This window comes from Leucoraja erinacea, chromosome 3 (genome assembly GCF_028641065.1).
Source record: "Leucoraja erinacea ecotype New England chromosome 3, Leri_hhj_1, whole genome shotgun sequence".
Taxonomy (NCBI): domain Eukaryota; kingdom Metazoa; phylum Chordata; class Chondrichthyes; order Rajiformes; family Rajidae; genus Leucoraja; species Leucoraja erinaceus.
In genome coordinates, this window is record NC_073379.1 from 31,475,774 (window position 1) to 31,547,862 (window position 72,089).

A 72,089-nucleotide genomic window follows, 5' to 3' on the forward strand; every position below is an offset into this window, starting at 1 on the left:
TTGTGCATGGCCTCACCCTGCCAATGGAGGGGTCCCAGTACAGAAAGGTCAATGGGGGGACGGGAAAAGAAGTTGATATGGTTAGCAACAGGGAGATCCAATAGGCCTTGGGAGTGAGCGCAAGTGTTCGGCAAAACCCTCATCTTGGTCTCGCCGATGCAATCTTGTTAAGTCCTAGGCCCCAACTAGTCACCGCTAATAGGGCACACTCATGCGCACTTAAGCAACATGGACTAGAAAATCCAGGCAGCAGTGCTGTGCTGCATTTCTTTGGACAGTTAAATTAAAGATTATGCAAATTTAATTACCCAAATGGATTAATGAGTAGTCCATCTTTGCGAATGATTTTGTGGTGTTATGCTCAGATGAAAATGAAATGTTGTGGGCATTTGCAATAGCTGGACTTTAGATGTATACAGGAGCAGAAGGCGAGAGATCTTATGTTGCAGCTTTGATTGGACTACACCTAGAACACCTTGAACATCTCATTGACCACGCTTAAGGAAGGAAAATGAAGGTCATGGAAGCATTGCATTGCAGATTTACCAGAACTAAACCTGCTCTCTACAAACTACAAGGAGAGTGAAGAACATCAGAAATAGAAGCAGGAATTGGCAAGTCAGTTTCTTGTACCTACTCCAGTGTTCCAAAACATCATGATTGATCTTTTACCACAAAGCCACTTTAATCCCATGGCATTGGATTCATCGAATGTTTAAAGATTAGTTTAGTTTAGTTTATGGTCAATTGTACCGAGGTACAGTGTAAAGCCTTTGTTGCTAATACTGTTAGCATCTGTACCATGGCATCTGTACACTGTGATGTCAATTGTAATTGTGTATTACCATTACGACCGAGGGTCCCTGATTAGGTAGATAGTAGTTCAGGACTGCCCTCTGGTTGCAGTAGGATGGTTCAGTTACCTGATAACAAATGGGAAGAAACCATCCCTGAATCTGGATTAAAAGATTCAGGAGTGAAATTGTCAATATGAAAAGAATGGTAATATTTTGGAACTCCCTTACACAAAAGGTAAATAATGTCAGATCAATGTTTTATTTCCACTGTGAAATTGATACATTTTGTTGAATGGTGGAAGAGACTGAGATAAAGATCTGTGAGTTAAAATGGAGTAATCTTGAGAGAAATGGACTTGATTACTAATTGCAGAAGTTTGCATTGGAAGCTGTGAATCTATGACTGGATTTAAACACATTTAAAATGAAGCGATACATTACAGAAACAGTGGAAGCTGCCAATAGCTTTAGTGAGTCACACAAAGTATGTCACATTGCCCTAAGCTAGAGGTACTGTACTGAATGCAATATTATTCTTTCGGTTAGTGAAAGGGAGGGATGAATTCGACTTGTACAACTACTGCTTGGCAATATATTAGGATTTTCTAGCTAAAATTGATATGATGCCAGATCTTCCGCTGAAATCAAACCAAGTTGGTTGCCATGACAACGATATCAGACATTGCAAAACTGAATGGCTCCAATCCCAGCTCACAAATGATGTTAAAAAAATAACATATTCAAACTAACATAGCTTCAGAAGCAATAAGAGGCTCGAGGCAGAGCAGTAAAGGAACACAAAGCAGTCTGAAGAAGAATCACAACCCAAAACGTTGCCTATTTCCTTCGCTCCATTGATGCTGCCTCACCCGCTGAGTTTCTCCAGCATTTTTGTCTACCTTCGATTTTCCAGCATCTGCAGTTCCTTCTTAAACAAAGCACTCGTTGCTCATTTTACCTAATTTTCCAGTTGGGTCAGATTATCACTGCTGATATTGCACCATATGCATTTCAACATAAATATATGTAAAAATCAGTGTTGCACCTAATCTTGTTAAATTCCTGATATGGGGTTAATGAGTGTGTTGTTCTGATTACCTCCACTAACTGATGTGCTAAACAAAAGACTTTAAACCAAGGTTTAATACACATGATTCTTTATTAGCATTCAAGTTATTTAAAGATACATGCAAACCATTGATTTTACTTCGGAGTCACGTGAGTGACTACGTGAAGAACCCGTCCAGCACGCATGCGCGACATGAGCGTTCACGCAGTGCAACAGCGACGAACGGGAGTATGGGCGCTCCCGCTACAAGCTGAAAGAATGGACCATTAGGTAAGTACTTACCCACAGGTTCAAGTTGCCAAACTTTGCTCTTCTTTGTGCTCCAGGGGAAAACTGGAGAGAGGAAAGCAGCACCGAGGAAAACAGCCCCGTTCGACTCCAGGGAAGTAGCGTTCCATCAGTGGAGGGGGCGAGAGGCGGCACCTGGACCGCACACGCTGCGGTCCACAGACACGGGTACCGAGCCGAAGTCCAGTCCGCTAGAGCTGCCTGACCAACAGCAGTGGACTGGAGGGAAATTAACATCAAACCGGCCAGTAATCCCTGCAACTCCGACAAGGAGACTCGCCGCCCGAGAACAGCAGAGGCAGCCGCTTGAGCAAAGTTCGAAACCTATCGTCGGGCTGGAGACAGACACACGGAAGACGGACAGCCCAGCTCATTCAGAGAGCCGGCACTTCAAACTACCGCCCAAAAGCGAGAAAGTGTCTGTCTCCAAGCCTTAGACAAAGGTCATGGAGCAAAAAAACTCCAGTGAGACTTGCCTCGGGAGCTGGGGCAAGCTCGCCAAGGGAGCACAAACACTCCCGCTTCAGTGCACTAACAGCACTGGCCATCTCCTTCATCTCCTTCAATGCATTTCGTTGTCTCTGTAGGAGATCGAGGAGATCGATGGTGACCAGGGCTGGGCTGGTCAAGAAGAGGGGTCACTGGCTGAACAACATTGGGTGTATGCTTGAGTTACAGGACCAGGAAGAGCTGCTGGGTGTGAGTACCGCTACGTGGCTACACCATGAGCGAGATGGCCGTTACAGCCTAAACAGGTGGCCAGCTTTTCTAAAAACCTCTCCAAGACAGGTAATCATGAGGCTTTGGACTTTATCACGCCTCCCCAAAATTACATCTGCTCAAAGTGCCTACCATTGTTGGGGGTTTGCAATATTGATACTCCTGACGTCGGCTATCATTTCGCATGCTCATTCCAGAGGGGCAGGGTAGTATGGCAAAACACCTGACCCTACTGTTCAACATGGTATGCGATCCGCAACCTCTCGAAGGAAGTCATAGAACCAGCCCTCAACCTAAAAAATTCACAGGACTGTGAGAACGCCGACCTCACAACCACAGATCCTACTATCTGGCAAAGTTACCAAACCAAGCCTAAAAACTGGATGAAGTGTCCAAGATATTCAGCATCATGAGGGCAGGACCTGGAATGAGCATACCACACAAAACCAGACAGCAGTACCTCCATGCATCCACCAGTAGGCGTCTACTTATGGTACTGGTGAAAGCTCGGGCCCCGCATGCCAGTCTCAGCAAGCCTTTTCAGGCATGGGCCCAGAGCGGGCCCCATGGAAAATGTGCCACCCCCCAACAACACCATCCCGACAAACAAGGAACCAGAAACTGAAGAAACCAGAACACTACTAAACAACAGTGGAGGTAGGTGAGTATGGTTCCTACCATCACATAAAAGGTGAAGGGTTTGTGCTAACAGGGGGAAGAAACCACACCTGGTTTTGGAAGCATGAAGAACTATCACACTTGGTAGTTATACCAAAAGTACTCAAGGACAAAAATTGAATTAAGAAAATTTGCCACCAGTTCAGCATGCACCCCAAAGGGGTTTTTCCCTCCCACTAAAAAGGAAACATGAGGGACAAGCTGAACTGGAGAAGACATACAAAGGGGTCATAAAGAAATCTTAATTTGAACCTTTGGAACCATATTAAAATTACCAAAAAACCCAAAGATGGTGAATATCACACCATCATTGACTTGACCACTTGAATATTTTTCACCAGGTATACACACTTTAATGGAAAACTTTGTAACTGCCTAACGTGGATTTCCTTAAGATTCTTTATGGTAGGCATCGACTTAAAAGATGCATACTATTCAGTACCCATTCATAAGATCTTCGGAGATACCAAAAATTTACCTGGATGGGGTAACTATGGCAGTATAAATTATTGACTAATGGGTCAAATATGAGCCAAAACTGTTTTCCAAGGTATTCAAACCAGCCCTGACACTATTATGGAACAATATTGTCATGGCATGTCTCGATGATATTTAACGACAGACAAAACCATGGAAATAGCTAAATCAGCAGCATTAGCTACTAAAAATGTATTTAGTCTGGGCTCTATCCAGATAAATCTACGTTGACATCATCCACAACTATGGACTATCTGGTATTCAATTAACTCAGTCCACTTGCCTATACCGTTGCCAAAAGGAGAGTCAGCGTATCTGGCACAAACCTGTAACAAATTAATGGTTAACAATCAACCAACCATTCGGCAAAGTGGCAAGAGTAATTGGGAAATTAGTAGCAGCATTACCAGCTACTTAACTTGAACCTTTCCATTAGAGCTAAGGTGCTAGTGTTTAAACAAAATAACCCATATCCAGAACAGGTGGTAAATGGACTAATCTGGAGTCATCATCACTACAGACACTGGACATAAAACCTAGTTGGAAATGTTGGGTGCGTTCTATGTGTTAAAAGCATATTGTTCAATAGTGCACCATTCTGCATGTTTGTTATAAATTGATAATATCATGTGGTGGCATATACTAAACCACATGGGCGGAATAAAATCGATATCATGTGACAATTTGTTTAACAATTTGGTAATGGTATGTCGTCAAACATTTTTGACTATCAGCAACCTACCTACCAGGTGAGCTAAATACTGTGGCAGACATATTAAACCAAAGTATTTGCTGAAATTACAAAGCAATATAGAACACCAGATATCGATGTCTTTGCATTCCGATTGAATCACCACGTACCGATTTATGTCACATGGGAACCAGACCTTGAGGCAGCGGCAATGGATACATTGCTTCAGGCATTTTGAAAGTACCCGACTGGCCTACACAGCCATGGATCCCAGTGGTCCTCGACATGGTCATCGAAACCCCATGACTTTCCCAGTAGCCCAGACTTTTTAAACTCACCCGGTATCAGGCATAAGCTACCCATGCCACGATAAATTAACTACTGGGTTGCAGAATTTGAAAAGACCACTGCTGGGCCTGGGATTGTCAGACAGCATTATCAATACGATAACAACATCCCACCGCATGCCCACAAGGAAACAATATTTGGCAAACATCAAGAAGTGGAAAAGATACTGTTCGAATACAGGCACTACATATTCAACTACTACAATAACCAATGTACTGGAGTTCCTGGCAGGCCTTCACCACAATGAAGGACTCAGCTACAGCACCATTAACACAGCCAGAAGTGCTCTGTCAGTCTACTTAACTCAGGCACCAGGACAACAGGCCATATGGTACCACCCGCTGGTGATCAAACTCATGAGAGGTATATCAACTCTAATCCCCCCAGACCTAGGTACACCCAAATCTGGGATGTCAGTGTGGTCCTGACGTACCTTAGGGGATGGTCACCAGCCAGGTCCCTCACCCTGGAACAGCTAACCCTGAAGACGGTCATGCTGATGGCACTTATCTCAGAACAAAGAGTCCAGTCCCTCCATCTACTACGATTGGACAATATGGTCATAATACCAGACCGTGTCTCATTTACCATTCAGGGGCTGGTCAAACAGAGCAGACCAGGAACATCAGGTCCAGTCATGGAATTCCGGGTATACCCACTTGAACCACGGTTATGTGTCATGACCCATTTATTGAATTACATCGACACAACAAGAAATTCCCGAGGGAGAAAAAAAAGCCTCATGGGTCAGCCAATAGAAACCTTATGGTCGGGTGATGAGCCAAACTATCTCAAGATGGCTCAAGCAGGTACTGGGAGCTGCTGGAGTAAATACTAACATGTACAAATCTTACTCCACCAGGACAGCATCCACATGGTGGCTAAGAGGATGGACGTGCCTATGGACCACATCCTGGCTACAGTGGGGTGGTCTAGGGAGAAAACAATCCAAACTTTTTATAACAAGCCGCTGGCAGAACCTGTATCGTTTGCAGAAAAAGTATTAGAATCTGCAAATATATAATTTAAGCCCAAGGGAGCATTTGGTTTTGTTATTCTTTACTAAACACCATTATTGTTTTTACAAACAGATTCATGGTTGATTACGATAACATACTTCCTCCCTCGAATGACTTCGGCAGTGAGTGAAGTATGAACTGTTACACGGTTTGACAGAGCTTTAAAATCTTCACGTATCACTCACGTGACTCCGAAGTAAAATAGTAAGATTAAACGAGAACTTGCCAGTTCGAAGTTTGATCTGTATTTTATGAGGAGTTACGATGAGGGATTACGTGCCCTCCGCTCCCACCCTCAATTATAGAGATCAACTGATATTTAAGTTCTCCTTTTCTTTACTATGTTTATTTCAATTATTGTGTCTTCTGTGATTCCACACCGCTGCTTTGAAGTATGTCGCGCATGCGTGCTGGACGGGTTCTTCACGTATTCCCTCATCATAACTCCTCATAAAAGACAGATCAAACTTCGAACTGGTAAGTTCTCGTTTAATCTTACTATTTCTTATAACTTCTGAGTTGATTTGCTAATCCAGCTTCTAATTTTGATACTAAATCACAAGACCATGTGAATGAATTGCCAGATTCACTCTGCGGGGGGGAGCAGGATAATATTCTCTGAGTCCAAACTCAGGACCCTCCCTCTCATGATGGTTGTTCCCGGGTTGGTGTTCCTGATGTTTCGAACTGCCCTTATTTTACACATTTTTCCCTTCTATCTTCCAAAGGAAGCCTTTGTTCTTTACTAGCCCAAGGCTGTCATGACGCTGATGTAATCATTTTATGTTGTCACTCATCCACGGACTGAGTGAACTAATGTATTGTCTTTATCAGGCTGGAGAATGGTTTAATTATGACGTTGCCAGTTCTTATTCTCCTCCTCATCATGTTATCCTTTCACAAAATGGCCGCTCCCAAACATCTTTACCTTGTTTTAGATAAGTGTCATGACACAAAACATCAACTGCACGTTATTCTCCAGAGATTGATTGCAAGATGATGGCATGTTGCTGCGGATTCGGTGGGCCATAGGGCCTGTTTCCATGCTGTACCTCTAAAGTCTGAAATCTAAATATGCTGCCTGATCCAGAGTTCTTCCAGCGGATCTCTTTTTTTGTTGCCTTTGTCTTGTCAGTACCGTTTAGCATGATATATCCATATTGCTGTTTTAGTTATGCTCTCAGCAGGTATCCATCACATGATCTTTCTTCGCTGTGCTCCTTTTGTTTCTGTGTTTCTCAGCGTTTCTGTCTGTTTGTCTCTGTCTGTTCTCTCTCTAGCTAGCTGTGTCCCCCCCCCCCCCCCCCCCCCCCCCCTCCCCTCCCCCCCCCCGAGCCAGTCAGGTGACTTGATAACCTGTCCCTGGTTATAGGGTTTAACTTATAAATGCCCGCTGGAATCAAGAAACTGAAGCTATCATAAAATCGATAGACATTTTCATCTGTATGTGTAGGAAGGAACTGCAGATGCTGGTTTAAGCTGAAGGTAGACACAAAAAGTTGGAACAATTTAGAGGGTCAGGCAGCATCTCTGGAGAAAAGGAATAGGTGACGTTTCGGGTCAAGATCCTTCTTCATCTCTTTCTTTTCTCCGGAGATGCCGCCTGACACACTGAGTTACTCCTGGTTTTTGTGTCTATCAGAGAATTTCATCTGTTCTATTTTGTATGGGAGAGGTGATATCAAAGTGATATTTAAGCTAATGAACAAAAATAGAAAAATAGGACTTGGGAACATAGTATACTTACAGCCTCCTATCATCCAAAGTTGTATAAAAATGCCAGTTGCTTAAGAAGTGTTCAAAATAAGCATTGTTGAAAATCTTACACTATGTATAATCCTTTAAATAAATTGTCAAACTATATCAGAAAAAAAAACTCTTTAAACTTTGCCATTTAATGCATGAAATATTTCATTAAAAATATTATACATTTTTACCCTTTTCCAGTTTAGTTTAATTTAGTTTCGAGATACAGCGCGCAAACAGGCCCTTTGGCCTACAAAATCTGTACCAACCAGCGATCCTTGCACACTGACACTTCCCCTACACACACATTACAATTTACAATTTACAATTTTACCAAGCAAATTAGCCTACAAACCTGTATGTCTTTGGAGTGTGGGAGGAAACCGGAGATCTTGGAAAAAAACCTACGCAGGTCACGGGGAGAGCGTACCACGTCCGTGCAGCCAAACACCTGTAGTCAGGAACGAACTCGGGTCTCTTGCACTGTGCCACCAATGCGCCCCAATGTCTTTTACGTATTACACAAAAATGCTGGAGAAACTCAGCGGATCCCTGTCACTGGCAGACAGGTCAAGAGGAGCTAAAGTTCAGGACCACAAACAGTGCCTGGCTGCCAGAAAGCATCGACACACTGGACGGAGCTCCGGACTGAGCTGAGGCCACAGCCAGAGGAGCAACTGCTGTGTCCAATTACCCAGGCTTGGATCAACTAACCTGCACCATGTCAGTCCTACTCCTTAAAAATCAAGGCAGGTCCATACTGAGGGGGGGGGAGAGGAGAAGATTGAGAAAATTACAATTCTCCCTACTAATTGTTTCTTTCTTTACAGGCTTAGAGCAAGACTGAACCACTGGGCCAAGCCTGAGTGCTAGTGCCTCTTCATCTTTCTGCAGATGACAAGGTTCTGTACCCCCACAATAACTTGAAATTGTTCCTAACCATCCCTGTAGTGTATTTTGGGTACTTGGAACTGACTCAAAAGAACTCTCAGATACAGGAGTAAACTAGCAAGCTTCTTTATTGTAGGATGCCACCATGAGTCTCTTCCAGCGCATGCGCCCCCTCGCACAAGACATAACATATGCTAATTACATTATATACATTACACTGCTCCCCATTTTACTTGGAGGCAGGTAACACCATTTACATTATATACATTACACTGCTTCCCCCTTTAGCTTGGAGGTGAATAACACCATTTCTACTACATTAAATATAATTGATTAACACACAGTTGCAAAATTATATTATTACAGTCATCTGACATTACATCCTCATAACTGTAAACTGTATCTAAACTTAGCACTTATAATGGTTCATTCCACTCATCTTTCTAATCACTCAAGCTCTACCTGTATCTCTGCCTCTTCCCTTTTTAAATATCCTAATCTAATTTGCAAATTTCTTCCTGTTCTTGATATTCTGCTAAAGTTAAAATTTCCTCTGTTTCTGTTCTTTATTTGTAGGTGGGATCTGACACATGAGTGCAGGTTTTCGTTTTTCAGCCGTTCAATTTCCTGGCGCTGCATATTTATCTGCTCTTGTTGTATAATGACATTCTGCAATGCATAAACATTTGTCCATTGCTCAGTAAAGGAAGTTCCATGCTGGACTATACTGAAGTGCCCTAATCGCAATCGGTCCTGCATAGTTTTGTCTCGACCGACAAGCCTCTCTTCTTTAGACTTTTCTGTAAACAGCTTTTTGCTCATCGTCACACATTTATTTAACAGTTCTTTGCAACATTTAAGCTTTTTTTGCTGTTCGTCTATTTGTCTTCTTAAATCACCTTTCTGGTTATTCATCAAGAAGTAGGATCTATATTGTCCTTGCAATACAGCAGTGGCTTTGATTTGCGCTCTGTATATTTCTCTTACTACATAAGCACGGTAGTGATATTGCACTACAACTGCTGTATAAATCGGTTTGAGGAAGTCTTTCCTATATCGTTTAAGACCTTTGTACCGTTTCAGATTTCTTTCCGTACATTCATACCCCTGAATGCAGCTTGAATACCTAGGGTTGCCCTTTGGATGGCAATTTCTCTTTGCCTTTGACTTCTGCCACTTTGCATTTGCCCTTTGTCCCTTAGCACTTGACCTGTCTCATTTTGCACTTGACTTGTGTCCCTTAGCACTTGACTTGTGTCCCTTAGCACTTGACTTGTGTCCCTTAGCACTTGACTTGTGTCCCTTAGCACTTGACGTGTCCCTTTGCACTTGACTTGTGTCCTTTTGCACTTGACCTTTGTCCTTTTGCACTTGACCTTTGTCCTTTTGCACTTGACCTTTGTCCTTTTGCACTTGACCTTTGTCCTTTTGCACTTGACCTTTGTCCTTTTGCATTTGACCTTTGTCCTTTTGCACTTGACCTTTGTCCTTTTGCACTTGACCTTGGTCCTTTGAGAGTCTCTCTGCCCTCTTTAGTTCAGGCTCCTTGCCTCTGGATGCCCTTGGAGGTTTTGGCGAGAAATGAGCCATTAAAGCCTCCTTACACTCCTCATACATTTTATCTGTCGGCCTTGCTGGCAGCAGTAACATACGTAAGGTTTGATAACCCTCTCTTCCTAAGCCTAATATGAACCATGCTCTCTTCTTCTCCTCTGCAGCAATATCATTGGAAATGAAATAAGCCTCCAAGACTTTGGTCCATTTCTCAAAATTACACCCAGAATCTAACTGGGGCACGTTTCCTACAATTTGAAAAGCCATGCTACCTGTTGCTATTCAGGTGCACTATCTTCTTTTCTCTCACTGTGTATTCTGCACTAGACTTAATCCTTCTACACACTAAGAAGTGATCCAGCCCACTGACTATTACTAATTCTTATAATAATAGATTTATACTATTAACCAACATTTCATGTTAATAGACATTTAGAACATTTTAACCATATTCCTGCTATGCACACAGATTTACTATTAATAACAGTGACCAATGCATTACATCCAAACAGTCCCGCTTTTACTGTGAAGGAATAGTGAACAACGCATTACATTGAACAGTCCTGCTTTTACTTTGATGGATTTCACTTGTCCAGCTTGTCGGCCTATGGACTCCGGTGCCTTCTCGACCTCTCGAGCTGTCATCACCGGTACTTTTGCTGCTGGCCTCGCCAGACTTCCACTTTTGCTGCTTTTGCTGGCTCCTCCGGGCTTCACCGTTACTTTTGCTGCCGCTGGCTCGCTGCCAAGTCGACTACTGCTAGTTACTGCTGCTAGTTCCTGCTTTTCACGCGCAGACCCGCTTCTCCCTCGGCCGGCTCTCTCTCGCGACCAGGCTTTCTCCACTTTCTGCTCACGACCGGGCTGACTCTACTCCCGTCGGGCTGAAGTGCTTGAGCGCTGTGTCCTGCTTCTCTCGTGCGGACCCACTCTTTGCTCGGGGCCAGACTTCTTCTCACGTCCGGGCTTTCCCCCTCGGCCAGTCCGCTTCTCTTGCGCGGCCGGACCCTCTTTTCTGCTCACGGTCGGGCTGACTGTACTCCCGACCGGGCTTTCTTTCACGACGGGTCCGCTTCTCTCGCGGCCAGTTTTCTTTTACTCTGCCGGTCCGCTTCTCATGCGTGGTCGGGCTTTTTTTTTCTCGCTGCTGCTGGTCCGCTTCTCAGGCGGCCGGCTTTCTCCCTCGACCGGGTTGACTCTTCTCCCAACCGGGCTGACTCCGATTCGTCGGTGGCTTCACGAACCTGTCCGTGACCTACCCGGTACTAGGCCCTCACTCAACGTTGTTGGAGGCTCCTGGGCCTGGCTGTGGGCTACACAGCCCTGGAAAACGTCCAAAGTCGGTGGCAGCTGCTAGGCCTCTTCTGCACCTCTTGCCTTGGCTACACAGCCCTGGAAAATGTTCCAGGTAAGTTGGCACCGTCGATGTCCTGCTGGTTAGGCTTCCAGCTTTCGGCTGCTTTCTTCTGTGACACTTCCTTACTGCCCCACTTGTTTTCCTTGCTTCCTGTTCCGACCTTGCTTTTCCTTGGTGCCAATCCAAAACCGTTTGGCTCCAAATCTTTTGGCTTGATGCCGTTCCACTTTGTTTCCAAACACAACCTTATTTTTTTCTGTCCTTCTTCTTTCCTTTTCTGTTCTTTTATCCTCGTCATGCTGTTGTTGTGTGTTTTGGTGTAACAATTCACCTAAAACTTATACAAAGACTATTCAGCTTGAGGAATTTGACAAAAAGAAAACAACTCAGTCTAAAATGAGTAACCATCCGAAGGACAACATCTTGCCACGTAGACACAACATAGAGATAGCCTGACAAAACTCGCCGACTTGTACAGTTGATGTTTTAAATGCAGTCCCCGGCATAGAGCCTCTCTTGTCCGGCTTGCAAACAACTGCGACGCAACTCCGTATCTACAGTTTAAACTGTTAAACAATCCTGTGTTTTGCAAAACAGTCCTGTGGGTGAGTTCACAAACTCTATCCCATCCTCGTCACCAATTGTAGTGTATTTTGGGTACTTGGAACTGACTCAAAAGAACTCTCAGATACAGGAGTAAACTAACAAGCTTCTTTATTGTTGGACGCCACCACGAGTCTCTTCCAGCTCATGCATCCCCTCGCACAAGACATGACATATGCTAATTACATTATATACATTACACTGCTCCCCCTTTTACTTGGAGGCAGGTAACACCATTTACATTATATACATTACAATCCCTTTATTTTTATCTATAAATAAACCATTTCACGCGAATTCACCCTTCCACGAGTTTGATGCTGTAGTCACCGTTGAATTGGTTTCTTCCCTGTGCCACAATACTTAGTGGATAAACAAGAGTTGACTCTACATGGTATGTTTCATGTCTTTTAGCTTCCAAAATTGTTTTTTTTTTCATTACGAATTTATGAAATGTTGACAGCGGGAAACTGTAACATCATGCCAAGTAGATGGTAAGTCCTTATGATATTGATTAAAGGGCAAAGGCACAAAGTTTTTAACGCTTCTGCTCATTTATAAATAGATGTTTTGGGACCCACCTGAAAAAAGGAAATACTTAATGTTCCATTAATAAGACCAGGCCTCCAGCACTGCTGCACTCTCTCATTACTGCACTAAACTGTCAACCTAGCATTTTATGTTCAAATCTCATGGACAAGATTGAATCAACAATCTTCTAAACAGAGTTAAATTCTCATCAACTTGGCCCCTTTTAAGTTGCAGAGTAAAGATAAATCAAAAAGTAATTTTGAAAGTGTTGTTCAACTGGTAAAATGTAAACTTTAAATTAATTTTACCAAAAACTAAATAATTGAAAGAGGAATAAACATTTGGAGCAGGCCAGGATTGACTGGTGGGCTTAAAATCTTGTTCTGCAGTTAAAATAAAATGAAGTAAAAAATGGATGTTCTGAATAGATTAATTAATATTGGTGGTGGTGGGGGTGGATGGTTCCTTGACAGTATTTAAGTTGTGATCCTGTAAATTGCAATGTCAGCTGGAACAAAAAAAAACATTTTAATCAAGCTGAAGCAACTGTATGTTCCATTAAAACGTTCTGATTGTTTTTGCAGCCATTAGATGGGAAAATGATTTCAACACCATTACTTGGAGTCTAGATTTGAACTGTAAGTTTCAAAGTAAAATCCAATTATCCATCTAACTGCACCATTTGTCCTGCCATGGTCATGAATTAGGTTGTGAAAGTGGGACAGGCTCTTTAATCTAGCAGTTTTGAAGAAGTGTTTGTGTCAATGGGGTAGGTTATTTAGGGGAGCATTGTGTCACAGTCTGCCCTGTCCTCATTCTCATCCACTTCACATCCCAGTACTTTTCCACCGGTCCCTCCTTCTCCTCACCTGCCTGCCTGCCACTCCCCTCTCATCAGCTTAACTCTCCTCACCTGTTGCACTCAGTTGCCTCTGATCACTTATTAACCCGGTATATGGACTCTCCTCCTGCCAGATTGTTCTCAGCATTCATGCAAGACTCTCCAGCGATTTCCCGACTGCCTACATGGATTCGAACCTGCCTGCCCCTGACCATTCTGTCCTGTCATCTTCCCGGATAGCACCTCAGCCTTCTGTCCCCGACCTCCTGGTTTCTGTCTGCCTCTCTCCTGGGCTGTTTGGTGTATCCCTGCAATAGCTCCTCAACTACCTGCCTGGCTTCAACTCGCCTTTCGTCTGTCCCTCGCTGGTTTGTTTGCATCGTGTGTTGGATCTCCTGGTTACCGGACCTTCCGCTACCCCGACTATGTCTCCTGCCTGCCCCTCTTCGGAACCCTCACTCAATTCTGAGCCTCTGTGTGAGTACGGTGTACCCATTCCTGTGTTACTACTCTGTGTTACAGTATCGTAATAAGGTTAATTACCAATTATACCTGCCTGATTCTGTGCTGCTATTGGGTCCAAGCTATACTTGTTACACATTGTCCCTCTCTAGCCTGAGTTGCCTAAAACCCCTGTCCCACTGTATGAGGTAATTCAAGAGTTCTCACGAGTTTTCCTCTGATACGAACTCGGAGAATGTCCGTAGCGGGTCCGTAGGAGTTCGTGGATGTCTCGTAGCGGCTCGTAATGCTAACGGTAGGTACTTGTGACATCTGGTATACTCATGACGTTTTTTGATCCCTGCAAAAAATATCCACGAGTAAAAAATTATACATGAGGAAAAAAATTATTACTTTTTACTCATACGAGCCGCTACGAAACATCCACGAACTCCTACTACGAACCAGCTATGGACATTCTCTGAGTTTGAATCGGGGGAAAATTCGGGAGAACTCTTGAATTACCTTGTACAATGGGACAGGGGCTTAAGTGTGAGTGAATGAGTTCCAGCACAAGATTGCATAACTTTCCATTGTTAAAGTTTCAACAAGATGGCAGAGCAGAAGAGCTACTACCTTACAGCACCAGAGACCCAGGTCCTATCCTATTTAAGAGTGCTTGTTTGTATGTAGTTTGTACTTTCTCCCCTTGACCTGCGTGGGTTTTATCTGAGATCGGTTTCCTCCCACACACACAAAGATGTACAGGTTTGTAGGTTAATTGGCTTGGTGTAAATGTATAAAGGTAGAACTGTGCCTACTCTCCCTACATAGGTAGTGTTAATGTGCCGGGATCGCTGGTAGGTGCAGACTCAGTGGGCCGCAGGGCCTATTTCCATGCTGTATCTCTAAACTAAACTAAAAACTAAACTAATTCCTCTGATTTTAAAAGAAAAAAATATTATTTGGGTATATTATTTTCAAGAATTTTTATTCTTTTGCTAAACCACTGATTCTGCAGAGTTTATTCCAGGCTCAATTAACATTGAACTTGCACTTTTGTTAAACTCCTGGATGGTTAATTTATGCATAAACTATAATCATCAACTTTTGTCTCTTCTATGCTGGATGGATCCATTGTTTTCTTGGAGAATCAACGTGAGGAAAGGAAGAGTTTTGGGAATCTGGTCTGCTAATTAGTAACATCATCATTCAAAAATGTGTACTTCTGATTTCAGGCTGCTGAGATTGGAGGAAGTTATTTGCAAGCTGCTGAATGAAACTGTGTTGCACAGTTTAAAATAGGTGTGACCCAGGGCAGAGTAAAATCAATTTTATGCCTGCCGAGTGCCCAACAAGATGTTTGGCTCTTGACTTTCCAATGGGATTTATGTTGGCACCAGGAATGTTGTTCCTCAAAATTCTCCAAAGGATGTCAGTATTTATGCAATCCCCAGTTTTCAATGCCAGCGTGCTTCAGCCTCACTGGTCTGACGGCATGGTCATGCCTGAAACCAGACTGTTCAAAGGGCACACACTCAAACTACATTCCTTGCCAGGCTGCAACCTCACTGCTTACTCTGCACATTCACCACACTTAGCTCTTACATCCACATTATGCCCTCCAAACTTACTTCTAAGAGGGATTATCTACTCATAATAGTTTCCTTGCTTCGTGGCATCCGTGGGTATCATGGGCACAGGAAGGTCGCCCATGCCTCATAGTTATCAAGAGAAGATATAGTTATATAGTTTACTTTTCCTGCAGCCCACAGGGGCAGACTAATTGCGCACAATTATTTGGCTATATTGTAAGTTCATCAAAGCCAGGCAAACATGGCAGCACATGTTGTAATAGATCTTACAGAGAGCTTCTGTCAACCTCAGCCAGGAACATTTGTCTTTAACCCAGGGAGATCTCAGAGGAGATTAAGGAGAAGCACAAGGCATTTTATACATATTTGTAACAAGAAGGTAGGTAGAAAAAGGATAGATCCATTCAAGGACAAAGGAGAGCATCTGTTTGGAGCTAGAGTAAGTGTGCAAGAGTAGTTCACCTTGGTATTTACCAAGGAGTTGGACATGGATGCCAATGAGGGGAGAGATATATTGATATTCTTGGGCATGTTAATATTAAAAAGGAGGAGGTATTGGGAGTCTTGATAAATATTAAGATGATGTCCCATGGGCTTGGTGGAATCTATCCCAGGATACTGATGGGAGCTAGGAAGGAGATTGCTGGGACCTTTAAGATAGACAGCCAGTCTATTTCACAGGGTGGAAATGAAAGATACTAGAGAGCATAGATTTAAAGTGGCAGAGGGAAGGTTTAAAGAGGATGTATGAGGCAAGTCTACTTTGCACAGAGAGTGATAAATGCCTTGAACCTGCTGCCAAAGGAGGTGGAAGAAGAGGATGTAACTGCAAAATTTAAGAGGCATTTTGTCAGACACATGACAAGGGAGGGATTAGGGGGATCCGGGCCATGTGATGGTAGATAGGATTAGTTGGATTCGCATCATGGTCGGTGTAGACATGGTAGGCTGTGTTCTTGTGATTTCCTTAAGGTGTGGTTGGGAAGACAAGGCAGCAGCTGCAGTAGCAAGGTTAGTTAACGTTAAAAAAGTGAGAAAATAAGAAATGCAAATATACCTCACCAAAGATCAGTCTTGACATTTGTTGAGATTTGAGGCTTGGTGAATGCAGGTTGGTGCTGGAGCATGGCAACTCTTTGTGTGCTTCCCAGGAGACAATTATTCCATATTTCTGTTGTTCCATATTTGTATGACTTGACTGGATAGCTCGCCAAGCAAAGTTTTGCACTGTATCTTGTCACATGTGACAATAATAAACAAAACAAAACTAAATGAAAGTGTGCTGCACTATGTTATATCTCATGCTTTTTATCAGCCTGTCCCAGGCCTCTTCTAAGTGGGAGCTCTATCATTCCCCCACTCATCATTATAATAGGATTTCTAGAATATGTATCGCTCTACATCACTGCTGCCTGTTTTATGTTAATATTCATTTAAGTGCCGGCTCCCATTGTCATAACTGATGTGACATTCTGACCTTGAGTAATTAGCAATTGATCAATATAATAGCAACCACTAACACTGACACAGCATGTCTTTCACACCAGGAAACTGGAAACTACACGTTTGCAAATTTTGTTTTGCAAGGTCGTGATCTTTATTATACATTAAAAACACTGTTGATCTGCCATGCAATATTGTTTCAATGCTACTAAGAAGAAATAGAGAATATATTCCAAGGCTTGGGTGTTATGCCTATGCTCAACATTTGTGAAGATTCATCGGGAAGATCGATTCATCATCGCCTTTAGTGCATGTCATGTTTTTAATAATTTTGAAGCTTCAGATCAACATTTTATAATCTTGTATTACATGCTGCTTCAGATGGCTGTTAAAAAATCTATCATGTGCAAAGCTTAAATGCATAAAATGTATAAGCACGGAAACAAAATTAAACATATATAAATCACTTGTTTAGGCTTCTGTCTATGCTCAAATCTAACATATTAGTGAAGAGTGAGGTGAAGAATTGTTTGCATTACACTTAGAACAATTCAAAGTCATTTGCTGCATAACTGTTAATCTGGCACCATTAGGACTCTGGCAGCGGCTGAGAAGCAGATTTTCCAAACAGTTGGGTATTATCCTTACTAATACACAAATGCACTTTTAATTCACTTTTGTTTTGGTGAATATGTAGTAGTACCACACATTTTCCAGTGAAACTGACAAGAGTTAGACAGACACACAAGAAACTGCAGATGCTAGATCCTTGAGCAAAACACAAAGTGCAAGAGAAACTCAGCGGCTCAGGCAGAATCTGGGGAGGAAATGGGCAGACAACCCTTTGAGTTAAATGTACCCTCCCCGGGTAACTTTCCTTGCAGCCGCAGGAGAAATAACACCTATCCTCACACCTTCTCTCTCACCTCCATCCAGTAAACCACAGCAGCTGAGACAGAGGCTCACAGGCACCTCCTCAAACCTGTGTATAATATTTAGTGCTCCCAATGTGGGCTGTGTAGGAAGGAACTGCAGATGCTGGTTTAAACTGAAGATATACACAAAAAGCTGGAGTAACTCAGCGGGACAGGCACTACACTTGTTCAGACTAGTTAGGGATAAGAGAAGCTCTTGTTTCCCTTGCCCTAACCAGTCTGAAGAAGGGTCTCGACCCGAAACATCACCCATTCCTTCTCTCCAGAGATGCTGCCTGTCCAAATGTGTGCTCCTTTACATCGGCAAGATTGCCCATAGACTAATTAAACATTTTGCCAAACACTTGTGCTCTGTCCGCCAAGGTGTGCTGTATCTGCCAGTTGCTAATGTTATTAACTCCCCCTCCCATTCCCACACTGACCTTTTTGGCCTGGGGTTCCTCCATTGCCAGAGTGAAACCACACAGTGAAACAGCACCTCGTATTCCTCTTGCGTAGCTTATAACCCACTGGTATGAACATCAAGTTCTCCAACTTGAAATAATATCCCCTCTATTACTTCTTTCTTTCCTGGGTCCTCCAACCCCACCCTGGTGTACTCCCATTTCTTCCACCATTCACTGCCCCTCCTGCTCCTTTCTCCTCCTCCGTTCATTCATTTCCCAAACCCTGAGTCCACATTTCCCATTTATCCCAAAGATAGGCACAAAATGCTGGATTAACTCATCGGGACAGGCAGCATCTCTGGAGAGAAGGATTGGGTGACATTGGGTCAGACCCAAAACATTACCCATTCCTTCTTTCCAGAGATGCTGCCTGTCCGGCTGAGTTACTCCAGTATTTTGGGTCTATCTTCAGTGTATAACCAGCATCTGAAGTTCCTTCCTACACATTTCCCTTTTAACCCCCACCCCTGTCCACTTCCACCCACATCCTACCCTCTGACATGAAATTTTATTTTTTAGGCTTTAGACATAGTCTCCTTCTCTCCTTGAGATGAAAAGGAGACAAAATTATGTTACATAAGGAGAGAAGTAAGTGGGAGGGATATAGTTGGAAGAGGTTGCAGGGGTGATGTGGTGGGTGAGGGAGGTTGAGCGGCATGGCAGTGGGGGAAATGGAAGCACACCAGGCTAGCGGAGTGGCAGAGGAAAGAGAGAGGGGAACAAGAAAGGATGTTAACTAATGCTGGAGAATTCAATGATCATCCCGTTGGGTTGTTATCTCCCCAAACGGAATAATGAGGTGCTATTCCTCCACTCTGCATGTGGCCTCACTAGGTCGGTCGGTCGGTATGGGAAGGGGACTTAAAATGGTTTACGACCAGGAGATCCAGCAGGCCTTCTTGGACTGTGCGCAAATATTCTCCACAAAAGAGTGAGTATATATTTAAGAATGCTACAAAGTTGTGGATAAGTTGGAGGCAGTGATGACATACATAATAAACACTGCTGGTCATGCGACCAAAATCACAACTTTTCACTTTAGCTACATAAGGCTACTGTTTCAGTGTCATCTATTTAGGCATATTGCAGTGTGTGAGACTTATCTCTCAATCCCATTTATTGAGCTGTCATTGCACATTGCAGCTAATGTATCAGTCCATATGTTGCATCAATCATGATGAGCTCCCCATTACTGTTTATTTTACAGATAAGATTGGAGGGAAGATTGAATTATTATACAAAAAAAAAACAATCTTGTGGAGATGAAACCATGTGGAATAGGGAGAGTGTGGAGATGGGATTCAATGCCTGGTGCACGATAAATAGTAACACCTAAGGAGAGATCCACTCTTATGTATTCATATAACATGCGGTGAATCTGTGGAATTCATTGCTCCAGAGATTGACAGACTCTTGATTAATAAGGGTGTCAGGGGTTATCAGGCAAAGGCAGGAGAATTGGGTTTAGAGGGAAAGATATATCAGCCATGATTGAATGGCGGAGTAGACTTGATGGGCCAAATGGCCTAATTCTGCTCCTAGAACACATGAACTGTCTCTGTATCAACATTCACCCTCCTCCCCTCCCACCGGGTTCCATCCTCTTTTTTTTTTTCTCACCTTATTTGTCTGCACTTTAATTTTTTCTCAAACTGCTTGCTAACCTATAAATATACTGGGTGTTATAGAACATAGAAACATAGAAAGTAGATGCAGGAGTTGCCATCACCACCATTTTTGTCTACCATCAATGTGATCATGGCTGATCATCCAGAATCAGTACCCTGTTCTTTCTTTTTCCCCCATATATCTTGATTCATTTGGCCCTAAGAGCTATATCCAACTTTCTCTTGAATGCATCCAGTGAATTGGCCTCCACTGCCTTCTGTGGCAGAGTATTCCACAGATTCACAACTCTCTGGGTGAAAAAGATTTACCTCATTACAGTCCTAAATGGCCTTAAAAGGTTACCCCTGGTTCTGGACTCCTCCATACAGTATGCCCTGAGGGGCGCACTGTTTTAGTTGGTTTTAGTTTTTTAGTTTTAGATACAGCATGGAAACAGGCCCTTTGGGTCCCCGAGTCCACGCCGACCAGCGATCTCCACACATTAACACTATCCTACACACACTAGGGTCAATTTACACAACTCCAAGCTGCAGAGTGTGTCTTCCGAACCGTTCTGACGCCGGAGTTTCGATCATCCCGGCGAGAGGGCCTGTACATCGGGTCATCCGTAGCGACAACTGCAGAAGGTTCAAAGGCCCTGACCATGTGTAAACAAAGAGGAAGTTGACTGAACTTTATTGCCTTCCTTCACAGTGAGAAATGTTGATTCTACTGTGGTGGATTTTTGTGTTCAACTCTATTGTGTATTGTGTTCTTTTTATTCGTATGGCTGTATGGTAATTCAAATTTCACTGTACCAATTGGTGCATGTAACAATAGATGTGAACTTGAACTTGAACATACACCAAGCCAATTAACCTACATATCTGTACGTCTTTGGAGTGTGGAGGAAACAGAATATATTGGAGAAAACCTACGCGATCACGGGGAGAATGTACAAACTCCATACAAACAGCACCTGTAGTTGGGATCAAACCCAGGTCTCCAGTGCTGCAAGGGCTGTAAGGCAGCCACTCTTGTGCTGCACCAACATGCCGCCCACTGAAGCCCGACGCAACCAATTCAAAGGTTCTGTGGGAGTCCACACCGACCAACATGTCCCATCTAAACTAGTCCCACTCACACCCGGTTGGCCCATATCCATCTAAACGTCCTATCCATGTACGTGTCCAAATGTCTCTTAAACATTAGGATAGTCCCAGCTTTAACTACCTCCTCTGGCAGCTCGTTCCATACACCCAGCACCCTTTGTGTGAAAAAGCTACCTCTCGGATTCCTGTTAATTTCTGAAATATTGGTCATATATTTGGTGCAAAAATGCTCCAAAATAAGGCTCAGAATGCATCAGAGAGCATATAAAACCCCAGAGCTTCCAGGGCCCTTGAGCAGGCCCTGCACCGTGGCATTGAGGGAATTCATGCTTCGCGCTCATGATGTGCGCAGCGCGCACACTATTTCACATTAAATGTTTTGTAATCCTGCCATCCCCCTTTTTGGAAAGCTTCGTACGGGCCTGAGTGGCAATGACGCTATGTACAAAACAGATGCACTAACACTACTATTTATAAAACCAGTGACAGCAGAATGTGTAGACTGACGCTAAGTATATATTAGGGGTTTGCTCTGCTTTGTTTTATATCTATTTTATATGAATAAAGTTTATTTTTGAAATTTAACAACAATTTTATGCATTTAATTCATGGGCCGGTCTGGGAGAGGCAGTGATTGTGATGCTGAGGGAGGTGTGATGCAACCAAAACAACAGCTTTTAAACACTTAAGATTAATTGTGCTTCTTTGCTTGAAGTTCCTGTACACTTACCTATTAAAAGCAGCAATCATCATTAGTCTCAACGTTATTTTGATGGGAAAAATGCTTTACCAGGAATTAGTTTAGTTTAGTTATACAGCGCGGAAACAGGCCCTTCGACCGAGTCCATGTGGACAGTCCGCTCCGACCATCGAGCCCCACATTTTAACACTACCCTCCTCACACCAGGGAGAATCTTATATTTATACCAAGCCCATTAACCTACAAACCTGTACATCTTTGGTGTGTGGGATGAAACCGATCTCGGAGAAAGCCCACGCGGCCACGGGGGAGAACGTACAAACTCTGTACAGACAGCACCCGTAGTCGGGAGCGAACCTACGTCTCTGACACTGTAAGAGCTGTAAGGCAGCAACTTTACCGCTGCATCACTGTGCAGCCCACAAAGGAGTAAATGTGATTAGCACAGATGGATCCTTGGTGGTTGGCATGGATACAGCGGGCCGAAGAGCTTGTTTTTGTGCTCTATGACTTTATAAAACTAAGAAATAATACTACACTCATTTACCAATAAAACATGTGACACTCATCTGATGGAGGAGCTTTATGACTTTGAGAGCTAAGTCAGAGCCCAAGGTTGAAAGACAATACCTTATTTATGCCATATTTCTTCTTTAAAATACATTTTCCTGCCTCTGCACCAGATAAATATCTTTGCCACTGTTACAAGAGTCACTTAAGGATTTGTATGAGTCATTTAGTTCACCCAGTTCCGCCATCAATAATCCATTGTAAGACTAGTCTGAGGCTACCAACATTTAGTGATAGATAAAAAATATTTCTTCTTGGATACAACCAATGACTCTTTTACTGTTTGAGAAGACTTTATTAATCACAGCTCCTGCTTTATTGGTTATGCCAGGATAAAATTGCTGGTGGTGTTAAGGCTGCTCAATTATATGCTTATTGATCACTTGGAATGCAGCACAATTATTAACTGTCCAAACACTGAGAATAAAAGTATGCAAATGTGAAATATGAACTACTTATATGATAAATGCAATCAAGACGTAAGGGAATCTAAAAATGTGCAATTTTTCCAAAGTGGACCCTGTATAAATTAAAGTTATTGAGAGCCTGAATTCACATGCTCAAACCAATGATTAATATAACAGACCCATGTAGGAGTTGGCCCTTCAAGCCTGCTTTGCAATTCATCAAGAATCACCGTGCCATAATGACAGGAATTAGGAAGATTATGGGCTATAGGGTTATGGTGTTTCTCAATTTATGATCAATGGACTTTTCTGCTGTTATGCCATTGATTCTTTGATGTCCATGACATTGAATTACAAATCTATTCATCATGACGACAAATAGTTCTTCATTCTCCACCCACAAGAATGCACTGCAATAAAATACCCATAGTTGATTTGCACAGTCTATTTGATTAAGTGAACCTTTTCCAGGCACACACCCCTTTCATTAATGGAAGCTCGGCCAAATGAAAACTGTGAAAATCAGCTTGTTATAGAAATCCTCCTCTACCCATCACAATGCAGAAGAAGAAGTAAAGCTTGAAGTAGCAAGGAATTATTTACCAGACAAAGCTTTCATTTCAGCTGACACTGTGTTCATATATGAATCCTGGCGCACTATTTAGACACAATTGTTAGCTCATGTATTATCCATGTCATATAAAAAAGCCACTAACCAATATAGTCAGGTGAAATTGAAACCCCTGCAAATGAATCCTGTAAATGATAGACGTATTACAAGGCACTAGGCAGAAACAGGATTTTTATTATATTCCATGCAGATTCAAGAGAGGGGAGAGATTCTTGATTGGTGTTTATGTTCTTACACACCATCAAAGGGATGTTAATTTGAACAGCCAGATACCATTTATTAGGTGTGTGCTTGTATACTGTTCTGCCATAAATTAAATATGCAAATATTAAAAATCTAAACACAACACAAAATATTATTTATAGGTCTCTGTGGGAATATTTGGTGAATTACTTGGCATATTTAATGATATTAGAGCGATGCTAAGTGCAATGAATGTGTTTGCATGATTAGCCAGTTCTTGTTATTAAATGCTCTAATTATTGCTGTTTAATCTTCTATTTAGTTTAATCTTTGTAATGTGAAATTAAGCTTGTGTACGCAAACACAGATTCATTTTGGATATATACCTTTTCATATTTCTTCCTGAAGAATGCATTAAACCGTTAATCAAAGCCATAAAAAACTAACCAGTTGGAATTTAGCTTTCAGGAAGTCACTGTTAGTTCTAAGCTCTGAAAGCTCACTCCGATGTTAAAGTTTATCTTAAAGTGTTAAATCCTTACAGTGGAAAAAACATTTATTTTATTGGTTTTCAAAATGATAATATAAATGTTTAATAGATGTTCATTCATCTATGGGAGATAAAAACAAATGTGTGTGCTTCCCTTCAGCTCTATTAATTTGCTTTCTCTTTATTTCTCAATTGCAATTATATGATTTTTTGCCAGAAAACATAACTTTATTTGTCTCCAAATTTCCCTTAATGACTGTAAATTGAGTCTTCTCCTTATCTCCTCATTCTTTGATAGTTCTCTGCTCATGCATGGTCACGAGAGTGTTCTTTCACAAAATAAGAGCTAAGGTGCACTGAGCTGGTGCTGGGTTGTGAGGGGGTCACTGAAGGACATGCAGGGGCTATTACAACCTGTATGCATGTTTGAAATTGAGCACCTAGACCTCTGGAAGGAAGGCAATAGATTCTAAGACTAGAGGATATTAAATCGTGATTTAGGAATGGGTGTGGCTTGAAGATGGCAAGTAGCTTCCTACCACATCCCAAATATACGTGCAAGTTTATAGGTTGTTTAGGAAGGAACTGCGGATGCTGGTTTAAACCGAAGATAGACATTACAAAATGCTGCCTGTCCCGCTGAGTTATTCCAGCTTTTTGTGCCTGTTAAGTTTGGAGGTAAATTGGCCTCTGTAAATTGCCCCGAGTATATAAATAGTGGTCATGAAAGTGGGATAACAAAACTAGTGTGAATGGGTGATTGATGGCAAGCGGGGACTTGGTGGGCTGAAGCAACTACTTCTATGCTTAATCTTTCAAACAGTTAATCACGTTGTGTTTATTGTCATATGCACAAGTATGGTGAGGTGCAGGTATAATGAAGGTCCTGCTTGCAGCAGCATTACAGGCACATAGATTCAGACAACACGCAACATACTAACAGATGAAATATACACAAATTACAGATAAATTACACTAATTGCATCTCTATTATAGATGTGAAGGTGGAACAGGAAGGAACTCAGTTCTACATGAAACCTGCAGCTTGTGAGTAGTCAAGAAGATTAAAATGGAAGAGAAAATCAGTTGTGGGAGAGGGAGGAAAGTCTGTGTGACGATTGAGGGACGGCTTCAGGCAGGGCCTGTCAGGGGCCAGTGGGAACTGGGTGGAGCGTTGTTGTGGCCTAACGCTGCCCTGGCCTACCCTGCCTATCCCTGCCACTGCCAACTCCTGCCGTGGGCTGCTGCTACCGTGGCCCACCGCTGCTGCTGCCTACTCCTGCCGTGGCCGGCTGCTACCATGGCCCACCGCTGCTGCTGCCTACTCCTGCCGTGGCCTGCTGCTACTGTGGCCCACCGCTGCTGCTGCCTACTCCTGCCGCTGCCATGCCCTATCGCTGTTGTGCCCTTCTGCTGCCGTGGCTTGCCGCTGCCGTGGCCATGGCTGACCGCTACTGCTCCTTACTGGCTTCAGGCGGGGACCGATGGGGACCATCCTGCAGCTGGGGACGGGGACAGCTTCAGGTGGGGGGAGGGGGGGGGGAGCGTCCTGCAGTTGGGGCCGGGATGGCTTTGGGTGGGGAGAGTCCTGTAATGGGGGCAGAGGGGCATAGTTTCAGACACGGTCAGCAGGAGCATCCTGTAGCCAGGGGAGAGGGACGGCTTCAGACGGGATCTGTTTGGGGGCTGTAGGGAGCCGGTGGGGGATGGGGGGATGGGGGGGGGGGGGGGAAGTATCCTGCAGCCAGGTGAGGGTGATGGCTTCAGGCAGGGCCTGTCGGGAGCAGGTGGGGTGTGGGAGCGTTGGATGAGACTGCATTTACAATATTGTATTCAGTTCTGGGCACCATGCTATAGGAAAGATAGTGTTAAGCTTGAAAGGGTTCTGAGATTATCTACGAGGATGTTGCCAGGACTAGAAGGTGTGAGCTATAGTGAAAGGTTGAGTCGGCTGCGTCTCTATTCATTGGAGTGCAGAAGGATGAGGGATGATCTTATTAAGGTGTATAAAATCATGAGAGGAATAGATTGGGTAGGTGCACAGAGTCTCTTGCCCAGAGCAGGGGAATCGAGGACCAAAGGACATAGGTTCAAGGTGAAGGGGAAAAGATTTTATAGGAATCTGAGAGGTACCATTTTCAAACAAAGAGTGGTGGGTGTATGGAACAAGCTGCCAGATGAGGTAGTTGAGGCTGGAACTATCCCAACATTTAAGAAACAGTTAGACAGGCACATGAATGGGACAGGTTTGGAGGGATATGGACCAAGCGCAGGGTGATGACTAATTGTGGAAGCATGCAGTAGTTAAAATCAAACAAAGCTTCTTGTCTGCGCAATCTGGTGGTAATCCGTAAGGCTGTGGGTTCTGACTTTACAAATAAGATGCTGCCTGACTTACTGAGTGTTTCCGTATTTTCCGTTTTTATTTCATGTTTCTGTCATCTGTAGTTTTTTTTGGTTTTGAAGAGGAAGGCTGCTCTCAAAAATCTGCAAGGAAAGGTGGGAGCAGATCTGTAATTGTTTGAGAAAGGCTCGGTAGGAAGAAGTGAAGTGTACAGGCCTGCCTAGAAGAGAGAAGGAATATCCCATGGCGCTTAAATGTGAACAAAGCAGGACAAAGGATTTTTGTGGGTTTAGATAGAGCAATGGTTGGGGACAATGATTAGTTGGAATGGGGTGAATGGCATGTACTGATGTAAGGATCTGATTGTCCTTGGATCTTGATGCTGCATTTAGTCACTCAGAACCCAGCAATTACTAAAACCACAAGATCATCATTCCACTTCCACAGCTCGCACTGATTTTTACACAAAGATACACTGTGCTATGTAATCAACAATATATTATTCTTGTAACAAGGGGGAGATGTGCCACTTTGGAACTATACGTTGAATACATGGTACATCGGGAGGGAGGGAGGTCAATTAGATTGGTAGATAGCTATAAATTTCAAGTTTGTTATCTCCTTTTGTATTGGTAAATGTTAAATAAATGAAAGAGAATAATGAGGAGAATAAATGTCTACACCACATTGGTAAAATTGTTTGTTTGAGAGATTGAAGGTGGCAAGTTCCAGTGCAGATATGTTCATAAATATAAAACAATGAACAATTTATTGCAGTCCTTGTGAGATACCTGAGGGTGATCCGTGATTTTTGTTACCGTTCCACTGCGACCCAAACCGAGTAAGGACATGTCTAACAATCTGCTATGCCAAACGCACTGAAGCCAGGAGTCATACGGAAATACTACACAGCAATTCCCAATCGAAGATGCAAGCCCCAGGGATACGACTTCTGAGATATTATTTACTTCGTATTTATTGTTTTTTTAGTGTTCTCTCTGCTCGTTCTCCTATTTAGAAAATATTAATACTTAAAGGTTTCTTTCTTACATTCACAGGATTACTTGAAATATTAACTTTGAAATCACAGTTAGTTATATTATCCGATGGCTGTTAAATCAGCACTCCGGATGTGTTTTTGCAGCAGGCACTGGCCTGTTTATTCCAAAAGTGAGCAAAAGGACAGCACGGTACCGCAGCAGGATAGTTGCTGCCTTACAGCGCCAGGGACCCGGGTTTGATCCTGACTATAGGTGCTGTCTGTATGGAGTTTGTACATTCTCCCTGGGACCACGTGGGTTTTCCCCGGGTGCTCTGGTTTCCTCCCACTCTCCAAAAACGTACAAGTTTGTAGATTAAATGGCTTTGGCAAAGATTGTAAATATGTCCCTAGTGTGTAGGATAGTGCTAATGTTTGGGGATCACTGCTTCTGTGCTGCATCTCTAAACTAAATTAAACTAAACTAAACTATATGTGTAGATAAACAAAAAAAGGCTGTAGTAACTCAGCGGGACAGGCAGCATCTCTGGAGAGACAGAATGGTGACGTTTCGGGTCGAGGCGCGTCAGAGGTGCTTAGAAGTCACAACTTCTTTTAGTTGTAGAAATGGATTCTGCATGTAGCTGGCACTAAACCCTGAACTCCTTACCCAACCGTAGGGAGGCAGTTCCTTCAGCAGCAGTTCAGGAAGGTGGCTCAACACACCTTCATGGGAATGACCACGGATGACCAATAAACTTTAGCTATGTTAGCAATGCCTAGATCGCAAAAACTGAATATAAAATATCTAACGTTCTGTCACTGACCTCAGAAAAGGAAATCGCAAACAAGATATAGCAATGTTAAAAAATTTTGAGATTTAAAAAATCAAGTCTGCAATTTATTCCATCAGATAAAGCATAAAAAGAAGTTTAATTTGACACCTAATTCACTTTCATATCTTCAGTATTTAAAAAATTATGGCCATTTTCTTACTCGGAAATTAGTATCTTGTTCCCTATTGCTTTTCCATTGACTTAACTCAAAAGCTGTGATCAAGGACAGCCAAAAGCCCATAACTTTCTTAATAATTAAGAGAACTGAATGAAATTTTCAGTTATTATAGATTGAAGCATTCTGAAATAAATATGAAACAATCTTACCTGGATGACCTGAAATTAAAGCATATAATTAGTTATTTACCCTATTGTAGCTAATTACAAAATTCAATTACTAGATCTAAACCTCTCACTTTCTTAAGAAAAGGTTAACATTTTTAAATAGCCTAAGTGTCCAAGTAACATTCACACAAGAATTAACAATATAACATGATTTTTAAATCTCATTGTCATGAATTTATAGGCCAAATGGAAGGAATTTAGTGTTTAATTCCCGTAAATTAATGACCATTTTCATCATCTTGCGAGTGGGATTATGTGGAACGTGATTGTTTGGAACGTTGCGGTTGCAGTGAATTTAAACCCCATATCAGCAGGCAAAATACTGCCAGTTTGTATGGGTACTAAGTCACCTTTTCGCAACGTAAAATTTTGATTAAAGGCATCCAAAGAAGCACGTTTATATGTCCTTTACCTGTCCCGTACGTTAAATCCGTCCCCGTTGTCGGTGTTGATGGCTTTAGGTTGATTTTTAAATTACTCCTGCTATTAAAATATCCAATGCAGTTTTAAAAAAAATTATAAAACTGATGTCGGAGCGATTACTCTTCAGCAGCTAAACAGCCTGACAAAAATTGATTGTAACATACCTACAAGATACAAAAAAGATGTTGGTTAAAAATTTGTTGGAGTGCTGTTTATCCTCACTTTGAATATTTTTATTGAAGGTAAGATTACAGCTGACATAATGCATTACATTTCCCTCCATTTTGTTTTTTATATATAACTACAAAGTTACCCTCACCCGCCCTCCCTGAACACCCTTGGCAGCTAATGTGTTCACAATACAACATATCACAAATACAAATGCACATTTGGACAGCAATACCTCTACAATTTTATCCTGGTGTTTATCCTGAGGTGTGCAAACACTTCATCTGGGCAGTTTTCACACTGATCTGTACCACACTAATCACTGGGAACTAGGTTAGTCTGTGAAGAACACAGTCCTTGGCAGTGATGAGTACAACAGCACACAATGCCAAGGTGGTGAAGAAAGGAGGTAAGAGTGGGATTATAGACACAGTGCTCATCTGTACGGGCTAATGCAAGGGTTTGACCAAATCCATTCTTACCTCACCTGCTGCCCAAAACTGCTGCGTGCTGAATAATAACCTGTGATTGGCACACACACAGCCTCAAGTGATTGCAAAATGAATGCCTGCATTCTGTGAAGGGAACTACTGGGAATCATCCAATGTAAAGCCAACGGTTGAAATGTAAGGCTGGGCAATGCTCTTGTGTGAGACATCTAAGTGACAGTGCAGACTCTAGAATTGTCATTAAGAACAGAACATGCTGGGACAACTCAGCAGGCGAGGCAGCGAGAGAAGCAGTTAAAACTTCAGGTACATGACCCTTCCTTACAACTGGGAAACAGCGAAAACTAGTTAACTTCAGTAACAATGAAGGTGGGGGAGGGAAGGAATGAGTGACTGAGTCCCCATGGATTAATGATGCCATATGTTCACATTTAACAACTTTATGTGTTACGTATTGCTATTGGCAAGGCAGTGTGCCAAACCCAGCCAGGCAGATGATGCTCAAAGAAAGAGAAAAAATGAGCAAAGATGATGATGGGCAGAACAGCCACGGGTAGAGAACATCATTGACATATTTTACAACAAGTTATCACCTGGTAGAAACAAGGAACTGCAGATACTGGTTTACAAAAAAAATGACATAACGTATCTCAACCGGTCGGGCAGCATCTCTGGAGAACAAGGGTAGGTAAGGGTGGGGACCCTTCTTTCTGCTGGGTTGAGAGTGATGGCAACCTTGGTGGTGTAGTCCATCTAGCTGAGTATTAGCCTGAAACGTGTCTCTCAATAAACACAAGATCGCATTCTAGGAGAGATCAAAATGCGAGCATGATTCCCTCTGTGACGTTAGCATCTTCAAATATGTGCATTGCCATGTCTCCACCCTTGGGGCTCCTGACATTGCCACTGGTGTCCGTAATCTGACCATTAAAAAAACAAGGAGACATGAGACCATTTGAAAACAGCCATTGTAGCTAATTTCCATGTGGAAGTGCGACAATTGAATTCAATGGAAATGGGTTGCCAGAAGCTTTTTTTTCAGTTTGAAGAAACAACCTACAGAAAGCAGCACAGCAGCACACAGAGTGTGACCTTACAGAATGAATGGTCTTTAAATTATGTTACTGGGAGACATGCCTGGCTAGTGACTCATCTAATATACGTTCCTTGAACTAGCAGTATTAACATGTACCAGGTGGAGATGAATGTTTGATGCTGAAAATGTAGAAGATGCATAAGTAGCATTTGCAACCCTAGTGCCGATTTATATTTCAGGACTGGTATGAGCACCGGCAATGGCTGCAATTATATTTCACTCTAGGCTAACGCATTTCCAGTTGTCTTGTTAGTTTCTAGGCAAATGCATCCAATCTTCGAGAAGAGTGAAGGTAGACAAAAATGCGGGTGAGGCAGCATCAATGGAGCAAAGGAATAGGTGACATTTCGGGTGGAGACCCTTCTTCAGACTCCAAGAAGAGTGAAGTTCAAGAGCTCAATTTCTCTCATTTTCACACCATTAAACATCCAGCCTCATCACTATCTGATTCCAAAAATGGAACAGAAAGCTGAATTCTGGAAATTAGGTGAAAGTGCAAGGCTTCCAAATCAAGGCAGCATTTGACTTGGACAAGATGGCGGTGCCTCGTGGCAGCGGCCTCTGCAGTCCGTCTGTCTTTCTTTTCTTTTTATCCTGTGGGGGGGGCTGGGAAACATTTTTATCTCTTCCCTGTACGGGGCCCGACTTTTTCCTTGTCGAGTCTCCGTTGTCGTTGGGGCCTAACATCGTGGAGCCGGCGGCCTCCAACCGGAATCGACTTGGGGCTCCAGTCGCAGAGCCTGCAGACTCACCGTTGCGGAGTTCGCCGACTTTGGAGTGCGAAGCGCTGTGGTGGCGAGCAGCTGCGACCCGACTTCGGAGCTTCGGAAGCTTCAGCTGCAGGCCCTATGGACGGTCACATCGGGAGCTCACGGGTCCCTAGTGGGAGACCACCTTTCGGAGCTCCCGCAATGGCAAACTTTGCCCGCCCGAATCGAGGGGTTTAAATCGACCCGGAGCGGGTCCTTAAATCACCTGGTCCAGCTTAAACGGCCGCGGGACTTACCATCGCCCGCCGGGGGCTCTAACATCAGGAGCCTCTATCAGCTCGATGCAGCAGTTTGACTGCTTGACTGCAGGAGAAGAATAAAGAACAGACAACAGGGAAGAGATAAGACTTTTGCCTTCCATCACAGTGAGGAGGTGTTTGAAGATTCACTGCGATGGATGTTTGTGTGGAATTGTGTTAATTGTGTGTTTTTTTTGCTGTTGTTATGACTGCAAGAACGCAATTTTGAACGTAATTTCGTTTGAACCTATGTTTAAATGACAATAAATGGCATTCTGATTCTGACTTTGGCCTCAAGAAGCCCAGGCAAAGCTGGTCAACGAACATCAAGGGGATGGATGAAGTCACACCTCGCAAAATGTAAGTAGGACAGCCGTATGACTTCACTGCATGAGTGTGGTGTCTTAGGTCTGACTATCTTCAGCTGGTTTATCAATGTCTTTCATTTTATCATAAGAAATCATGATGCTTGCTGATGCAAACACTAGGTGCAATTTCTTGGCAAATGAATCAGCCCACGCTTGCACGCATTAAGATCTTGACAATATTCAGATAGGTGGCATGTAATAATCGCACACCCAGTGCCAGGCCAATGACCATCTTCAACAAGAGAATGTTTGATCTACCCCATCCTCCTGGTATTCAGTGGTGAATTCCTCACCAACAATATTGCCACTAAACAATAGTTAGAACTTACAGAAACTGGTGCAGCCACATAAATACTGTATCAGTACAGATACTGTACTGAAATCTGGCTTTGGTGAATGATTCACTTATTGAATCTACAAAGCATTTGCCCTCTCTATGTGCGGCAAAGAGGCAATAAAGGAATATAGGGCCACAGTGTCATTCAGCACTGAAACAATCATCCATGCCGATCACAAACCAGATCTAAGTTTATCTAAGGTACACAAAAATGCTGGAGAAACTCAGAGGGTGCAGCAGCATCTATGGAGCGAAGGAAATAGGTGACATTTCGGGCAAAAACCCTTTTTTAAGCTTATCTAATTTGTCTATGCTTGAGCTACATTCTTTCAACTCTTTCCTATCCATGTATCTGGATACTTTTCCTATCCATGTACCTGACTATGATTGAATAGTTTCCATTTGTGCCATATCTACTATTCACTCCTTGCACCACTGGTGCTTCATGGCTGCCATATGTACCATAGAAAGGTATTCTAGCATATTGTCAAGGTATTTGAAAAGCTTCTTAATAATACTTCCCAAACCCACAAATGTCATTATCTATCAGGACGAGGTTTTGAATACATGTATATACCACTGCCTGCTGGTTCCTCTCTAAGGTGTATGGCAGAGCTATAACATCTCAATATTGGGTCAAAATAATGGAAATTTCTACCTAGCAGCTGCAAGAGGATCTTTACCACGATGATGGAAACTATTCAAGGAGGTATTTACCATCATCTTTTATATTGGGACAATATCATTTCAGACCACAGACTACTCATTAAAAAAAAGCATGCTATCTTTAAGTATGTTTGGGATAGATTTGGTTTTAAAATATGTACGTAATATGTTAAAAAAAATTAACACCTGAAGTTAGTGGTGCATCAACATGTTTTGTAAAGATTTGTGCAAATTTATATCTTCATTTAGCTTTATCTGATAATTGAGACTTTCTATCTTTCAAGCATTTCTGTTGATTAGTCCCAAATATTGAATTTAGATTTAGTTTAGTAGTTTAGAGATACAGCGTTGAAACAGGCCTTTCAGCCCACCGTGTCTGACCAACGATCCCCGCACATTAACACACACTAGGGACAATTTACACTTATACCAAGGCAATTAACCTACAGCCAAGTATGTCTTTAGAATGTGGGAGAAAACCAAAGATCTCGGAGAAAACCCACGCCGGTCACGGGGAGAACGTACACACTCTGTACAGACAACACCCGTAGTCAGGATCAAACCCCAGTCTCTGGCGCTGCAAGCAATATCAGGCAGCAACTCTACCGCTTTGCCACCATGCCGCCCTTTCTTACAATCACAGTTTCTGTCTCCATGATTCATAAAAGCAGGCAACTTGCTCCCAACGCCTTGGGTACAAACCATGCTGTTTTTATAGTTTATTATCTGGTTTGGTAGATATATTTGTCTCAAAAAACAATATTTCACATGAATCACTTTCACTCAGTATGATGAATAATTCTGAAAGTTTCCTCTTGTTCCCAGACCTGCAACTTTTCTACCAAATCCATCTTTACAGAATTTGTCCTTGAGCATATTAATGCAAATTCAGCTTCACGACGAATTTGGAATTCAGCTCATAAATTTTACATCGTCTCCTCAGTGGGTAGTTGAAAACATTTCAGATGAAACACTATTCCTTTTTGCAAACCTCTAAATGTAGATAATTTGCCTATTAATGCACTGTAATAGTTACAGAATGCACAATTTTTGGAATGAAATAGGTTTGACCCATATATGCAAATTGAGAAAAGCATCTCTTAGGAAGTCCCAAAGCAGCTTGTTACCAACAAACTATCTTTATGCACTATTAAAATGTAGACAAATGCAGCAGTTCTTTTGCTCATAGTCCCACAAATAGGAACAAGAAAAGATAACAAATAATCTAAAATAAAGACAAAAAAATACTCAGCAAGATCAGGCAGCATCTGTGGGAAGAGAAACAGAGCTAATGCTTCAGGTTTGTTCACAAATGTTAGGCCCTGTTTCTGTTTCACATATGCTACATGCCTTGCTGAGTGTTTCTAGCATGTTTTATATTTAGTTCACATTTGCAGCATCTGCAGTTTTGTTTTGATTTTCAAACAATCTCATTTTGCTGATGCTGTTTCACTGATGGATGTTGTTCAGGAAGATAAGACAGTACAATCTTCAGTCTGAAGAAGAGTCTCGACACAAAACTTTACCCATTCCTTCTCTCCAGAGATGCTGCCTGTCCAGCTGAGTTACTCCAGCATTTTGTGTCTATCTGCAGTTCCTTCCTTGACTGGGACACGGGCCATAGAAGATGATGAAGTTACAATACTTCAAAATAGGTCACAGTAAACGTCAGTCACGGTTATCTGCCACCAGTTAAATCCAAGCAATTGAAAGAAGCTGCACACTAAGGTAATTGTGGATGCAGGTGATCGAGAGACAAAGAGAAGCCTAAGCAAGGGGTGAACATCTGTCAGCAACTCAACCATGCAGTCCACTCTTCATTTATACAATGGCACAGGAGGCACCAGATTCACTATTTCACTCGGCCATGCATAAATTGACTAGGTCAGTTATTTATTTATTATTTTTATTTATTTATTTTTATTTTTTAAATATTTTTATTAGAAGCAATGTACATACATAATAATTATGGTATATAACATAACACATTTCATGTACAACTTTTTTTAAATTTATTTTTATTTTTTTTATTTTGATAGAAAAGAAAGAAAGAAAAAAGAAAAGCTTGAGGATAGTAGTGATGTGTAGGGCGCAATAATTGACGGTTAATGATTGATATTTAGATAAATAGACTGCGTCCTTAGAAGTGTAGGGAAAAAATAACTAAAAAGGGCCTTAAGAAAAGAAAGAAAATAAGAAGAAAATGCAAAAAAGATAGAACTAAATAGAAAAGTAAGGGAATGTGCCTAATTCGTAACGTTACATACCACTCACCTAGTTCTAAAATGGTTACTTTCCAGGGTTATGTTGCACCATATTACACTTGTAATAAATCAATGAAAGGCAACCATATCTTGAAGAATTGTTCTGGTTTTCCTGCTCGAACAAGTCTCATTACCTCAAGATGTAATATTTCCGACACATTTGTAATCCACATTTTAAACGTCGGGATAGGTGCGTTTTTCCAGAATTTAAGTATACGTTTTTTTGCCGTTATCAAACCATAGTTGTGGAAACATCTTTGAAATGACGTTAGCTCAGAACAGGCTTCCATTGCTCTGAAAATAATCAAATCTATGTTTGGGTCCAGTCTTATTTTAAATAGTTTTGAAAAGGTTTTACAAGTTTTACACAGGAGACGAATGAATGTGCTATTGTTGCTTCTTGAGTTAGACACTTATCACAGATGGGGGAGACATTTGGAAACATTTTATTTAGTTTAGTTTTCGAGTAATATAATCTATGTACAATTTTAAATTGAATCAGAGTATGTCTGACATTAATCGAACATTTGTGTACATATTACAAATAATCTTCCCATCTGTCCTGGGATTTCTATAGCCAGTTCTTGTTCCCACTCTTTTCTTATACCATCTGTGGAAGGCATATCTATATTTAAAATAGTATTATAGAAATATGATGTTAAATGATCCAATTCTGCCTGTCTATTCATGCCTTGCTCTAGTGGATCCAACGGCAGGTTTTGATAATCTTGTGAATATTTTTTCAGATAATCTCGGACTTGCAGATCTCTAAAGTATTGGTTACTTTCCGAATTGTATTTAAGCTGTAATTCTTGAAATGATAAAAAAAAAATCCCCATTTCATACATATCTTCCCAAGTCTTAATTCCTAATCGACTGGGTCAGTTATGATGATCAATTTGGTCACAAAGAGTTTTATAAACTATCATGAAAAAAATCAAACTTTTCCAGCTTTCCATCTCTTCAAGGCTACTATCAGGACCTCTGACTTCTGCACACTGGAGATAGTATGCTGGCATCCCTATTATGACGTGGAGACAATAGGGACCGTTATTGGGGAAGAGTTGGGTCTGTCGAGTCAAGGGAAACAAGGGTGACAGGATGCAGATGCTGTCCAATAGCATGATGAAAGGAGACATCAGATGCCAGTTGCAGGAAAGAGGGTGTGACACTGCTTAGCAATGGAGAGACAAAGTGTGGGGGGAGAGAAGAAGAGGTGTCTGCTCACATGGTGGGGTATGATAGTGCCATTATGAAGTGAGTGAAGGGGGAGGGAGATTGTCAACAAAGTGTTGCACAAGAGTGAGCTGTGACAGAGCAGGGACAGAGCAGCCCTGAACCAAGAGGAGAGAGTGACTGTCTGCATGAATCGAGGGGGAGTGAGGGATCAAACGGTGTGAATAACTACAGCATCTCCAGCAGTATCCTTACTTTGTGATTAAGAGTCAAGGATGGAAGATGAGCTTGCTTACCTGATTTCTGAAAATCAGTGACTCATCAGCAGGAATGTTCCCACCAGATAGCATTTGCATCATATTTCATGTTCAGAAGTGATAGAAGCAGATTAGGCCATTTGGCCCTTTAAGTCTACTCTGCCATTCAATTGTGGTTGATCTAACTCTTCCCCTTCTCCCCATAACCCCTGACACCCGTACAAATCAATAATCTATCTCTGCCTTAAAAATATTCATTGACGGCCTCCACAGCCTTCTGTGGCAATGAATTCCACAGATTCACCACACTCTGACTAAAAAAATTCCTCCTCGTCGCCTTTCCTGTTATTCTGAGGCTGTGGCCTCTACCCCTGGACTCTCCCACTAATGGAACCATCCTCTCCACATTTACTCTATCCAAACCAATGTAATGACACTGGGCTTCTTTAGGACTGTGCCTGACTTATTGGGTCATTTATCCACTGTTGTCTGTTGGCTGCTGTTCGGTGTTGCTAAGAGTTTCGATCATGACAATTTTTAAAAATCCAAATCTTTTAAGAGCAAAATAGAGTTGTAGATAAGAGTTATGGGGAAGTGACTGACAATATATGAATGATCACAATGCTTTTTCTCAATGATTTTATAGCTCAGTAAATTAGCTGCATATCCCTGAGGTAAATTCAGAAAGGAAATTCAGTTTACAGGAATGAGTTGCTTCAACCATCTCATTACTCTATGCTTTATTTGAAGTACAGCATTGAACAGTTTACTTTCTGCTAGTAAGTATAGTTTGACAGGGCAAGAAGGAATCTACATAATATAAAAATACATTCACCTCAAACTGGATAAAATTAAATGGGATTTAATTTCTCTCTACAGCATTGTGGGCCAATGCACTCCTCGGCATTGTTGCAGAGTTTTTAAATGGTGACAGCATAGCAGTAGGCCTTTCAGCCCAGCTTGTCTTTACCAGAACAACTCGCTAATTCCACGCATCATTTTTCAAATTTAACTTTTTTTTTCCATCATACATTCATGCCATTCATTCTTGAAGGTCAAAATGGAAGCTTCCTTCATTGTTTTTGCAAGCCGCATATTCCAGATTCCAAGTGACACTCAGAACCGTTTTCCAAGGGCGGAATTGTCAAAGACTAGAGGGCATAGCTTTAAGATAAGAGGGGCAAGAAAAGTGTCCTAACTTCTCAAATCTATCCTTGTAAATGTTGTTCCCAATTTTAGGAATCATTCAAATAAACCTTTACTAGACTCTCTCCAGTGAATCCACCTCCTTCCTATAATGTGGCAATCAGAATTAACCCAAGACTATCTCAGTGTTTCATAGAGGTTGAACATAACTTCCCTGTTTTATACTCCATTGATAAAGTCCATAATTGTGCATGCCTTATGAATTATTTTCTCAACGTACTTTGGCACTTTCAATGTCGATCAAAGACTGTATATCCTCAAAATTTAAAATAAATCACAAAAGCAGTTAGGGTGGATAGTCAAAACCTTTTGTTCAGAGTGGTCATTTTAAAGACTAGAAGGCATAGGTTTAAGATGAGAGGGGCAATGTTTAAAGATGTGCAGGACACGTTTTTTATAGGTTCCAGGTTACTTTGCTCCTGCACTATTTTTAGAACAAATACTTCATTCGATAATGGCATTCTTCAATCTTGCTACCAAAGTGTGCTCCTGCAAATTTCTATGTAATAAATGTAATTTTTTAATATCCTGCTATAAATAAATAATCTCTTTGCTGTTCCCAACACTGCCAAGTTTAGAAATGTGGCATGTTTAGACCATTCATGTAAATTAATGGCCCGAACACTGATCTCTGGAGAAGGCTATTCACCTTCCCCAGTCTGAAATATAATCATTTACCATGTCTGAAAAACAAATTGCCAGAGAAACTCAGTAGGTCAAATGGCATCTGTGGAATTAAATGGATAAAGTATGTTTCTTCAAATGGACACCGACATGACACACTGTCTGATCTGTTGAGTTCATCTAGTAGTTTGTTCTTTGCTCAGACTTTTTGCCTCTGTAGTCTCCTGTATCTACCATGATCCACGGTTGGCCATTAGTTAACCATCTTCATATTCATGCTATCAATGCCCCTTTTATACCAAATGCTTTAACTTTGATGGAGAAAAGTAATAGGTGATATTTTGGGTCGAGACCCTTCTTCAGAATCTGAAGAAGGATCTCGACCCGAAAAGTTACCTATTCTTTTTCTCCAAAGATGCTATCTGACCTATTGAGTTACTCCAACTTTTTGTGCCTATCTTGGGTTTAAACCAGCATCTGCAGTTTCTTCCTATCCACTTTAACTTTAATGATGAGCCTGTTATCTGGCAACTTATCAAAAGCTGTCTGGAAGCTCAGTACAGCATATTTAACCAATCCAATTTTCCTCTTCCTAGATACTCTTTCAAATTTAGCACCATTCACAAGTGGTCATATATTCCAGTATCTTAATGCAACTGTGTTAGGCCTGATACTTCCCTGTGAGGCAGTGTGGGACATTGTATTTTTCAGTAGCGGCTCCTTTGTATTTGCGTGTGCATGTGTGTGCATGTGAGTGTGCATGCGCGCGCATGTGCATATGTGTGTGTCTGTATGCGTGCGTGCAGGTGTATGGGTTTGTTTGTGTTTCTGTGTGTCTGTGCCTATTGCACTTTATTTGGTTTAAATTTGACAATGACCATCATCACTCAAGCATGAGTTAAAGCCTTGCTGCACTTCTACTGCTAAGCTCAGCAGGAAAATTGGGGAACAAAACTGAGAAAATGTAGTTTGCTTTGAGATGGTGTAGCATAAACACGATGTGGACACAGAACTTCATATTAAGTGCAGATATGATGGTAAATAATGAATACGCACTCCAGTATTATAGTCAAATCCAATGGAAGATTATAAATTGATCATCTGCTGGCCCACACTCCTACTGTGTGTTACTTGACAATCGGAACATTTTATGAATTGTTGGGTGGAGCAAGTATGAGGAAAAACAAGGAATTTACAGAACTTCATTCCGTTTTTTTTTGTAAACAAATAGGGTCTTTTGATGTGCTGCGAGATATCAGTGTCTATCAGATATAGGCATATCGGATATCCGTTTCATATATTTCAGGAATATTAAGTGTATGCATTTCAGTGGCAATTTGACTGTACTCAGGTTGTCCTAAAATTCCCGACAACCATCGTAGCAATTGTGAAACATAACCATTGTGATAGTGTATACACTATGTGAGAGTGTGCACCACAAACGGCAATTTAAGCTGTTGTCCAAAATCTAAAATTTGTGAATAGTTCCATTCAAACTGCTGCTGCACAGTTTTTCTTCATCCAGGCAGAAAAAATGTTGCCTGACTATCAGGTTTTTATCAGAATACACTGTAGTTACAGTTGACGCACTGTTAAATTTTACCTAGAGGAGAGAACCACTGATGTCTAATCTTTTCTGTTTAAAAATATCTATTTGTTTAGAGATCATCCTGTCTCATTGAAATACTGCATATGTGAACAAACAGCCTCCAATAGAAGGGTTTGCAAATTGGTTGGATTTATCCATTTCTATAGAACCACTGATCCAAGCCAACAGTCTCTTTGTAAAATAGTTGCATCCCATTCATCAGATTTCAGCTAACTGTCTGTGCAAGACAATGTACATGTATAATGGTAATATGAGTTTGAGTTTCTGCAATCAATTTCAGAACCAACATGAATTTTCGTAATCATCAGAATCCTTTATTACAATTGCCTTAATTACAAGCATCAGGTGAGGGTATAATTGCATTTTCATGTAAAGTAATAACTTATTAAGGTGCCAAACAGTTTTAACTGGACTATCACCAGCCTACATGGCTTGATGCAGGCTGGTCAATGATACGAGGTGTTACCTGAAAAAAAATATCAGCCACGATTATAACTTAATTAAACATCCAACAGAAATGTGTCCATTCTAATAATTTATTGGTTTCCAGGAATAGCAGTGATCAATCATAATTGCCCAGGCAGACCCATTTATAAATTATTACTAAATGCCTAATCTCAGAGGAGGAATATCTCTGCTACATGGAGTGGATTCATAAATGTACTAAAAAAAGACACAATCCATCGGTCCAGTATTTACTGAAAAATAAAATTGATTGATCGATGCCCATTATTAGTGTTCAAATTAGCCAGTAACTTGTCCAGGAACAAACCTAATGAGTGGAACTTGCCTTGAGATGCCTCAGTCTAACAATCGGGTCCTTGCAAAACAGGATAGTTATTTTGCTGGAATACCCATGCCAAGTGGATAAGGGAAGTTACTACACCTTGTACTCCCCTTCCAAAATTTGGTTTCATTGAAGCCACTAGACTTGAAAGTCAGTAGGGATGTAAAACATAATTCTTCAGCATTGTTTAGCTCCTAATTGTTTAGCATTGTTTAGCTGGTCATAGAATATAGAATATCGAAAATAATAGCATAGCAACAGGGCATTCGGCTCACAATGTCCCAGCCAAACATTATCTCCTCTGCTTGCACGTGATTCATATTATTGTATTCTTTGCATAGCCATGTCTATGCCACTACCATAGTTGCCTCCGCCATCACCCCTGACAGCAAGTTCCAGGCACCCACCTGTGTAAAATACTCTGCATAGCTCCTTTAAATTTGTTTTCCCTCCCATCTTAGAGCAATGCCCACCAGTGCTTGACATTTCCACCATAGCAAAAAGGTTCCGACTGTCTACACTATCTATGCCTCTCATAATTTTGTATACTTATTTCAGATCTCCCGTCAATCGCTGATGTTCCAGAAAAAAGCATCCAAGTTCGTTCAACCTCTCCTTATAGGTAATATCCTCTAATCCAGGCAACATTCTGGGAAAACATCATCTGCACCCTCTCCAAAGGGCCCATGTCCATCCGGTAATGGGGTGCGCAGAACTACACACAATACTCCAAATGCAGCCTAACCAATATCCAATAAAGGTGCAACATGAATTTCTGACTCTTATACTCAATGCCCTGACCAATGCAACACATGCCTTCTTTGCTACCCTATCTACTTGTGCTGCCACTTTCAGGAAGCTATGGACGAACCCCTCTATCAATCCAGTTATTAATGCTATTAAAGGTCCTACCATTAATTGTATTATTTTATCTTAGGTTCAATCTCACGAAGTGAAACACTTCAGATTTGTGACTTGGCCCAAATTTTTTTTTAACACACATACATATCTATAGAAGAAAAATCACATCTGGCAAGATGCATCTCGTTACTTCAAGTCCTATTTGCCTAAATGGTTTCTTAATAAGCTTACATTTATCCAGTCATTTATCACATGCTAGAACCTTTTGTGAATGCTTCAAGCGATGAAATATTTTTGAATAAGTGTTGTAACAGTTCGATTCATCTGGTCAAATTCAGTGTTTAGCTTCATAAAGAGCTTCTGATGGAATATGCAGACTAAGTTTTCCCTGATATGTGGGAAGAGCAATGTATTCATCACTGTTGACAGGGTGAAGTAATGCAATAAAAAATGCAAGTCCTGCAGAGATTATTCTAAGGCTGAACAATCTATTTGTTGCACTGTGGTTAAAGACGGTTTATTGCTGATTAGACCACAAAATAAGGTAATATATCAGTGAAGACATGGAAAGGAGCAAATGTATGAAAGGACAGGAATTGAGGTATAGAACAACAAGGAAAGATTAAATATGCACTGGCTCTGGAGAGTAGAAGATTAAAGGACCAAATGGAAATAATCCATGCAATATTAAATAGTGTAGTTAATATAACAGGGATTCTACTTCAAAGCATGGCAGGCTATCTGAGTCAGATGGATGAATGCAAGTCTGGGAGTCTTAGAATACTATAGGTGCAGATAGAGGCCATTAACCCCATTAATTGGCAAAGGCATAGTTGGAATTGTCATCCACTCCACTGCTGCTCTTCCACATCTCTGCAGAATTTTGCCTTTTATAAGGTAGTGCATTTCTTCTTGTACTTTAAGTTATCTACAGGTATGTCCATCACACTTTCTATCAAGCTATTCTTAGACCATTACTACATAGGGATATTTTTCTTCTTTAAACTTCTGGTTAATCTAGATATTTAATTCAAATTTTATTTCAAAGTCTCGTGATGAGACTACGTGAAGTACCTGCCAGCCCGCATGCGCATCAATACGTCGTCGCATGGCGCGAGATATGATGCATTCGAAAATGCTCCGTCAGATAAGATGGGTTTTTTTCAGGAATGGAGTAGCGGGCTCGGAGAAGTTGACAAGCGTGACGTGTAGACCTGTAGATAATCTCCGCCAAGGCTCCGATGCAGCAGCCTGTCACACCGGGCTCAGAGACGCTTACAGGCATGACCTGCACAGCTACCACCGTTAAATCTTCGGAAGGGAGCAGGTAGCCCGGGCGGTCTCGGAGTAACTGGCAGGCGCGACCTGCACAGCAACCTCAGTTTGTCAAGCGTGGGGCCGAAGAGGTGAACAGGCATGGCCTGCACAAGGAACAGCGCTGAAGCTCTGATAAGGAGCAGTTGGTCGACCCGGGCTTGGATGTGCTGGCAGGTAAGGTCTGCGTACTAACCTCCGTGAAAGCTCTGATATGGAGCAGCTTGTCGACCCGGGCTTGGAGGTGCTGGCAGGGTGGTCTGCACAGCAACCTCTGAAAGTTCCGATATGGAGCAGCTTGTCGACCCTAGTGTCAGAGACACTGGCAGGGTGGCCTGCACTGCAACCTCTGTTAAAACTCCAAAAAGGAGCAGCTAGTCGACCCCGGTTCTGGGAAGACCAACTTGAAACTGGCTGTCTAAAAGGACCATATTGACCAGGGAAGCACATCTAATTGCAAAGAGTAGGAGTAAACGGGACCTTTTCACAATGGCAGGCAGTGACTGGTGGGGTACCGCAAGGCTCAGTGCTGGGACCCCAGCTATTTACAATATATATTAATGATCTGGATGAGGGAATTGAAGGCAATATCTCCAAGTTTGCAGATGACAGTAAGCTGGGGGGCAGTGTTAGCTGTGAGGAGGATGCTAGGAGACTGCAAGGTGACTTGGATAGGCTGGGTGAGTGGGCAAATGTTTGGCAGATGCAGTATTAATGTGGATAAATGCGAGGTTATCCATTTTGGTGGCAAAAACGGGAAAGCAGACTATTATCTAAATGGTGGCCGATTGGGAAAGGGAGAGATGCAGCGAGACCTGGGTGTCATGGTACACCAGTCATTGAAGGTAGGCATGCAGGTGCAGCAGGCAGTGAAGAAAGCAAATGGTATGTTGGCTTTCATAGCAAAATGATTTGAGTATAGGAGCAGGGAGGTTCTACTGCAGTTGTACAGGGTCTTGGTGAGACCACACCTGGAGTATTGCGTACAGTTTTGGTCTCCAAATCTGAGGAAGGACATTATTGCCATAGAGGGAGTGCAGAGAAGGTTCACCAGACTGATTCCTGGGATGTCAGGACTGTCTTATGAAGAAAGACTAGACAGACTTGGTTTATACTCTCTAGAATTTAGGAGATTGAGAGGGGATCTTATAGAAACTTACAAAATTCTTAAGGGGTTGGACAGGCTAGATGCAGGAAGATTGTTCCCGATGTTGGGGAAGTCCAGGACAAGGGGTCACAGCTTAAGGATAAGGGGGAAATCCTTTAAAACCGAGATGAGAAGAACTTTTTTCACACAGAGAGTGGTGAATCTCTGGAACTCTCTGCCACAGAGGGTAGTTGAGGCCAGTTCATTGGCTATATATAAGAGGGAGTTAGATGTGGCCCTTGTGGCTAAGGGGATCAGAGGGTATGGAGAGAAGGCAGGTACGGGATACTGAGTTGGATGATCAGCCATGATCATATTGAATGGCGGTGCAGACTCGAAGGGCCGAATGGCCTACTCCTGTACCTAATTTCTATGTTTCTATCTAAGATTGAGGTTATCAGGCTGCTCACAAGAGTAATAGGCCTTTCTCACGGGGCGACTTGACGCAAGAGTTAACCAGAGTTTAACATTGTGGGAACCTCGTGCGATAACAGTACGGCATTCGTGGACCACCATGGACCACCGTGGCGCTAATGGCAAGTAATTGTGTAACTTGGTGACTCAGGAGAAAATTCAAGCAAGCTTGAATTTCTCCAAGAGTGACTTGTACACTTGTGGTTGAGCATTGCAACATTATATGAACGCAGTGGCCAGTGCGATATCCGTGCGATATCCGTAATAACTCTTGCGGTTACCGAGGGAACTCCTGCGAACGGTAAACCCGGAAGCTGGACAGAGGGAAGTGAAGTGGAAGGAAAATGATACATGGTTTTCAAATTTTTTTACAAATAAAAAACTGAAAAGTGTGGCGTGCAAATGTATTCAGCCTCCTTTACTCTGATACCCCTAAATAAAACCCAGTGCAACCAATTGCCTTCAGAAGTCACCTAATTAGTAAATAGAGTCCACATGTGTGTAATCTAATCTCAGTATAAATACAGCTGTTCTGTGAAGGCCTCAGAGGTTTGTTAGAGAACATTAGTGAACAAACAGCATCATGAAGCCCAAGGAACACACCAGACAGATCGGGGATAAAGTTGTGGAGAAGTTTAAAGCAGGGTTAGGTTATAAAGAGGATCTGATTACGTGAAGAAGCCCGTCCCAGGACGCGTTGCGGCATACTTCAAAGCAGCGGTGTGGAATCACAGAAAGACACAAGTATTTGAAGTAACATAGTAAAGAACAAAGAGACATCAATTATCAGTTTGATCCATGTAATGAGGGTGGGAGCGGAGGGCACGTAATCCCTCATCGTAACTCCTCATAAAATACAGATCAAACTTCAAACTGGTAAGTTCTCGTTTAATCTTACTATTTTACTTCGGAGTCACGTGAGTGATTCCGTGAAGATTTCAAAGCTCTGTGATTTCAAACCGTGTAACAGTTTTACTACACTCACTGCCGAAGTCTTTGAGGGAGGAAGTGTGTATCGTAACCAACCAATGATTCTGTTATAGAAAACCCAATGGTATTTTACAATAGACACTGAAGAAATTTAATGCTCCCTTTGGCTAATCTGAATATTTGCAGATTGGAATCTTTCCTGCAAATGAAAAACAGGTTTTGTCAACAGTTTATAATAAATTATTTCTCTCTGAACGTTTTACCCCCACTATTCTGCTGGAGCCAGGATGTGGTTTATAGGTACGTCCATTCTTTTGCCGTTGACGTGGAAGCTTCTCCTGTGGGATGACAACTTTGACATGTTAGTTTTATCCCAAGAGCTTTAACCTGCTTGAGCCATTTCAAAAAAGGCTTGTTACCCGACCACAAGGTTTTTTGTAACCAACCCACAAGGCTTTTCATCTCCCTCGCATAATTAGGTTGTGTCTATGTAAGGTAAAAAAGGGTCTTGGTACATTACCGTGTTCTCTGGCGGGTAAGCCCGGATTTTATGACTGGATAAAGTATTCCTGGTCTGGTTTGACCATTCCCTGGACAAATGATAGAGATCTGGTCTGAAGCTGTGAGCATGGTGTCCAGTTGAAATAGGAGTAGTGACTGGACCCTCTGTGCTGCTCCATGTGCCTTTAACATATGTTTTTAGTGCATAGAAGGTTCAGGTTTTGGACTCTGGCTGGTGGGATCCCCTGAAGTGTGGTTAACCACTGTGACATCCCATATATAGGTGTACCTAGTCTAGGGGTTTAGAGTTTTAATACCCTTCATTACCACCAGCCAGTGACCCCATGGCCTGTTGTCCTGTAGCTGTTTTGAAAAAGAACAGGCAGGGCAATTCTAGCTGTGTTGATGGCACTGTAGCCGAATCCTTCATCATGATGAAGGTTCTCCAGGAATTCCAGTTCGTAGTACCTGATTCGGATGAGTAGGTTTTCCCCTTTATCCTTGCAGTACTTCTCTTGATGCTGGACAAGTGTTGTAGTCCAGTGGATGTTCAAAAGGATGCTGACATGGTGTCGATTATTCAGTATAACAATCCCAGTCCCAGAGGTTTGCGCAGAATCTGCAGCTCAGGAGCTTATTTCTCATGGCACAGTAGATTTGTGCCCGGCTCCGATATTAATAATTCTGGGTACTGGAAAAACACCATCCAAGTTCCAACAACCATGTCATGGCGTGAAGTGAAACAAGGCCTGCGTAAGTCCGTCAGGTACTATCAAATACCTGAAGCAGAATCCTTTTGTACTGTGCGTTGTTCTCGATTGGTGAGGCAGAAGGGAAAAATACATAAAATTAATTTCACCAATGCTGCGTGAACGCATTTGTCTATCAATATTATAAATACATTCTTGAATGACAACATGACCTATAGGCCAGAAAAGCTAATATATATAGCTGACGATCTTTCTGCTGGAACTATCTGTCCCAGAGAAATGTTTTAATGAGGATTCCACTGGCCCAGGGTCTGGTTTCCCCCCGCGACATACATAGGACATCCCCAAACACCTGGTGATATAGCGTTAATGCAAATAATCGATATCAGTTTCACATTCCATTTTAATTGTCATTGTCAGTGTACAGTACAGCGACAATGAAAATGCATTAATATCTGTTGCATCATATAGCTTGATAGTTTTGTTAAACTTTATATGAAAACATCTAATTGATGTTGTCCTTACTTTTATGTGACCTGGTGTCTGTCACCTTATTTTGCTTACCAGGCAGGTAAGTTGTTGATAGTCCAATACCTCTATGGATATACCATTGCCAAATTGTTTTGACCAACTTGTCATATGATACCGACTTTATGCTGCCATATGGTTAATATAGGCCACCTCCATAGTGTAGTCTTATTTATACCCATACATGCAAGTGCTTAAACTCATAAATTTCACCCGAGCATTTTTTTTTTTTTTTTTTTTTTTTTTTTTTTTTTTTTTTTTAGATACTTAATGCCCAGTATAAGTGGTAACCCCACCACTGTCTTTCTGATATTATTTCAGTGGGTAACTTCATGAGATGCTCAATGACAACCTATATGTTGATTTTGATACTAACATCTGAATCATGTAGACAGAAAATGGTACCATTTTCCCCCAATTACTCTGTTATTTGTCGAGTAGTTGGTAGTTTGACCATTAATTTGTTCCTTGTTTGTGCCAATTCAACTATGTTGTCTCTTGGCAACATTAAAGTTACGTGGACTGAATTAATATGAAAGCCAAGATAGTCCAAGAAAGCGCTCTATTTGCTGGTAGGAACCAGACCCACCTACCTCCATGGTTATTGGCGGGGTTGTTGATTTTTTCTTTTTGAGTGTTCTTCCCTGTCGATGTGCTGGCGATGTTGGGGGGAGGCGCATTTTCCAGGGGGTCCGCTGCAGGCCCTGACCTAAAAAAGGTTTCTGGGGATAGTGCGGCCCCAAGCTTTGACCAGTCGCATATTCGGGACGCCGACTGGTAGATACAGTGGTGTGCTGCCGCCTGGGTGGAATGAAGAGCTTTGGTATGTTCGCTGCCGGTGGTGCCCTCATGAGGCTAAAGGTCTTAGACGCCTCCTCCATCTCTTTGAGCTGTTTGTTCAAGTCCTTCCCAAATAAAAATGAGTCGGTCTCTACTGATGGAGTTTTGCATAATCCTGCAAATTTAGGATTGAGGGCCGGCCTGATGTTGTCTCTTCTCAGGTTATTCAGCTCATATTGTGTCGTGCACATGAGTGCCAGGACATCCTGTTGGTGAGATGTCATATCTACGGTCTCGACACCCCGCGCATAGGCTGTTATAGCCGCCGTGAGGAGGCGAAGAATGCGCTGGAGTTTGACCTCCTGTGTCCGAATCGGTCGCCCCACGTTGCCCCATATTTGAGGATTGAGGCTCTTGACCTTGAGAGCCTCACAATTATCCGGGGCTGTGTGCTCCTCAAGCACTTGGGCGAGCACCTTCTCCTGCAGTGGTTTGTTGGAGAGATGGTTTATGCTGGCAGCCATCCTTGGCTCCAGTGGTGCTCCAACCCGTGGGGTAGCGACGAATCGGCTTACGACCCCCAGCAGCTCTTCCTGCACACCCTGCTCTCTTTCGGCTCCTTCCGCCTGCCCCATACTCAGACCAGCCTGCCCCTGGTCACCGATGCTAACCTCCCATTCCTGGTCCGAGGTCGCAAAGGGAGGTGCCGGACTCAGCACCATGGAGGGGGCGCCTGTCCTGTCTGTCCGAGAGCGCTGCTGCTCTTGGTAGACCATCCCCTCCAATAGCTGCTGGATGCAGCTTAGGCGGCTGTCTCTCTCCCCGCTTTTTGGGGTGGACATTTCCCCTCCCTCCGACGAATCGGAGACGACCGGCCGCTTGGCTTCGTAGCCCCTTTCCCAATCCGCCGTGTAGGCTCTGGCGAGACAGGCTCTGGCGAGACTGGCTTGGCTCGGTCTCAGGGATAGCGAAAACCGCTCTACGAGCGACGCTGCCGCCGGTTGCTGCCCCGCTGGTAGAGTTGGAGCGGGGCAGTTCCTCTTTGCGAGTTCTGCGTTGTGTTCCTGAACTCTGTAATAAAACACAACTGCAAACTCACCTTTCCAATGCCCAAGAGTCGTTCCTGCAGCTCAGGCAGCTGTCTCTCCCCCTCCTGGTGGAGAGACTTCCCAGTCCAATGTCGTTCCACTGCCGGGTTTTCCACACATCCAGCCCGCTCCCTTTTGCCGTTGACGTGGTCAGGTGCTAGCGGGCTGGCTCGGTCCCGATGTCGGGTTTGCGGACCGCCCGCTAAGCGGTCCTACCGCCTGTTGCTGCCCTGACTCTCTCTTGAGCGGGCAGGTGCAGCATATTTCCCCCCTCAGCCCGCAGCTGATGCTGGCGGGCTTGGTGCAGAGTCGGGAGCGGGCCGCTGATTAGCGGACCTCGCTCTCCCTGTACTCGGGCTGCTGCTCACCTGCACTCGGGCTGCAGCGTACTCCACGCCAGCTCTGCACAGTGGGTTCCCCTAACGGCTCCGCAAATGTCGGAAGCCTCCTCCCGCCCGCCTGCCTGCCTGCCTCACCTGGACAGTGCGTGGAGAGCGAGCGAGGACTAAGGGGAACCCCCAACGGAGCGCTAGCGCCGTCTTCCAGCTGTCAACTGTAGCCCCTGGGGAGATTTTCTCGGCACCGGCACAGGTCCCATTCATGGTCCGCCGGCGCTCTGTCTCCCTGGTAGCGTCTTTCCTCCCCTCCCTCGAACGGGAAACTCCTGCCAGAGTCCAAGGGGGCCGCTTGCACGTCCCTGCGGGAAAAAACAAGCAGACGCAAAGGGGCTGTAAAAGTAAAGGTAAGTACTTACCTAAACTTAGATTCTCTCTCGTTTCTTCGGGAGCCCTGACTCCCGGCTGCCGCTTTGCATGCCGAAACGTAATCATGTCGCAACGCGTCCTGGGACGGGCTTCTTCACGGAATCACTCACGTGACTCCGAAGTAAAATCTCTGGCAAGACTTGAAATTTGCTGTTCACAGATGCTCTCCATCCAATCTGACTGAGCTTGAGCTATTTTGCAAAGAAGAATGGGCAAACATTTCAGTCTCTAGATGTGTAAAGCTGGTAGAGACATACCCCAAAAGATTTGCAGCTGTAATTGCAGCGAAAGGTGGTTCTACAAAGTATTGACTCAGGGGGGCTGAATACTTTTGCACGCCACACTTTTCAGTTTTTTATTTGTAAAAAAATTTGAAAACCATGTATCATTTTCCTTTCACTTCATAATTATGCGCCACTTTGTTTTGCTCTATCACATAAAATCCCAATAAAATACATTTACGTTTGTGGTTGTAACGTGAGAAAATGTGGAAAAGTTCAAGGGGTATGAAAACGTTTGCAAGCCACTGTATATATAATTCCTCAGAATCCTGTCCAGTAACCTGCCTACCACAGATATTAGGCTCACTAGTCTATCATTCACAAGCTTTTCCTTGCAACCCTTCCTAGAGTGATAGAGTCTTAAAGAGTGGAAGCAGGCTCTTCAGCCCAACTTCATGAAGCAATCCTAAGATGGAGATCAATTTCTGTGAGCAGCCAAATTGGAGACGAGTGCTTCACACTCCTACTCAATAAATAGAATCAAAGTCTTTTGAGAGACTCTTGGCTTCTGTACTGGAAAACACTGACATGATTTGATGAGAATGACAGGAAAATGTCTGAATTAATTAAGTCAAGGCATTTTTAGATTAGAATCTCTGACATGCCTTAAGGCGATAGAAACCGCCTTCCAGGCACCTGAAGACCATGATCCAACAAATCACCCTTGACATCAAGAAGAGATGCTCAATGGGAAGAGTAAAGAAGCCCAACAATTCACACACATTCATCACAAGTACAGATTCATCACAGCTGCAAGGCCCAAATATAGCCTAGATACCCATAGGCCCACCCCGCTGAGCAAAGAAAACAGGATAACTCATCAAACTTTAGGTAGACATTGGGGGTTTTGAGAAAGGTCCCAACCTAAGTTTCTGTCTTTTTTCTGATGTTAACATTTGTGACTCCACAACAGACTTTTCTACTTTAGTAATTGCCATTACTAATTACAAAGACATGCCAAGGATGTCAGGACTACAGGATCTACATATCCCTTGTAAGCCTTTTACTCTTACTCAACCTCTCCCCTCGTTTTAGACGTGTCCATTGTGGAGAATCCTTTTCTATTATCTACCGTCCAGCACCTCATACTTTGGTACACCTGTGCAAACCAGGCTCAGCTAAACTCTGCTCCAAGGAAAGCAAACTCAGCCTGTCCAATCTGGTCATTGAAATGAAACTTCCCTGCACCCTCTCCTGTGCATCCACATATTTTCTTTTGTGTAGTAATTCATGGGGCCACCATCACCTGCAGTCTCGACTACAAATCACACACCATCCTCATTTTGGAAATACTTAGCTCATTCATCATTGTCATGGGATCCAAGTCCCGGAACTCCATTGCCGACAGCACAGCGAAAATTTATTCAGCAGGAGAACTGCAGTAGCGCAAGGCTGTAATTCACATCACTTTCTTAAAGGCAATTATGGGTGGATGATAAATGCTGGTCTTGCCCAATAATAAGAAGGGAATTCAATGGAATAATTAACCACAAAGGAGCAAATCAAACTCTGGTTTTCTCAAACCCTTTATCACAAAACAGTAGTTTAATTCCAATACAGCGACTCAAAATATATGAGACTCATTTCAGCACACTTTACAACTTTGTCCTTTCATAATTACCCTGAGTGGTACAGACATGAATAGTAGCTGAATCCTGGTTTCCCAGAGCAAAACTGTCTGATTCAAGAGTAGAGCTAAACACACACTGAGTAAAACAAGCAATGCAAGTTGTTTGAATCTTTTGTGGAGTACAGATACCATACATTGCAGCAATTTTACAATGCCAAGCACCTTGTTCAGCCTGGTGAGATCAGGTCAATAAGGAAGATGTTGTCAAGGGAAGGTTTGCAGAGATTGATTATGAACAGGAGGTAAAGAAGGTGGACGTTTTGGTAATAAAAACAAAGATCCAATTCTTTATGGCTTCTGTTTCAAGGTACGGGAGGAGAATATTGGTCTTTAGGGGGTCTTCAACCAGGGTTGAATGTTGGGTTATTGGTGAGGATGGAATTTCATTTGAGGAGATTTAACGATACATTTTTTATTAGAATATTCTCAGAGAAAATTCAATTTGAGGCACGATCCACTAAAAAGCACAATTCAACAGTTGAAAGAGCAATTTTCATATATAAAACAGAAAATGGTAACATTATTCAGCAGATCAGGCAAAATCTTCAGAATAATTTTTTAGAACATTTATGCAAAAAGGAACCGAAGGATCATTAATATGAAACATTATCTCAGATTCTCTCTCCCTAGATGTCACCTGACCTGTTAATTATAGTCTGCATTTACTGTTTTATTTCCGATTTTCAGCGTCCATTTTAGTTTCTTTTCAAATATTTGTGTATATCTTTACACACTCTACATGTATCGATGCATGTGTTAACAACGTTTGGTCCTCAGACTAATAGAATAATTCTGTCCTCTGGGGGTTCCAGTATTGAGTGAAAACAATCAATGGCAAGCCTGGATGTGAAATGGGTTAGCATGGGGCTAACAAAATGATTGAGAAAATAGCAAATAACAAATGTCTCTATCGATACATTCCAACATTCGAGTCAGAGCATTTAATTATCCTCTATTGTTTTCCTGAAACAATGAGAACAGATTCTAATGATGGTTTTCAACTGGAAATCTGAAACCCTGTTTCTCTTGTCACAGATGCTGCCTGAGTTGCTGAGTCTTTCCATCATCTTCCTATTTCAGGTCACCAGCAGATTTTCATTCAATTCAATTTATTAGTTGGGAGGCTATCTAAACGTTTCCCCTCAGGATCTTAAAACTGCATACAAATAAAGTTACTGTGTGACATAGTAAAACTAATATATTATTGACAGGTTTATGGAAGTAGCCTGAATTTTGTGCTTTCTATATCTCAAGTGCAATGGTAATCCACGTTGTTAAACACAAGCTCCGAGCCACAATGTAATGTGCAGTTTAATTATATTTTTAATGAATTTCCAGTGAATGGTTGGGAAGGCTACACACATCGATGTTATAGCAGTTATTGCTATTCCTTGCCATAGTGCAGGATAGAATAATGTAATTAAGACTATAAAATAACCAGTGGAGATAAGTATAATAATAGTACATTTATCACCGTATGCTCACTCATAAAAAGGAACCAAAAAATAAATGAGACAGGTTGATAGGGAAAAAAAGGAAGAAAAGTCGAGGGACATACGTTTAGAGATCAAATTACAGAGCTTAGAGCATCAGCAGCAAAAATCTTCAGCAGCCAATTATTTAATGATGTGCAATAACTAGAAACTGTAGGTGCTCAGAGATTTAAGGGGGTTGTAGGGGGTTACAAAGATAGGAAAGAGGAGGGGCAAGCAGGGACCCTCCCTTGAGAATGACGATGTCAACCTTGCTAAGTTGCATTTCTTATAGAAGCTAATTGAACTGGTACAGGAATCCAAAGAGTGAGACTCTGGCTGTACATAAAGGATTTGACAGGGAGAGTCCTTTCCATTGCCAGCCAAGCGAGGTCTTGGAACTTATGAGTTCTGTCAATGAGGCATTCTGTCAAATGGGTTTGGCAGTGTACTTGAAAAACCATTGCACAGGATTTGCTGTCTCTTATAGCATCTCTAGGATGTTCCACACTGACCACTGCCTGATGGATTTATGGTCAAAGGTTGTTTTACTGCAGAACATTTTACTACAAAAGGCCAGGTAACATCACCTTAGAGTAATAGAATCATACAGCATGGAAACTTCAGTTTCACCCATGTTAACCATGCTAATCAAGTTGGCATTCTGGGCTAGTTCCATTTGCCTGCATTTGGCCTACATTCCATATTTGGTCAAACCCATATACATACATCCGTCCAAATGTCTTATGAAAGACTTATGAAATGTATTTGCCTCTATAGCTTCATCTGGCAGTTCATTCCAGTTATGGACTACACTCTGTGTGGTGAAGCTCCTGCTGAGAACTCTCTTAAATCTCTCTCCACTCTCAACTTAGGCACATGCCCTCTGCTTTTAGAATCCTCTACCCTGGGAATCTACTTTCTGTTGGTTCACCTGCAGAAAGGCCGCTCTAACTTCTGTAACAGTGACCATGTGAAAAAACACACTCAACCTTGATGGGATGGATGTCATCATCCTGTTGGCCTGCTACTCTAAGCGATCATGGAATGCATTAATTTCATCAGGGATGGCCACAGTATTACCAGCCTGAAGAAGGGTCCTTCGCTCCAGAGATGCTGACTGACCCGCTGAGTTACTCCAGTATTTTGTGTCTACCTAGTATTATCGACGATGTCTCCAGACTTCGTTTTGCAGTCAGATATAGTATTCAGACCTTGCCACAGTTGACGGGTGTCCGAATGATTATGTTGGGACTCAAGTTTGTCCTGGTATTGTCTCTTGGCATTCCTGATGACTTTGCGAAGATTGTAGTGATATTTTCTACTGTTCAGGATCATTTAACCTGTACACAGGCCTACATCTGTGATTGAATCTCATGGTTTATCCTTGGTTTCTGGTTGGGGAACACAGGTTGTCTTCTTCAGCATGCATTCCTCTACGCACTTACTGATTAAGTCAGTCACGGAGGTGGGGTATTTATTCAGGTTGGCCGCAGATTCCCTGAATATGGACTAGTTCACTGACTCAAAGCAGTCTCATAGGATGTCATCTGTTGCCACAGACCAGCACTGAATGATTTTCTATACTAAATCTTCTCACTTCCGTTTTTATTTGTAAGCAAGGAGTTAAAGTACAGCTAGAGGATCAGATCCCTCGAAATATGGCCGGGGAATGGAATTGTAGGCATTTTTTATTGATGTGTACCATTGATCGATGGTGTTTTGGCTCCTGGTGGGACGTGACATTCTGATAGTATTTTGGAGTACGCTCTTCAGATTGGCTTGATTGAAGTTCCTGGCTACAATGATCAGGACTTTGGGGTGTTTTCAGGTATTCATGTAGAATATCAGAACATGGTGTTTGCATTCTCAGGCTCTCAACATAGTTTGATGCAAAGACATGCATGAAGATGAGGGTTATGTTTAATATATTTTTCCTCCTTTCTCTGGAGATTTGGAGTATGAAGCACACCTGTGTAAGTAGAGCAACACCGAGAGAACCATGCACCTGTTGGCAAGATTCTCTTGTCCACCATCGAGAGGGAATGCAGATCCCACATTCCCAATGATCACTTCACCTTTGTTATCCTCTCCAGCCAATTTTTGCCCCATCTGCGGACTGACTGTGGATCCAGTCAGAAAGTGGAGATGTTACTATTGACAGGGAGGATTTGACCTGAGTGCCCCAACTGTGTATTTGGCATCGTTCCATGTCCTTTCCGATGAATTCACAAAGGTTTTAATACAGCATGGAAACAATACAGAAGAGAGAAGGGAGCTGTGTCTGACTCCAGATTTGATGGGGAAGCTTTCTGACAAGCAGATGAGATATGAGGGAAGTTTTCCTCAATATCTCGGCTTTTCATTTCTTACAATAACCATTGCTATAATCATTTTGCCGATCATATTATTGGCCACAATTAATTCCATTCAAAAGATTATTTTCCAATTAGTTATTTTTTACAAGCATGTCTGAGAGACTATCATATCTAGTCTTGTTGCCTGTTAGCAATACATTTTACTGTAATGTCATAAATTAGTCTGGTATTCCCTCTCATGACTGAAGTCAAAGTTTGTCGATCCTAGCCACACTACATTCCTCACAGGCATTAGCTTTCTCTGGTGTACAGAGGAAGGCCACCTCACTTAACACCTGGTCAATTCTCATTAGTTTTGTACAACGCTTCCATTGTTACCCTGTCAGCAGAAAGAACCCAAAGGACCAGAGTAAAGTGTGACAATATTATAACAGCATTAACCTCAAAACACTGTTTAAGTGTCAGTTTAGAATTCACAATTTGGGTCATTTCTTCAGTCCCATTTCAATACATTCTCCCTTTAACTTTTTTTTCCAAATAATTTTCAATTTTATATTGGTATTCTATCATACTTTGAACATAGTTCTCCCAAAGACCCTTCACTAAACAACCATTTCACCTTTTGCAATACTAAATCTGAAATTAGCTGTTCACTTGTTTGTCCCTCCATAAACTGACCTGGATCATCAGTTCTGGACTCTCCATTAATCATATTATGATTAATGGAGAGTCACACTGTTACTGCTAATTTTATTTACCCAGTTCATTGTAGATTAACATCTCACATGATCATTACATTAATTTTGTTACATACAACTCAATTTTCCTAATTAATATCATGCCCTACTTTACTACTATTTGGGCTATTTAGAACTTCCACTAATCTTTCCTGCCATTTTCAGATTCTTCTTTTTGAGTTTGTGAGCTAGGTTTTCTGGTATTTTTACCCTATTCTTTAATAGCAGGCTCTCTCTCCAGATTTTCCAGTGTAGTTTCCTGTTTTGTAAACTAAACAACCTATAATATTTATTTTCTAATCATGGCCTCTTTTTTTTAATTCAAAAAATGTATTCATTTATTAAAAAAATAATATTACACTACAATAAAACAAACCAGAATCCACCACCATAATACAATACAAACAAATATCCTTAATAAACTACTATACAGCTATCTTACACTACTACAAGGATGCATTCAACACTCTGTGGTGCCCAGCAGTCCCAGAACTCCTCCAGGGTGCCCGTGGACAGGGCGTATTCCCAATCCTGGTCTCTTTGCAACCACATCTTTCCATTGACCAATGGATGTGGACATTGTTTATATTTGTACCATTACCTCACATATATTTTTGATGAATACTTTATGCATACCGGTAAACTGCCTGCTGCTTTGTCTCTACATTATTCTTCCTTGTTTTGATTCAAACTAATGATATCTTCTCTCATTTCTATGGGTTGTTCCAACCCGATAGACTCCGAACACCAGTACCCCTTTTGTCATCTGCACTATTTCTCTAACTTACTAAATTTTCCTTCAATAATCACCCGGTTTCACGCCGCCCCACGTCCTTCTTTGTTTGTTCCTCGTGATTAAGGATGATTGCTTCCACTCTAGTGCTCTACACTCTGACATAATTGAGGAGGTTAGCACCTATGAATCCCTCTGCAGCTGCGATTTCCTTGACTGAAGCAACAGACAGACAATGCAGTATTCAGAATTTACGCTCACAACTTAGTGGCACAGTGGTGCAGCTGGTAGAGCTGCTGCATCAAAAGTGCCAGGGATCCCAGGTGCTCTCTGTGTGGAGATTGCATGCTCTCTCTGTAACTGCATAGGTTTCCTCCAAGTGCTCTAGTTTCCTCTCGCATCCCAAAGACATGCATGTTGGGAGGTAATTGGTGTTTGTAAATTGCCTCTAATGAGTAGGGAGTGGATACATAAGTGAGATAACATAGAACTGCTTTGAACAAGTAACTGATGTTTTGCATGAATTCAGTGGCTTGAAGGGCCAGATTCCATGCTGTATCTTTCAATCAATCAATCAAAACTGCAGGGAACAATATCTGTCCTTCTAATAATTCACTTCTTCAATATTTTTCTGTTTCTTTCACTTCTATACACTTAATACACTTCTTTCAACAGAGACTGCTCCCTCCGTAACTCCCTGGTCAATTTGTCCCTTCCCACCCAAACCACCCCCTCTCCTGGCACTTTCCCTTGCAACTCCAGGAAATGCTACACTTGTCACTTTACCTCCCCCCTTGACTCCATCCAAGGACCCAAGCAGTCTTTCCAGGTGCGGCAGAGGTTCACCTGCATCTACTCCAATCTCATCTAATGCATCCACTGCTCTTGATGTCAGCTGCTCTACATCGGTTAGACCAAGCGTAGGCTTGGCGATCGCCTCACCCAACACCTCCGCTCGGATCGCAATAACCGACCTGATCTTCCGGTGGCTCAGCACTTCAACTCCCCCTCCCATTCCGAATTCGACCTTTCTGTCCTGGGCCTCCTCCATGGCCAGAGTGAGGCCCACCGTAAATTGGAGGAACAGCACGTCATATTTTGCTAGGGTAATTTTCACCCCAGCGGTATGAACATTGACTTCTCCAATTTCAGGTAGTCCCTGCTTTCTCCTTCTTTCTCCTCCCCTTCCCAGCTCTCTCACAGCCCACTGTCTCTGCCTCTTCCTTTCTTTTTCCCAACCCCTCCCACATCAGTCTGAAGAAGGGTCTAGACCCGAAACGTCGCCTATTTCCTTCGCTCCATTGATGCTGCCTCACCCGCTGAGTTTCTCTAGTATTTTTGGCTATCTTCAATATCAGTGTATTCCTCAGTGATGAAACTCTCCGATTTGAAAGGCCGCTAATCAGAGTGCGGTGGTGAGTATGCTCATCCCCCCACTGTTTCTGCCCTTATGCAGAACAGCTTCACGAACCTTGTATCAGTTAGACAAGTGTAAGGGTTAAGGCACCTCCAGTACTACACCTCCAGTACTACACACACACCTCACTCTGGCACATCATCCTGGCTCTCAGTTCTATAGAGCTTTATTTAAGGGGTACAACTGGCAAAATGTTCAGACAGCATAGCCTTTCCCTTGCACATTGCGGTGTACAAATCTCACAATCTTGCTTGTCAATTCTGTTCAACAGCTGCAATATCTCTGTTACCTGCTCCATGGTCGGATAGTCGGCGACTTAACTATCTCTCCCCACTTGATTTGCCAGGTGAGGAGGGGTTGTGAACCCCCAGAAGGACCAAAAACAAGATCAGTCAAAGGGCAGATGAGCTTCTAGTAAGCCAACAGCCATCCACACTTCAGTAGGAGTTGCGATCACTGTCATACATAGCATTGTAAGGAATGATGATAAAACACACACACCAAAATCCTATACTTCCAGTGGCGGAAGTCAGCAGGAACTGGAGGACAGAGATGTCTGGTGCGTCCATCACCGTTCCTGTTGGAAACCAACACCACTGCGTCGCTAATGTTTTCAACGAAGATGAATGAATGAGCTCATAGACATAGGTCACAGAAAACCTCAAATCTTCATTCTAAAGTGTGGACATGTTGCAATGGTAAGCAACATGCAGTGGATCAAGGCATGTCTGGGAGCTTAAATTAATGAGCACCTTCACCAGTTTCTTGAAGCACTTCATGATGGCGGAGCCAGTGGACTGTGGTCATGAAGACACGTTGTCTTAATTCTCTTTGGCATTGGGGTGATAGTGGTTTTCTTGAAGCAGGTGGGGACCTCAGAATGGAGTAATGAGTGGTTAAAGATGTTTGGCAATACCTCTAGTGGTTGATCCACACAGGTCCTGAGGATGTAACCAGAGACTTCATCTGAGCTTCTGCATACAACACCAATAGCAAAACATAAAGTGCTGGAGTAACTCAGTGTGTCAGGCAGCATCTGTGGAGGGAATGGATAGGTAACATTTTGGGTCGGGTCCCTTCTTCAAACCTGAAATGTCGCTTATCCATTCTCTGCACAGATGCTGCCTTACCAAGGGAAGCACCCCAGCACTTTGTGTTTTGGTCAAGATTCCAGCATCCGCAGTTCATTGTGTCTCAATATCTCCAAAATCTTGTTGAATTCCATTCCCTACATCATTATTGCTCCTAGGGGCAGAGAGGCAATCCCTACCAATATTTTATGCTCCTCTCTATATGAGTAAACTTCAGAACTGACATTTTGTAATTGAGAAAGAATGTCTGAGGATCTATAACTGAGGTGAATTAGAGTCATTTAATTCTGGAGAAGAGAAGCAAAGTGAGGGACAGAACAATTGAATTTTAAAAAGGAGATAAAATGCGGGAAAATGACGAACAAAATAACATTTTAAATTTAAAACTCTCCATGCACAATTTACGACGTGCAGAAATAAAAGTCGGAGTTAAGTTATTCCATTTCGACCCAGGATGGTTGATGATGTTGGCATCTATTTTTAAAGATAATTACATCTTTAATTCCAAGCCCCAACTTTTCACTGCAAGTTTAATGGGCAATTAATGTGCAATAACAGCAAACAAAGGGTGAGATGTCACTTATGTGAAGCAAGTAGTGGAGGGGTGTAAATCAACTAGCAGTTCTTGACATTTGCACGACATGATGCATTTCCTCATCCACTGAATTTGACGACATTAAGATCAGAATGCATCATGAACTCGCTGTTAATTTTACAACAGGATTTAGCATTAAATCTTTAAAAACAATTACCCAGAATTGTCCTTTTAATATTAATGATATCATAAAGACACTATACAGTTGATTCAAAGACACGTGGAAACAAGGCAGAAATCTTGAATGTGGAAAGAGCGAAAGTTTTTTTTTGAAGGGGAGTCCGCTTCCCAGATGGAGCAAGTTTCCGAGACGAGGCAGAGTCAGCCCAGGATACAGCCCCGGATAGAGATCTGTAGCCCAGGACAGAGCCCCGTAGCCCAGGATAGAGACCTATAGCCTAGGATAGACGCCTGTAGCCAGGGATAGGCCACCTGTAGCCAAACGCCCAGACGCCGGAGCAAGTCTCCAGGATGGGACGAGAAACCCAGATGGAGGAGCCAGTCTCTCAGACACGAGAAACCTAGATGGAGGAGCCAGTCTCCCAGAAGCAAGAAATCGTCTCCCAGAAGGGGCCAGTCCCCCAGATGACATGATGCGCCGAGACGCAGCGAGAGGCAAGATACAAGATACAAGATACAAGATACATTTAATTGTCATTTGGACCCCTTGAGGTCCAAACGAAATGCCATTTCTGCAGCCATACATTACAAACAAATAGACCCAAGACACAACACAATTTACATAAACATCCATCACATTGCTGTGATGGGAGGCCAAATAAACTTATCTCTCCACTGTCTCCACTGCCCCCCCCCCCCCTCCCCCCCCCCCCCCCCCCCCCCCCCGATGTCAGAGTCAAAGTCAAAGCCCCCGGCTGGCGAGGAGCCAGTCTCCCAGACGCAGCGAGAGGCAATGAGGCAGAACCCTAGATTTTTTAGGTTTTGAGGTTGAAGTGGAAAACAGCAGCACTCTTAATTGATTCTAATGTAAAAATTTATGTGGATATTAAAGTTCATAAGCAGAATTTAAATAGAATAGTATTGAAGGAAAATATATGGGAAATGTACAAATGTTCTGCTGAATTAAATGAAGCCAAATCTAAATGGCTTTAATGGTACTTTATTGTCATTTAAATGCCGTGAACATACACGTAAATGAAACCCCAAAGTTGAAGGGGCAGATGTAATGTAAATGTAATGTAAATGCCAGTGTTCCTTGAGGCCAGGAGTACAAGCTGGCCAGTGCCTCGTGACTGAGGTCAAGTGACCTTCCAGATGTTTCTGTTGTTGTTGGAAATAAACTCTTCTTACAAGATGTTGTTGGTGTCGGACATGTATCCATTGTGCTAGCCACAACAGGGTCATACAGATGATATAGATACATAGAAACATAGAAAATAGGTGCAGGAGTAGGCCATTCGGCCCTTCGAGCCTGCACCGCCATTCAATATGATCATGGCCGATCATTCAATTCAGTATCCTGTAACTGCCTTCTCTCCATACCCCCTGATCCCTTTAGCCACAAGGGCCACATAAAACTCCCTCCTAGCAATAGACATACTGCAAATAGTTAACAGCTCTCTTCAATCAGGCAATTTCCCAAAAGCCTTGAAAACTGCAGTTATTAAACCCCTTTTAAAAAAGCGGAGCCTAGATGCCTCTATTATTAACAACTATAGACCAATATCAAACCTATCTTTCATAAGTAAAATCATTGAGAAAGTTGTCCTCCAGCAACTTAATCACTTCCTGGCCTCAACTGGCTGCTACAACAACTTCCAGTCAGGATTTCGACCTCTTCATAGCACCGAGACCGCCCTTATTAAAGTTGTAAACGACATACGTCTTAACACAGACTCTGGCAAAGTTTCAATATTAATGCTATTAGACCTCAGTGCTGCATTCAACACTGTTGATCACTCAATACTTTTGGACAGGTTGGAAAAATAGGTGGGGCTTTCAGGCACAGTCTTAAGTTGGTTCAGGTCATATCTACAAGATAGGAACTATTTTGTTTCCATTGGCGACTTTGTATCGGAACCAACCAACGTGACGTGTGGAGTCCCGCAAGGTTCGATCTTAGGGCCCTCTTTATTCAACATCTACATGCTCCCACTAGGGCAAATCATGCGAAATAATAATATTGACCACCACTGCTATGCCGATGACACTCAAATCTATGTAGCACTATCACCAAATGACTATCGCCCCATAGATCTGCTGTGCCAGTGCATTGAGCAAGTCAAAGACTGGATGTGCCAAAATTTCCTCCAACTAAATAAGGACAAAATGGAGATAATTGTTTTTGGTGCTAAAAAAGAAGGCTTAAAGTAACCCAACACCTTCACTCCTTGTCCCTGAAAACTTCAAACAAAGCCAGAAATCCCGGGGTTATTATGGATTCAGATTTACATTTCGACAGTCACATCAAATCAGTAACAAAATCGGCCTACTATCACCTCAAAAAACGTAGCAAGATTAAGAGGACTCATGTCAGCTCAAGACTTAGAAAACTTGTATATGCCTTTATTACTAGTAGGCTAGATTATTGTAATGGTCTCCTTGCAGGTCTTCTGAAAAAAACTGTCAGGCAGCTACAGCTTGTTCAGAACGCTGTTGCTAGAGTTCTAACAAAGACCAAAACATTTGAACACATTATACCAATTCTTAAATCCTTACATTGGCTCCCTGTATGTCAGAGAATTGATTTTAAAAATCCTGCTGCTCACCTATAAATCACTACACGGTTTAGGGCCAAAGTATATCACTGACATGCTTCCACTATATAAGCCTTCTAGACCGCTAAGATCTTCTGAGACCAATCTGTTAGTGATTCCCAGAGTAAATGCAAAACATGGGAAAGCAGGATTTAGTTACTATGCAACAAATAGCTGGAATAAACTTCCTGAAGATTTAAGACGTCTCAGCTTTGACCACTTTTAAGACAAGACTGAAAAATTTTATGTTTAATTTAGCTTTCAGCTAAATCTTAACTACATTGCACTTTTAACTTTTGCACTTTTTATAATGCATTTTTAATTTTGCTTTATTTTCTTTAAATTCTTCTATTTTATTTCATTTTATTATTTCATTTTATTGTATGACATGTTTTTATGTGAAGCACTTTGAGTCTGCCTCATGTATGAAATGTGCTATATAAATAAAGTTGCCTTGCCTTGCCTTGCCTTGCCTTAAATATAGCCAATGAACTGGCCTCAACTACCTTCTGTGGCAGAGAATTCCAGAGATTCACCACTCTCTGTGTGAAAAATGTTTTTCTAATCTCGGTCTTAAAAGATTTCCCTCCTATCCTTAAACTGTGACCTCTTGTTCTAGACTTCCCCAACATCGGCATCTAGCCTGTCCAACCCCTTAAGAATATTGCAAGTTTCTATACGATCCCCCTTCAATCTTCTAAATTCTAGCGAGTACAAGCCGAGTCTATCCAATCTTTCTTCATATTAAAGTCCTGACATCCCAGGAATCAGTCTGGTGAACCTTCTCTGTACTCCCTCTATGGCAAGAATGTCCTTCCTCAGATTAGGAGACCACAACTGTACGCAATACTCCAGGTGTGGTCTCACCAAGACCCTGTACAAGTGCAGTAGAACCTCCCTGCTCCTATACTCAAATCCTTTTGCTATGAATGCTAACATACCATTCGCTTTCTTCACTGCCTGTTGCACCTGCATGCCTACTTTCAATGACTGGTGTACCATGACGCCCAGGTCTCGTTGCATCTCCCCTTTTCCTAATCGGCCACCATTCAGATAATTGTCTACTTTCCTATTTTTGCCACCAAAGTTGATAACCTCACATTTATACACATTATACTGCATCTGCCATGCATTTTCCCACTCACCCAGCCTATCCAAGTCACCTTGCAGCCTCCTAGCATCCTCCTCACAGCTAACACTGCCCCCCAGCTTCGTGTCATCCGCAAACTTGGAGATGTTTCAGGACACATTGTATCATGACACCTTCCAAAATATTCAAGCAATATGAATGGACATTTTTAATGTATTCTTTATTATTATTTACTGCTCCAAACACTTGACAGTACATTTCCAAACAAAATAGCATATTCAACATTAGCAGTACAGTATTCATGTGTGTATGTTTTGTGGCTAACCGCAAATAACTGGTAAGCCACAAAACATACAAATTCCCTCCAATCCACTCTTTTTGTAATATATATTCAGAGGCAAAACACAAGTATTCTGCTAGAAAGCCATAACTATACAGGCATATCAAGTTCTCTCAACAAAATTCTTGGTCACCTTATCAAAAAACTCAATCAAATGAGTGAGACATGAATTAGGTCATAAGGTCATGAGTTAGGAGTAGAATTATGTCATTCGGCCCATGAAGTCTGTTCCGCCATTCAATCATGGTTGATCTATCTCTCCCACATTCTCCTGCCTTCTCCTCATAACCACTGACACCCGTATTAATCAAGAACTTATCTATCTCCGCCTTAAAATATCAATTGGCTTGGCCTCCACAGCATTCTGTGGCACACAAAAAGTATTGAAAAGAGGAGCACCAAGGAGAAAGCTCCAAAATGTTTCAGGACTATAATGGGGGATAATGCTTGGATATCTGAGCTCCTTCAACTGATCTCTTAATAATTTTCAATTTTAATTGCTCCTTCCTTAATGGTCATGTCTTCACCCACAAGTTTTAATGTCAGGAATTTACACTCTCATTGTTCCTGTTGTTATACCTCTTTTTACATTGTTGAGACACCCCCTCTTTCTTTTGGTCATTTGTCTCAATCTATCATTTTTGTTTTAATAATGCTCCTTGGATGAAACTAAGAGATGGATTACCACTCAACAGAAGGCCTACAAGTGGAATTGTTGTTGAATCAAAGTTCGTGCACCAGTGTAAAAGACAAACCCAGTTCTTCAGAAATTGGGGAAAATTCACAAACTTTGACCGTGATTTCCCATGCGAAGTGAGCAAAGAGGTGGCCGAGTCATGGAAAACTGACCGAGTGGATACGGATCTACCAATGGCTGTCACCTCCAAGGAAATGGCCACAGCACTCAAGATGTTGAAAGCAGGAAAGCCCCCCGGATCTGGCAGCATACACCCGGAGTTTCTATTACTTTCTGGAGAAGCTGCTACCAACTGTATCCAACAGTACCTGTGGACCTCCATGGAGAAGTGCAAAATCCCAAACAGCCATCGCTCTCCAGAAGCCGAAAAAGCCAAAGGATTACCTCTGAGTCTCTCTGAGGATCCTTCAGTGCTTCTACTCTGGGGCTGTAGAAAGCATTTTGTCCGGCAACATCACAATCTGGTTTGGGAACTGCTCTGCCCAGGACAAGAAGGCCCTGCATGAGAACTACACACCCCCCTGCAGGAACTATACATCAGAAGGTGCAGATCCAAAGCCAGCAACATTATGGGGGGCCACTACCACCCCAGCAACGGACTGTTCCAGCTACTACGGTCAGGCAAACACCTCCGCTGTCATGCTGTGAAAACAGAGAGGATGAGACGAAGTTTCTTCCCCCAGGCCATGACTGTAAACTCTTATCCCACCAGGGGCTAATTTACTGTACAAATCTACTGTTGTGTTGTGTATTTTTAAAATTGCTGTTTTTTTGCCTATTATGTAAATACTGATTCTGTTCTATTCTGTTCTGTAGTTTTTTGCACAATCCGCAGGCATTGCCACTTTCATTTCGCTGCACATCTTGTATGTGTATGTGATAAATAAAATTGACTTGACTTGACTTGATTAGACTTAAAAGCTACAGGCCCATCTTGCTCCTCTGCATCTCATACAAACTCCTTGAGAGGCTGATCCACGGGTGTACCAACCCCATCATAGACCCTCAGCTACCCCACAAGCAGACTGGTTTCCGCCAAGGTTGATCTACTGCAGGCCAGGTAACCCTCCTCACCCAAGACATCGAGGGCTGCTTTGAGGCAAATGAGAAGGCAGGAGCTGTTCTTATAGACCTGATAGCTGCCTATGACACAATGTGGCACCAGGGACTAACTGCAAAGCTACTTCGGGTGCTGCCAGACAGGAGCATGGTACGCTACATCATGGAGCTGATATCAAACTGCAACTTTGTGCTTAAGACCAGTAATGGACAGCAGTGTAGGCTATGTGGACTGAAGAATGGCATCCCACAGGGATCCGTCTTGGCTCCACTGCTTTTCATGACCTCCCAGAGATCATCCCTGGAAAATATGGGTATGCTGACGATCTAGCCATCCTGATGAGGCACAAAGAGTGGAAGACAATGGAAAGCTCCTTGAGTCAAGACATGGGCACTTTGGCAGTATACCTATGACAGTGGCATCTAAAACTGCGCGAAGGCAAAACAGTGTCAACAGCATTTCATCTAAACAACAAGGAAGCTAAGCGAGAGCTAGCTGTCTTCGTTAACACCAGGTGCTTGGACTTCCAACAAACACCCACTTACCTCGGCGTAAAGCTGGACAGGTCGCCTACATTCCATCAACATCTGGCTGGTCTCCGCAACAAGGTCATTGCACATAGCGGCCTCATCCGACACCTGGCAGGAACAAGTTGGGGAGCAAATCCATCAACCCTTCGCACCTCTGCCTTAATACTCTTGTGTATGCCCCAGCTGAGTACTGCGCACCCGTATGGAGTAGAAGTAGACATACTAGCCTGGTAAGCATGAGCCTGAATAGCACCTTGCGAACCATCACTGGGTGCCTTCAACCTACTCCAATCGAGCAGCTCCTTATACTTGTAGGCATTCCGCCTGCAGGGATCAGAAGGCAAGCAGCAACTCTGGCACTATCTTGCCATGGACCCAGATCACCTCATCCATCAGGTTATCAACAGAGAGCAGAGGCTGCCCCGACTGAAGTCCCGTCACCTCTTTTCTCCACATGGAAAACAACTCCTAGCATCCATCCAGTCAACTGAGGCAAAAACATACTGGATAGCCACCAAGTGGGCACAGGAGTGGAAGGCAATCTCATCTCCATTACACAGCTACATCTCTTCACCAGATAAAAGCTGTCCAGGGTCTGACCTCCCCATAGGAGCATGGGTGAAGCTCAGCAGACTTTGTACTGGAGTTGGGCATTTCAATGCCAGCATGTGGAGATGAGGACTCCGCCAGAGCCCAGTCTGTGAATGCAGAGCAGAACAACAGACAGCCAACCATGTCATCTCTGGGTGCTCGCTCTACCACCAAATGGAGCTCAGGGCCTGGCAGACATTGAAGCAGAGACAACAACCTGGCTGCTCAACACCGGCTTGAGGTCTAACCATTCCTTTGGTTTTTGTTTCATTCGCAAGATGACGAAGAAGGGGAAAACATGCCCAATGAAATGTTAATTTAGCCATAATAAAGACAGAAATGTGGGAAAGAGCGTAAACCATGCAACATACACTGTAGAATAGTGTACAGCACAGGAACAGATCCTTTGACTCACAATGTCCATGCTGAACGTGATACCAGGTTAAAACAATTTCCTCTGCGCATTTGTGTTTTCTACGGGGAAAGTATTAATTGAAGATGTAAACAGACTTGTGCTTCGATGTCAGAAGCTGTTCAAGATCATAATTAAATTGGGGTGAATAGTTGTCATGAACAACAAAGGGGTTAAATACTTTGAGTGAGGGGTACGTTTTGCATTGTTAATTACATGAAGTGCATCTAACTGACATTTGACAACAGGATTTGATAAGGGAACATGGTAAAGGAGCCATTAAGAGGTAGCGACCACAATATGATGTTTTAATCTGCAATTTGAGAGGGAGAAGGTGATATTGGACGTGTCGGTATTACAGCTGGGCAAAGGGAACTACAGAGGCATGTGGGAGGAGCTGGCCAAAGTTGACTGGAAAGGGACCCTAGCAGGGATGACGGTGGAACAGCGATGGCAGGAATGTCTGGGAATAATCCGGAAGATGCAGGATTTCATTCCAAAGAGGAAGAAAGATTCTAGGGCGAGAAAGAGGTGACCATGGCTGTCAAGGACAATATAAAACTAAAAGAGAAGGTATATAACATAGCAAAGATTAGTGGGGAAGCCTGTGGATTGGGAAGCTTTTAAAGAACAACAGAGGGTAACAAAAAAGACAATATGTTTCTTCAGTTATATAAAGAGCAAGATAGGGGCAAGAGTGGACATTGGACTGCTGGAGAATGATGCAGGAGGAGTGATAATGGGGAATAAAGAAATGGCATTGGAGTTGAATAACCTTTTTGCATCAGTCTTCGCAGTGGGAGACACCAGCAATGTGCCTGAAATTCTAGAGAGTCAAGGGATGAAAATTAGTGGATTGGCTATTTCCACTAAGGTATATAGTATTATTTCAGGAATCACTAGAGTTAGGAGTGGTCCCAGATGATTGGAAAATTGCCAATATTACCCCGCTGCACAAAAAGGGAGCAAGGCAGAATAGTGAGAACTAAAGGCTGGTTTTGGTGGTTGGTAAGATTTTAGAGCCCATTATAAAGGATGAGGTTACTGACTACTTAGAAGTTCAAGATGAAATAGGCTGAAGTCAGCATGGCTTTGTGAAGGGGAGGTCTTGCTTGAAAAAATTGCTGGAATTCTTTGAAGAAGTAAGACAGACAAAGGAGAGTCAGTAGATGTTGTTTACTTAGATTTTCAGAAAGTCTTTGATAAGGTGGCACACGTTAGGCTGCTTCCGAAGACGAGAGCCGACGGGATCAAAAGACAGATACTAGCATGGCTATCAGGTTGGCTGGATGGCAGAAGACAAAGAGTGTCAATAAAGGGGGCTTTTTCTGGTTGGCTGCCAGTGATTAGTGGAATTCCGCAAGGGTCAGTGCAGGGGCCGTTACACCTCACGCTGTATATAAATAATTTGGATGAGGTGACTGAAGGCTTTGTGGTAAAGTTTGAGGATGATACAAAATTAGGTGGAGGGGACAGGTTGTGTAGAGAAAGCAGGGACTATGCAGAAGTACTTGGCAAGTTGGTACAGTGGGCAGAGAAGTGGCAGATGGAATATAGTGAAACAAGGTGTGGAGTCATGCATTTTATGGCATGTTGCACATTGAGCATCTGGAATGAATACCACAGGTCTCCAGTACACAAAGAAGGTAATCCGCTCTTGAAATTCAAAACAAATTCTAGGCAATGGTGATTTCTCAGTCTGTACTGCTGTAATGAAGTGGCTGAGCCCGGTGAGTTCTGCATTATTAGGTGAATCTAAGTAATTGATTTTCCTTCATTTGCTTAAATGACAAGTGTACTGCCCAATTCACCTCTACTCCATTGTTGATATTGGATTTTGTCTGTGGAACTGATGCGCTACGTTGTTGAGAGCTATATTCTGCAATTTGTATCTCTCCCTTTGCTCGATCTATTGTAATTGAGTTTGGCTTGTTTGTATTTATGTATAGTATTATCTGATTTGATTGCATAGATAGCAAAACAACATTTTTCTCTGTACCTAAGCACACATGACCATAATAAACCAAAACCCAAGCTGATGAGTTATCCTAAGATTGGTTCAAAAATGCTCCATGAAAAATAAAAATGCAATTTTATTGTGGGCATAAGTGCTGTTCGCATTCAAAGAACAAGTTAAAGCCATGTTGAATAACATTAAAATACTGTATGCCTATGAAACTCAAATCCATTATGCTTTGAAAATATCTAAAACTAGATCACAATTAAACAGTAGCCTGAGGGTCTGTTTGTTTAATAATTAGATCTACTCGTTAAATAGCCAGTTCCACATACTCATCAGAACAATACATTGTTCACAACATTACTTTTTTCCTCAGCAGATGTGCAAATATACTCTCTCGTTACATTTTTGAACAGTTAAAAATGGTTAAAAACCAAGCCTGCAAATCCCAGAAATCTGAAATAAAAGCAGAAAATTCTGGAAACACACAGTTGGTCAGGCAGTGTCTGTGGAAAGAGAAGCAGAATTAAAGTTTCAGGTTGAAGTCCCTTGGTCAGAATTGAATAAAACATAAAGGAAGCATTTGTCATTTTATGTAATAGAGTAGACCTGCAGATGCTGGTTTACAAAAAAGGCAATTTTATCTTTCATTGTTCAGGTTTCTTCCTCCAATTGCTCCCATTAACTGTTTCACAAAATGGTTTCATTCACAGCTTATCCCCATGACAAAACTGAGATATTCATTTTATCCTGTACATTCCTCATTAATTCTCTCTGCACCTTGAAACCAACTGGATTTTCATATCTTCGTAGTGGAGGAAGATAAGATAGTAGTATTTGAGAAGCTTTAAGTTATGCCCAAGGGTATGCAGGGGGAAGAGCGATATAGATCACTCTATATAAATCATTATTTTTGATTTCCAGCATCTGCAGAATTTTGCTAGTCACATGTCAAAACTACAGCATAATGGTATACAATTAAACATCCTCCATCACACAATACCATGGGGGGGGGGGTGCATAGTAGACATAAAGCCTTTGCCAGAATACACTTAAAGCAATTAGCTGCATCAAGACTTTGTGGTGCTTTGCCATGTAACTTTATTTATATTGATTCATTTGCCCCATTATTCACTTTGCCTTTCCTCTTCGTTTCCATGGGGAAACAGTAATTAGAGTAGGGAGGTTATTATGCACTGGGTTATCAGCATGCTGTCAATAATAGGTCAACTTTCATCAGTGAGAGTATGCACAAAGGAAACATGTATAAAGCAAATTTTTCATTCCCTGGTGTCTGTTCATTATAGCAACTCATTCCACAAGGCAGATATATTTATTGCTACTAATTTCATGGAAATCAGCTGCCCACAACCCAACCCATCTCATCTGTGGAAAATACTATGCATCCGAGGCCATTGCAGGCCATTGATGTGTGCCTAAGTACCATTGACAAATGTTAACCAACACATGTGCCCTATGGAAAAAGACCCAACGTCCACATAGGCTCAATTACTTGGATACTATTACATTCTCCCCACTTATCCATCAACACAACCAAGATTCTAACACTCATCTTTACACCAGGAGCAATCGTGCGGCATGGTGGCGCAGCGGTAGAGTTGCTGCCTTACAGTGCTAGCAGCGCCGGAGACGCAGGTTCGATCCCGACTACTGGTGCTGTGTGTATGGAGTTTCTACGTTCTCCAAAGCGCGAGTTTTCTCCAAAATCTTTGATTTCTTCCCACATTCCAAAGACGTAAAGGTTTGTAGGTTGATTGGTGTGGCTTGGTATCTGTGTAAAATTGTCTCTGGTGTGTGTAGGATCGTGTTAATGTGCGGGGATCGCTGGTCAGCGTGGACTCAGTGTGCCGAAGGGTATGTTTGCGCACTGTATCTCTAAACTAAACTAAACCAGCAGCAATTAGCCATCTACCTTGCAGGTTTTATAGCATGTGTAGGATAGAGAGGGTGTGCAAACTCACACCAACAACATTGGAGATCAGTATTGCACCCAGGTTACTGGAGCTGCTGAAAGCAGTTTTACTAGCTGCATCCATGTACCATCCTGTGATTTTCTTCATTCACACCAGATGTCTCGGTAGAGATGCCGTAGGTCATGTCCCCAGATGACTACTCTGGGCTCACAGTCAGTGTGAGGTAAGATATCCTACTAATGACGGTGGTAGAAGGATCAGAGGATTAGGTGGGCATGTTGAAGAGAATAGATTACACAAAAATAAAAGGCGGAATGGAATTGATGGGATTTT